The 72,089-nt window shown below is 43.0% G+C and overlaps 1 long non-coding RNA gene across 2 annotated transcripts; it reads right to left on the bottom strand.

Moving 5' to 3' along the window:
• Positions 1-27,988: 27,988 nt before the first annotated feature.
• Positions 27,989-47,799, bottom strand: LOC141964688 (uncharacterized). Of its 2 annotated transcripts, none has more exons than XR_012634370.1 (4): positions 47,431-47,799; positions 45,236-45,419; positions 30,080-33,202; positions 27,989-29,401 (listed from the first exon to the last, which is right to left on the bottom strand). It is a non-coding gene; the product is annotated as an uncharacterized LOC141964688 (long non-coding RNA). The 2 variants fall into 2 exon arrangements; XR_012634369.1 differs by lacking the exon at positions 47,431-47,799 and adding an exon at positions 46,788-47,276.
• Between the last annotated feature and the right edge of the window lie 24,290 nt (positions 47,800-72,089).

Genomic DNA, 72,089 nt, shown 5'->3' with positions numbered 1-72,089 from the left:
AGCAGCGCAGAGGGGAGAGGAGCCGCCAAGATGATCCCCTTGGCCGTGATCGTTTTTTTTTTATTCCTGAATGAGCTCACTGCATTTAGAGCTCCCAAAAGCAAAAGCCTGCCCAGAGACGAGCAGATTGTGGGGAAGCAGGTCCTTGCCAGCCGCCTGCCCGCACCCCGGCAGGCAGCAGCCCCAGCAGGACAGCGCTGCCTTGCTCCCGGGGAGACGCTGCCAGTCGAGCTGCTCACGGTGCCAAGTTTTGTCGTGTACTTTTGTGCAAGCAAGTTACCCACTGAGAACACAGAACTGCAGAACTAATCTCTGTTCTTAATTTGCCATTAAAGTTTATTTTCAGCAAATTATTCATAAAATCCATAGCGCAGCTGTTCCACATTAATCTCTTCCTTCGTGCAAATTTTTCTTCGGCAAGAGGCAGTTTCTCTCTCTCTTGTTTTTTTTTTTTTTTTTTGTGTTGCAGAGCCATCTACAAGAGACTGGAGTCTGACTTGAGCACTTGGGGCAGGGAGGGAGTCTATGGAGATGGTTTTTACCCAGCAGGAATTTGGAAAGGAGGTGAGGAAGGGAAACCCATCACCCAAGACGTCTCTTCCCCGGTAGAGGGGGGTAGGGTAGGTCAGGGGCATTTGCTGGAGCACAGATACACCACCCAGCTCTGAGGTTTGGGGAGAGAGGACTTGATCTGAATTATCCTGCCAGGCTCATCACTAAGAGCTGTAAAGGCTGTGCATGGGCCATCTCATTTCCTTCTCTAATGACAAGAGGAGACGAATGTTGAATGTTTCCTTGAAATCCGATTAGTGCCATGTTGGTCAGTGGGCAAGAAAGGGCTGTCTTCTTGGGTAACAGTTAGTTAGAAATTTACTTCTAACATTTTAAAATTGCTCTTTGGTCAGCTAAAAATTCACCCACTTCTAGGCATTGCTGAAACTTTCTTCAGGAGAGCTGTTCAGCTCTGGCTGCTTCCAACAGGGCATGCCCCTTGTCTGCGGGGGATAATTTCTAAGTAAGCCTTGTTTCTATCTGTTACAAAGCTCTGACAAAGACACAGCACAATGCTGTAATACACGTGTAAGGATTGCATTACCTGGCCAAGGTTCCTCTAAAATATAGAGCTGGATATTGCAAGCCTTAGACATCAACTTAAGTTAGGGACTGGCTAACAGGAGGCATTTGTCAGCCCCTCATCCCCAGTGCACACATTCTTGTGCAGGGACCACAAGGCTCAGTTTTATGTCATGCCACTGATCTGGAAGAACCAACAGAAGGTCCATTATTTCTAGCAGTAGCCATTCAGGAGCATTTTAAAGCAGAAATCCTCACTGATATTAATGGAAAGTGTTGTGTATCTATTGATAGCGTGATACAGCCTGTGGGCTAGGAGGGTTTCTGAAGCTTTATAATGAACTTCTGGTGAGCAGTTTTCTAGCTCTGGTGCAAATTCTTTCCTGGGAATACCACCAAAGCTCATAGATGTTGTAGTCTTGAAAGCAAATTCTCTTTACATAGGCCCCTTAAACATTAAATAGGAGACTTGAATTAACCATTAACTATTACTGAAAGTAATTATTTAAAATTTTTATTAAATAATAAATATAAATATTATTTACATAAATATTTCTTTTAAATGTTTATTGAATTAACTATTATATGTTATGGAATATTATTAACTTCTACCTGAGTTAACTATTAACTCTTAACTATTAACACAAGACAAATTGATGTCTTTGAATAACAGAAGCTCAATTTGTAATGCAAAGTCACTTTGTCCAGGTACTTCTAAGCATACGGTTTGCAATTGCCGTCCCTTTTCTCAATCCAGTTACTCAGAAACATGTCTGCACTACTGTGATCTTTTTCAAAATGTAATTTATTTTCATGGCCAGTTCTATTTCCCCCTGTTAACAGGCTCTGAAATAGTCCACATCAGAAGGAGAATGGGCATGCAGTCAAAGCGGGAAATGTCAAACGTGTAAGCTGGTAAATGTTGCATATCTCAAGATGGAGAGTTTAACACAGACAAGAACTGGAAAAAACATACAGCACCATTTTTCCTACAAATTTAAGACTGAGCTTTTCTGACCCATTCATCCTGTGTGCCATACTAATAGATGTAGCACTATATTGGCAGTACTGGAACTGGAGGGGGGATATATGTCTTATTAGAAAATGTATCTTGTTAGAAATCAGTTTATCCATTGCAATTTTTTTTTTTTTTTTTTTTTTAATAAACTGATCTTCGGCATTCAAGTTACATTTACCCCATTCAATAGTCTGAAAGCCATGAGATGTTTCAAAAGGGATATTTTCCTGTTCATTAAATCCTGTTGGAATCTAAGATGGAGTGCCTCTGTGACATTCAACCAGAAACGTATTGCGGTGCTATTTGGAGACTAGACAGGCAGGACTGGGACTAGGAGCCATGTACAGTCAGTAATACTGCATTAGGACTAGTGTGAAAAAATACACGTGAGCAAATTTCAGGTCTGTGAGTTCAGTCTCCTCGTAGAATTGAAACTCAAAAGGTCCTTGGATGGGAAAGGGGAGGTGGATTTTGATGCCTCTTGTCTCATTTGGGTTGGAAGACACTGCACAGTAAAGGTTAATTTTTTTTTCAGTTGCTCAAAAAAAGATGCAAAAAGAAAACAGAAAAGAAAAAAAGCAGATAAAGATGTACTGGGGCAAGGTGGTGCATTGAAAAGAGACATAAATGGAGGAAGGATTAAATTAGGAGGATGTCATGTAAAAGAAGAGGAAAAAAGCAGGAAAATGGCAGCGCAGGAAGGCAGAGGTGTGGCCAATGTTTTGGGAGGAAGCCCTGGCTTTGTCCAAGTTTATGGGAATTTTTCTGTTTAATTCTATGGAGTCAACATTTCTGCCTTTTAGCTTGTAGTTCCATGTTTTGAATCATAAGCAAGATGCTTTCCTCCATCTAAGCATAATTTGCAGTAGTTGGTAATACACCTCCCATAACTGGAGGTAATGAAATAGTCTTTAATACGTTTCTACCTACCCCTCAGTTCAAAGGTTTAATCTTTGCATCTGAACCACCCACTATTAGATTCACGTGCTCTAGGTAGACTTCATTTCTACCCATATAGGCCTGCGTGAATACCTACAGGAAGGGAAATGCTCACCTGCTTATTACCATCTGGCTCTACTTTTGATATAAAGCTGAGAAGCAGGTTGATAAGCATAATCTGTGATAACGGTGTTCCAAATATTTTCTTATTTTAGATCTGTTCCAAAGATCAGAAAAAAACAACAGATGTCAGTTTTGTTAATGAAAAAATGTGGTTCAGGTACAATTTTATGGACTATATCTCTGCATATGTTAGTCAAATAAAATTAATTCTTTAATTAAAGTCACTAAGAAAAACTTTAAAAAAAGACAGAAAGCCCAATTTGAGCCACTGCAAATGAAAAAAACTTCAAAAATTTAAAAAATATTGCATTTTTCCCTGCCGCTTTAGTTATGTTATATCTCAGTATTTTTGATTCATCTTGTTCTGAAGCAAAGGGCTCATGGGCCTAGAAGTCTGTAAGCAAGGAGACACCAGCTAGGGAAAAGGAGGCTCCCCAGAGTATTTGTAGGAAGGTGGATTTCTCTTACATCCAGGTTGTGGAGAACTGGTTTCACTGAAAAACAGTTAACCTATAGGTTGTGCTGGCATTGCAGAGCTTTTGTTAGCTTGGCGTGTGGGTTCCTGGTGAAAAGCTCACTCTGGACCAGTGATCCTTGATGAAAGCAGTGGACTTTGGGGTGGACTGGAACAGTTCGTGTTGGCTGCTCTCATCTGGATGACCAGAAAGACCAGAGTTCATACTACACCCATTGCTGAGGTTTCACTTATGGCTGCTCTTTGGTTTCCTACATGTCATTCACATTTCCAGAAATACTGAGCCTCTGGTCATACTGCCAGATCCATAAGCAGGGTTACTAAAATTAACAATACATGGCAAATTAAATTTTCCTGCTGAAACGGCAAGGTCCAGTGCAGCACAGGCAGTAGGAGCAGAAACCCTTCTATACTTTCAGAAATCCCCGTTAACCTCCAGCCCTGATGTTGTACCCAGCTGCCACACAGCCTGGCAGGCACGCTGGGATGAGGTGTAATCCCTGGTTCATCTAAAGATGCTTCCAGCACCTTATGCAATATGATGTCTGGAGGCATATTTTCTTTGGAAAATACCCATTCCCTGAAAAACAGTATTTTCCCCTAAATTGCAAATAACCTTGGGCAGGCAATTGCATAAGGTCTGGGACAACTGCTTTGTCACCCCACTACATCTGACTTAGAGCAGGGGTTTGTGTGGAAAGTCCAGCATCGAAATTGTTGCCCCAGTCATGAAGCTTTGGATTGCTCTGGGGAGACTTTGTGGGTTTTGTGAAAACATCTACCGAAAGCATTTTTGTTTCATCTTGATGAGGAATGGGAAATCTTTGACATCTCAGAAGATGCTCAGATTAAATCGTACCTCACTGAGGGTGTAGGAGCTGCCCTATAGGATCTTATCACAAAGCACAGCAAGAATATACCCTTCCTTTATGCAAGTGGAGTCTTTCCTAAGCTGTCGTTTTCGGTAAGTCAGAGCAGAGCTGCATTTCTTCATGTAAAATGGAGGTAATTTCCTCTTGACACAAGTTTGTCCTGATGTAGGGGCTAATTGATAGCTTGCAGGGCACTTGTGTTTTCCAGGCTGTTGGTTTTGCTCTAAGCACAAATTTACTCAGTGATGAGAATATTTTGACAATTCTGTCTATCTGTGCTCAGGAACTACAGTTTGGTGTGAATTTTCTGGGTGTGTTGACCCAGTTTTAAAGCCTAATATGGAAATACTGTAGTTGGCAAAATAAAACAAAGAAACGGGGTAAATAAGCAGAAGTGCGGTATGTTCTGCATAAGAACTTTCAGAAGAGGTTTTGCTTAGCTGTCAGTGGTGTGTTTTTGTCCTTACACTTTCTCCAGGAGGTAATTGCGAAAAAATGATGTGATTCAGCTCGCAGAAATGTGTCATTCTGACCCACTTGCACGTCCCCATGACCATATCTCTTCAGCAAATCCCTGCCTAGCTGTAAACACAATAATGAACATGTCAAATCAGACAGAAATAGTTTTGAAGAGAAGGCACATGTTGCTACATTATTCCTCTGCCTTCCTGGATCTAATAAATGTCTCATTTAGAATTCTCTCTCATTCATATTTGTGGTGTTTATTTTTACGTGCTTCTCAAAGCTTATTTTTAGGCAACTCATGGCTCATTCTTTAGGAATAAAGAAAACCTTTTTTTATGCGTTGTTGTGTGAGTGGAGCTGGGAAGACTGTGCTTGTTTTCTTTAGATGATAAGACAAATTAGCTTTTTCCAAAATATTATGCTCTGGGGATTATGATCGCAGGAAGCATGAGAGAACATTAGAATACATTACCGGAGCTCTGTGCAATACATACATGTGCATTTGTTGTGTACAGAGTAAGGTTTTAAGTAGAAATGTTCAAATCATTTTGCTACTGGCTCTCCTAACAGTGTCTTTGTGCTGTCCAGAGCCACAAAAAAAATCGCGTGCTGCAAAATAGTTGATTTTGGTGCATGTTTTGAATGTGGAAAAGCATTTATACTGATTATACACAAAAATAGAAAGGAAGCTCTGTGCTTCTCCCTTTTGTTTTTGTGATCCAAAATCTGGCTATAAATAAAAGTGTATTTGCTTAATAGAGAAATATTTTCACTTTACGTCACCATTTCTTAGGTAAAATTAGCTGGGTTGCTAGGCCATCAGAATGCAACTAAAAGAATAACAATGATGAGCTCAGCTGCATACCTTGTGCTCCCTTGGAGTGGTTCCTTGTCCTTTGTTTTTTGCTGCCTTTTGTCTCTTCTCATGGAGGAGCACACAAATTATGGTATTGCCCTTAAATGTGAATTTACCTTGGCCACTTTTTTTTTCAGTAGCTGATGGGAAGGTGACAGTTTCTTCTCAGAGGCTTTTTGACTGGAGCAGAATGAGCAATAACTAGATGGCCCTGCTGTAGGAAGGCAACTGATTTCTGGTCGAAGCAGGTAATTATGATGCTAAACACAGCTTAGAAAGTTAACATCTTGGCAACTAGTTTAATTTTAAAATGAAACCTAATCCACAGTATGTTCTGTATGCAGAAGAACTGTGCTATTTGCATTTGCTGAAACCAAAATATCAAATTTGGATCAGACTTCCCTTGCTCTGAGATAATAAGTATGGGATTTCACATCTGGCCTTTCAGGCTGGGCTTGTTTTGATAAGGCACCAGCAGCAATTTCACTTTTTGAATAAAGCCATCAGAAATTGCTTACCAGGGTTTTGCAGTGTGGTGAATAGCTTCTTATGACTTCTAACTTTGGCTTGATGGGTTTGCTGTTCATCCCGTTAGCTTTCATAATGGAGGGGAGAGTCTAAGACGACAAAAACAGCAAGGAAAAAAAAAATAGTGTTGGCAACTGCAAGCTGTGTGAGCATTCAGACCGCCCCAAATGTGGGTGTCTGCAGAGTTACTGCAGAGAACGGCAATGTTCATAAGCAGATTACTGAGTCATGAGCATGTTTTGAATGTGATTACAAGCAGAGAGACAGAATTAGTCTTTTATTTCCATAAAAAATTAATGAGGGAGACAGACAGGGACAGACAAATTGAAGAGTTCACTTGGTTAATTTTCTAGCCAGCAGCTATTGTAAATGTTCCTCTTATTTAGCAAAGAAAGGTACTAAATCTATATTGGTTATGTTGGCCAAGAGAAACTATTAGTGTGCTAGAGGTTTACCTGGGGGCAAACTGTCAGCAAATTAAAAAAGCAACAACATGCTCATTTTGGGACATTTTGATGCATCTTCCACAAGTGCAGTCGATTAAGAGCTCCTCTGGAAATTATGTTTAGCTGCTGTGCTCCTGTGCTGCAGCTCTGCCTTTTGTGTGAGCACCAGGGGACCGATTCCCTCTCTCAAAAGTAGAAAGTCCAGTTGTGTTTTAAAAGGATGTTATTTAAGATATGCCCTGTTACAGATGAGATGAGACCGTCATTAATGCTACAGATGCAGCAAGTGCAATGTCTCTAGGTTATCATTTTATTAATAGCTGCAGGGTAGCTTATAATTGAAATAATACAACCCTAGCAGTGGGTTTCTGAAGCAGGGTAGTGCTGTTTACACCATTTCCATGGATTCTGGTTTGAATCTGCCAAGGCCTAGTTACTGATTTTAACCAATATTTAACTACACCTTGCATCAGCCACACTCCCTCAGCTTTCACTCAAGGCAGACAACATGCCACCATTTAGCAGAATATCTACTACTCCAGGTCATTTGTGAGGAGCAAGTAGTTCTGATGCTGTCATGTACAAAATGGAGTTAGCTCTAATTTGCACAAAATGTCAATGAACATTTTTGCAGAAATTTCTTATCCAGATCTAATGTCCTGTATTTCAACTATTTACAGATGTTTAAATGATGAGATGATGAGTTCGGTTCCTATTTAAGTGCAACTTGCAACAGAGCAGTAGAAACTATGCTTTAAAAAGAGTAATTACCCTCACTATAGAAAACTATTCCCATGGAAAATGGCTATGAAAGTTGCATTTTTTAACTGTTTTCAACTTTTTAAAAAAAAAATCTTGCAAAATGCTGACTTTTCAGTGGGAGGCATTAAAACTGTTATAAAGCTAACGATGGAAATGGGCATATCTGGCTGGATATGTTCAAAAGATAGTTTCTCTGTACAACATTAATAAAGAGTCAGCTTTAGAATGAAAATATTTAGTATCAGGATATTAATGTAGTCTTGACTGCATGAATGTAATATAGAAAAACTCATGTCCACTGTGTGTTGGCAGGAATAGCCTGCTGTAGTAAACAAGGCACTATTTCTTTAGACATTTTAGAGAATTATTGAGGGTTAAGTCACATATTTAGTTTCTGCTTTTATATTCTCTGTTATGATATCTGCATCAGCATCTTTGTGCTACAGAAGTTTCATAAATAATTCATGTCTTTATTGAAATAACTGTGGATTTATTTCCAATTGGCATGGAAGAGGCCTTTATTTTCTGTGTCATTGTGCACAGTTTTGTACTAGCCTCTTATTTCAAAATGTTTGTGATTCACTCAGAAGACATCAGTAAATCAAATTACAGCAAACTTAGCCTGAAATTTAATTAGATAATCAACAATCATAGTTCTGTACTTTCCTAATACAAAGTATCTTACTGCAGACAGTTTACAAGGCATTATCTCTGCACCTGAATCCATTATTCTTGAAATAACATGGCAAAGCATCAAAAAATCCTGTTGATTGCCCTCTGTTGAATAACAGTGGTCCCGGAGAGTCATTCTAGATCAGTTAATGATGTGTAATTCAGCAAAGCAGCAAGGAATGTAACTGTCCTAATGGCTGTCCCGTCTCTGCAACCCTTGCTCCTGCAGGGTTGGCCAGCCTCTGGCCACAGGGTCACTCATGGTGAGCAGCAGTGGGGTATATATTTTATTCTGGTTCTCTATGAAAACTAAGCCCATATAGTCCTCAGATCGACACTGTTCCCCTGCTCCTAGGAGAATGTCCCAAACACCTTCCTTTAGCTTAGAATGGGGCTGCTGTTCCATCGCGGCTGTGCCAAGCTGGGCCACTCGTTTGTGTTTTCCAGGGGGTTCTCATATTCACCTGCGGAGCATTCAGGCATGAACTACAGCAGCCTATCTCACTTTGCTGAATACAGAGTAAAAGAATGTATTTTGGTAGACCTTGAGATAATTAGTAACTAATTCAGCAGAACTTGAAGCATCCTGTAAAGAACAACATAAAAAGTAATCTCCAAGGTCAGCAATCATGGCCTGGGTAGAGAAAGTATTCACTTAGTTATATGAAAATATATAAAATGGGTAAACTAAAGCAATCAAGTGTGGTAGGGCCTGCCTCCCACACACATTACTTTACAGCTGGAGCATGGACCACTCATATTCGCGTTATTTATTGCTGAGCTAGAAAGATGGATATATATATGGGTCAGAAGTTTTCAGATGATAAAAAAATCCGCCGATAAAGACATGCAGAATAGGTTAGAGCAGAACAGAAGCACAGGCAGGAAATGGCAGCACAGCCTGGAGAAATATGAAGCAATGCAGATAGTCAAAAAAGCAAGAAGAACATGTGCCCAAAAAGAGCCCAGGAAAAAGTGGAAACCCTGCTGCCCAACCTGTGAGGAAGCAAATGGTCTTTCAGTATATTCAGTTTTCCTGTTTCCAGGGCAGAAAACAACACAGTGCATAGGATTCCCCCCAGATTTCTTCAATTTTTATGGTCATGGGAAAGTGTTGTACAGTTTTCTCTATAGGTCGTTCCAGAATTTTTCTTCAAGGCTCTTTGTGAGTATTAGACTGTAAACTTTCCTGCACCAGGTAGAGGCACCAGCAGGCTCTGAAACCTTTTTTCCATATCTTTTACTTCAACAGTTCCCTTTGGTGTGGAGAAACACAGAGAGGGGCTCAGAAACCATGACTTCTATGAAAACTATATAAATGTGAGTAGCAGCTGCACATAACCATATTTCAATATAATTTTTTGTATAAATTTGTGTTTGCTAGGTGGAACTAAGTTTGCTGTTGTGATGTTTTTGCCTTTCTCTGAGGTGTGGAGGTTTCAGAGCCCACAGAAACACTGTCTCACTGACTGTGCAGCTCATGGAAATGATGTGACCTACTGTGAATCCCATTCTCGTGGTGCAAGCCAATCTGTGCCGCCCAGGAGCGATTATAGATGCTGCAACTGAGTAACAAAGCCATGGCTGGACATACCATTCCGGGTAAAAATCATATTGAGCTAATAAGGAAAACAGTCCTTGGAAATGTTATATCATTCTTGCCTTGTGTCTAAGTTGTTATCTGCGTTAGGCAGGCTCCTGCTAACACACACTGACTTTGGAAAGGTATGCCTAAAATAGATTCGGTACTTAGGTAGAGATTGTCTAAAACTACCAGACTTTAAAGATGGATTTTAATCAATGGACTAAGCCCAGAACTTGAGCTGGAGTCTTTGCAACATGGGCATAGGTCTGGCTTTTGAAATGCTTCTTATGGATAAGAATACTTCTGAGAAGGTTTATCTCTGGTGGAATTACTCACATCCAGGTCTCATCCTAACTCACTGGTATGTGAAAGAGTAAAACCTGGCTCTGCTCTGAGTGAATCTGGAAACCTGCCAGGAACAGGGTGTTGGAGGGGAGCCATTCCTCCAAGGGGACTTTGAGATCATCCCTCCAGCTGATATGGACCCTGAACTACAGAGAAAGTAGGTATGAAAACAGGGAGATGGTGTCTCTCAGTGGATGCCACTGACCTCTAGATTTATGGATTTATAGTGTACAATCTATCTGCTTCTCCTCTCCTAGAAATATTATAGCTTTTCTTCCTCTGCTAAAATCCTTAACCTAAAATATGTCAAATGGTCTAAGCCTTGATTATATATGCCATCAACCCTTCTTATTTAGAAAAGAATATCAGTGTCCCATTATTATGTCTGACAAAGGTTAAGTTTCACCTTCAGGGCACAGTGCAAAGAACATCTGTTTATTCAGATTTCTAGCCTGGGGGCTGAGAAGCACAGTTTGTATTTGGGACCTCTAGCTGACATTTGTTAACTTAGTTTGCACACATTTTAATGTGGTTTCTTGTACCCAGAGGCAGTTGTTTAGAGTATAATATGATAGGAAATAAATATGTGGCCAAATTATTATTCCTCCAAGTTATTCCTGCTGGAATATGATGGAGAAAATTAGTTTTGGGGATCTTAAAATCCTCAGAGGTCACCAAGAAAGGGATGTGGAGCTGGACACACTGGTATTCAGCAGCATATGAAGCAGACAGAGGAAAAACAGTAAATGTGGCTGGTTTGAGCCTTTTGTCACTACAGGGAGTGGCTGCTGTTGGGGAGTGATGGACGGTGTCCTGTGTACCAGAGCATGAAGGAGCTCAGACTGCTGTGAACGGGGGCTCTCAGCAGGTCCAAACCTTTCCTGCCTGTGTGGCTAGGTGGCCAGATTTGTACACTATGTCCATGCCAAATATAAATGCACCAGCACTGTGTCATGCACTGACACCAGTGCTTTGGGCAGAGGACATTGCTACCACGTGTACACAGGCTACACTCCTGCTTTTGGGGAGCACCTGCTCCCCCCCCGCCCCAAGGTGGCTGAGTCCTGGGTCACTCCATGAGATCTCTCAGTCCCCTCACCAACCTGATGCTGCATAATGTGTGTTTGCAAGAAAAGCCTATTACCAGTGGAAATTATTCTAAAAATTATTTGGAACATTTTTATTGTTGTTATGATTGTATAGAGCTTCTCTTAATGACATCTAAATACGGGGCCAAACTTAAGCTGATGGCATCTCATTAAAAGCAACAGAATAAAAATTCAAATATGCATCTTCCTCTAAGTGTTTATCTAGCAGCAGGAGCCTATTATCTTGTGTGACAATGTTATCTGCCAGTGACTGTGTATCTATGCCAAATTGAAGACAAATACATTTAAACATAGAGGATTCGGAATGCTTCTGATGATCGAGATAACCATCAACCTGCTTAAAGGATCAGTATAGTTTACTTAGTGAAGTCAAATATTCAAAAGCATTTATTGGTAGAATTACTGCACTACAGAAGCAAAATAGGGGCTTCTTAATGCAGTTTGTTGTATATAAACAGTCTAGATAGAAATGGCTGTGTGTGTATATATAGTGTATATATCTCTATGTGTGGAAGTGTACCCAGCCTATACTATCTCTCTCTTGAAGCACTTAACTTTTCTGTAGTAGCACTCCTCAAAGATGCTCTGTCCGTTTTTAGATGTTTTCTTTCAGAAAACATTTAAATGGCAGATTCTCAGTTCTGTTCCTTTGCAGGGCTGATCCCAATTGCTCAGGCAGCCCCTTGCTCCCTGTATGCTGCAAGGTGGGAGATGCACCTGCAGCCCCTCACCTGCTGCTCGCATTGCCGGGCACCTTCTCCCTAAGCAGCTTCCCCAGCAGCACTGGGGCTTCGATCACTCTTGGTCAGGCCCCAAGTGACCACCCTTGTGTTCTCTGCTTCTTTGTAGGCAAATAGCTGTTTCCATCTCTGAAACGGGAGCACACTCATGATCTTCTACAGCATTGCTCTAGAAAGAATCACAAAAATGGGAAAGTCTCTTGTATCTTCTCATGATAAAGCCATCTCATTAAAGCCCAAACCATTTACAAAGATGCTTCTAATTTCCACACTAACACTCTGTGGGAAAAGTAACCTGGATCTTGTTTCTGGTTTTTAAGGGACATTTGATCCTTGTGGATATTTCTCTTGAAGCAGTGAATGAAGATATATTGCAAGACATGCTCTGAGCCTTTTATGGCAACTGCCAAAAGCTCCTGTGCCTCTTGCCTGCAGCTCCAGAGAGACGGCAGCACTGCCAGCCCAGGCAGCAGGGGAGCAGGGCTGGGCCGGGGCTCTGAGCACACACACGCTGCTCCCCAGCTTGTGCAGTCCCCGTCATCTTGGCTGGTCTGTGCAGTTGGCACTGAACTGTCCTGGGCTGTGCTTGATCGGAGCTGCTGCAGCTGTGCATAAGAAAAGTATACCGGGAATCTTGCAAGCTTCTCAACCCTGTGGGTTTCTCCTCTGCCCCTTTTCCCCCAAAAGTATTATGATCCGTTGCTAGGAACTGCAGAGCCAGTCTGCAAGCAGACAGTGCACCTTTATTGGGCTGCATTTTGCATATGATGTTAAGACAGGCAGTCCCCTTGGCTGGTCAGGCCATCTAGTGATCCACAGCTGATCTTTCCGGGCCCATAGTGCCAGGCTCAGTCTGCAAGAGCCTCACCTTGCCTCACTTCTGGTGAATATGCCCTCTTTGGCAAGAAAGCAGTTTACCCAACCTAATTTGTGGGGTTACTGAAAATGTTTCCATCTAAGAAGGCCTTGTGCCTTCCTGGTCACAAGCTAGCAAGAGCAAAAGCATTCTTTCATGGGCTGGTATGTAAGTATATAAAATTATCACCTCCAGGCATGGAGTGTTTGTGTGCCTGTATAGGATCTTAGGAAAAGCCTCGTTATTGCTTGGAAACCACACACCCACTTGAGGATGATCATCTGCAGTGGAGCTGTCTATCCTCCAGCACTCAGGAAAAAAAAAAAAAGCTCTTCAGAGGGGAACAGAGGGGAAATACTCATCCCAGTGTGAAAGGCACAGGAAGGATCCCCACAGAAGCTATTTGACTGCCTTTTTGTGTTTGACCCTGCAGGAGGTATCTACAGCTAAACGCCTCCTCTGAGGTGGGCACTCTGCTGCAGGAAGGGAGTTGGCTCCAGCTCTGGGGGCTGCTCCACACTGCATGACCCTTCAGAGCTGCAGCTATACCAGGGCGATCCCGGGTGTGGGACCTGGCACTGCCCGCTAGCACAGTCCCTGGAAGGGTTGTGGCCCCTCTCCGCTGCCATTTCCCACTCCTCTGTGATGCTCAGGGAGTGTGTCAGTGGCACTGCCTTTGCTCTCTATTACAGCTCAGAGGGATCTCTGCTTTCCAGGGCAGAAAATCTGCCCTCTTGGTCTTCCATTTCATGGCACGCTTCTTTGTGCAAGAGTTTAAAAAATGCACAGCTGAGCCAATGTACTCGCTCAGGCAGTTTGTAAGTGTTACATACAGTAAGTCGATGTACTGCTGCCTTCAGAATCCCATGGCCCTTGAGATACATTTCATCGACTGTATACATTTCAGTATTACTCAATAGGGTGAAAGCTTATCATCATTAATTATGAAGGTTTATGTTGGCAACCACTTAGTTCCTATGGTTACATCTCTAAGAAATTGTGAAATAGGCACTTCAAGGCTCTGGGCAGAGAAACAAATTGACTGTTACAGAATTCATGAATGATAATAACTCATTTACTTATAATGCTAATAAATAATTGGTGTAAAATCATCTAGTGCAGCCTCAGAATGCGTAGGGTATTTAAAGGTCAGCACTGCTCTTAACTCTCCATTAAAACCCTCATACCAATAATCCATCCCAGACAGCAATTACAGTGTTTCAGAGTATTCACTTAGTGAATCTGTAATCTGGTCCATTCCATAGGGCTGCCCTGGGTGTGTTCCCCTTGGCATCACAGCACGCTTCCTACCCTGTGCTAGAACAGTGTTAGACAACCCTGTGTTTCTGGACACACTAAAGCTGTGCCATGGGAACAATATACACTGTCTTATTGTCTCATGCAGCCCTTTGTCCAGGCCATAGCAGGATCCTGAAAGAAATGGTGCTCTGTGGCAGATAACTACTCCATGATTTGTCCATAAGGTCACCCCTGTTACCCCACCTCATCAGGGGACCTGAATCCTTCTGGTTTTTGAGTTATTTTCCTGGCTGTTGATCTTATGATCCCAGTCTTTCAGTATTAAAGGGTCCTGGAGTATCTGCTTTGTGTTGCTGCTTTTCTAAGTTCCTTTTCCCCATATTTGCTGCTGGCTTGCATGCTTTCTCTTTTGTTACCTGTCCTCTCCTTGTCTTATGTGCAAGCTGGCACGCACAAGGCTTAGCACTATTTTAGGATGATCTACCATGTCCTTTCCTATTTGTCTCATTGGTACATGTAACAGTTCAATTTTTGTCACTTTTTCCCTGCACAGATCTTGCTTTAGGTACAATAAAATTTTTATTCCTTTTCTCTAACTTGCTTCTTTTTCTGACTTCTCCCTTGAGAGCTGGCTTTCCACAGTGAACCCTGGGTGAGGGAACATCATCCATTTCTATAACTATGCTTTCATCTTAGCAGTACTGCTACTCTGCAACTAAGCTAACCTCACATTTTCTTCTGTCCATCAGCAACGTGTACAAAGCGCAGGCTTTACCCAGCTGCTCATGGCAATGCCCAGCGACTGCAATTAGCTTAGAGATTACCGATATATTGAGTTGACTTTAAATTATTCCTTCATGATTCCAGGCGTGGGATGAATCAAGATGAATCACACAGTGATGAAGGTAATTCCTCCCATCAGCTGAACAATGAATCAGTTGCTATTTTTCTCATAATAAAGATGCTAAATCTACTAAATAATGTTCCCTGCTAAAATCATGAGGCTGAATAAAGTGGTCAGGTTGTTACCAGCTTACAGACTAATATACAAAATGAATTTCAGCAATACAGCCTTCAGTATAAGCAAATGGTGTTTATTAATTTGGACGAAGTCTGGCTCCAGATCAGGAGACATCTGAAAACACCATCCTCTAGAAATGTATGAACAAGCTGTTGCTTCAGATGGGAAAACAGGCCCATCCTACCCCAATTTCCTAAAGTCTCTGTAGATCCTGAAAGCAAACCTGGGACTCAGTTCTGCAGTATGTGTTTGACAGTAAGTGTTGCTATCTGTTGGCGATGTAGTATATTAAAAAAAAAAAGAAGCAGAGATTGACATTCCTTCAAAAATATTCATAGAAATATGATGCTACCTGTAGTCATCTTAATTGCATTTGAAGTCCATGTATTGTATATTTAATGCATTAGCTGTGATTCAGCATTAGTGTGGGGAAAAAAGTTACTTCTTTTTGTCCCTGGGCCAAAACCAAGATGTGGACTCTCTCAAGATAAGGATATAAAACCTGGAGATCCTCTGGGCAGCTGGTTGCTTGTTTTCTGTCACTTCAAATTAGCAGGCTGTGATATGGAGGCAGGGAGGATACCAAAGTGATGCAGAGAAGTTGTGCTGTTGGGAGTCTTGGGATAGCAAGAGGATAACCTGGGAGTTAAGGCAGGGAACAGAGCATCAGAGTGGGCTCAGGAGCACTCAGCCCAGCAGAGTAACCCCTGGATCACCTTATAGCCACCCATAAATTTTCTGTGTTGCTGCTTTGCTACACATGAAATAGCAGCAGGCTGGATGCATGTGCTTCACGAGAGCTCTCCTGGCTTGGAGGCACTTGCATGGCAATGCCAGAGGGCTTCAGAGGCTCCTTGCTTAGATGAAGGAGGAAAATTGAGGAGGAAGAGGTGGCATAAATCCCAAGACTCTTTGGCTAAAGGGTCTGACCGGTTCCATCTCTGTTATACACCCCTTCTCCTCGGGGTACAAAACAGCCACGTTTGCTTATGACTTGGCCCGTTTGGGAAATACCTTTACCTACTTCCAGGTTTAAGGCTGAGGGATCTGCAGGATCTTGTGCCCTTTATTCATTATGTCATTTTCAGCATTAGCTAAATAAAGAAAATCTTTCCTTCACTTAAATTTAAAATGACACCAAATAATGATTCAAACTTAGTGACATTTATCCTGTTAGCTGATGTTTGCTATAGGTTGAAGGGACTCATAAATACAGTTGTCTTCATGTCTCAGGCACATTTCTCAGTGTTCCTTGACAGTTATTAAGTGCATTAATTCTTCTGATGCTAATTTCTGTGTAGTACTGATGAAAAATGCATTTTTCCCAGGGAGTTGGCACTTGGCAAATATCTTGATGGAAATAAATTAAAGTACGAACTAGAGTTTCTGTTGCCATGGTTTTCTTCTCCACTGATACAAGCAGTTACTGTATCATCATTCCAGCAAGGGTAGAGAAGAAAACCACAGCCCAGATCACCTCTATGCACCATATACTCTCCTCTCCTGACTCTCTCTTGCAGTTTACGCTGCCGATGCTCTTGCTCTGTGCAAGTTCCTGTACAAAGAAATTATTCTTATGCAGTCTCGCTGCACACCCAGACCCGGGAGGGCTCTGGGCCCCTGAGAAGTGAGAAGAAGAAGAAAATGTATGTTGCTGAGGAGCGTGCCCACGCATTGGAGCACTTCCCTGTGCCTTTCACATGCCTCTCCATGCTGTCACCCTGCTGCAAGGCAAACCTTGCCAACACTGCTTCCCTCTTCTTCACCCCGCTGGGTGATGAGGCTACAAGCAAAGTGGTTGAACTCAGAAAATAAAGGGATTAGGCTCGGTGCTTGGTGCCCTCACATCATTTAAGTTTCCTGAGGCTTCCCAGAGGCTTTTGAGGGAGTGCACAGAAAATTCAATGGATCAACTGAGCTGTGCCCTGCAGCAGAGGTTTAGCTAATGGGCCCCATTCTGCTGAAACACCTTTCTCTTTCTTAAGGGGAGGTGACACAGGGTTGTAAACCAGTGCTGCTGTTTCCAAAAGAGTAAGGAGAAGCCATGGAGATGGCAGTGGTCAGAATATGTCCTTACACTCTGGATGAAAGTTAAACATTGATTTGACAGGAACTTCTGCTGTGCCTGCAGTACTTGAGCTGTAGCATTATGCCGGTCCCATGTACCAGGAGAGATCTTTAGCTGGTATGTGATGAGTGACTCTTGTTGGAGGAAAGGTAAGTCCTCAGGACTGTTGCTGAGGTCTTCCATCAAGCACTGATGCTGCTATCAGCTAAATTCAGACAGGATCATGGACAGCATCCTAACCAACAACAGCCATTTAAAGCAAAGATGGCAACTATCTTGATCCAAACTGAGCTATGGCTCAATTGCTCAGAATCTTCTGCTGACTCATACAGCTGTGCAGAGTCCTCTAATATACATTTTCTCTCTTGTCTCAGCTCTATCATCTACTGACCAGAGCAGGTGACCATCACGTATGCACCACTGTTTTCACTGTTGACCTCTTGCATTTGAAGGGAAAGAAACCCCACAGTTACACAGAGGACACTCTGAGAAATCAGTATGTGCATAACCTTTACTGATAATCTTGTTATTAATGCAAAATCATTCATTCAGAAAAGAATGGAACAAATGCAGCTTCACAGAAGCTTGTTGCTTTCAGAAAAAAAAAATAATGGGAATTGATTGCATGGCTGACCAGGTCTGTGCTGAGTTTCTCTCTTTGCTAGACTGGAAAAAACTCTTTCTCCCTTAAAAGAAAGCCTGCAAATAAGTTGAGTATTTTCCTTCTTCTCAATTGCGGATGTCTGTTTTTCCTTCAAAGCCATCTTATTTTGTTAGTTTTATCATGGAAGACTTTTTAGCTATTTTTTAAAAAATTATAAATCTAGACAAGAACTTCTAGCACCATTTTAGCCCATCTGAATCTGGTTGTATATTTCTCTTTGAAATGCACAAATACTGTTTTCTGAATCAAATAGAGGTTCCTTCTTTGTCCTGATTCAGAGATATGTCCTGTCTCTGAAGCAAACAGTAATGATAGAGTTTCAAAATTTCTAGTCTTAAGGTATATCAGTTTTACTAAAAGTATTTGTATACTTTCAGGAGAAAAAATATTTCTGAGAGACAAGGCAGAGAGCAAGTAAATCATAAATTATTCTGGCTGGTACTTTTGGGTGACAGTGCTGGGCTCCTTGGCAGTGTGTGAGCTTGGTGTAGCTGGAATACAGCCTGTGCCTCCTTCTGCCGTGTGCCAGCATGCATGGATGGGAACATCGCTGCAGAGGATGCTTCGTCCATGTTCATGAGATGTTCATATTGACAAGATTTATTTTATTTCTTTACATCTTTCGAAAGAGGTAAATGGCTCTGCCAGGATGTATTTGAGGTGCTGCTGCCAGTCCTCTCCCAGGGGTCTGATTCCACCTGTAAATCCTCATCACTTCAGTGTCCTTCCAACTTGGGCTCTGTATTTGTTACTGCGTTTAAAGCAAATGCTGTGCTGGGAGAGCCGTGATTTCTGCTCTTTGTCAGCCTGGGCTTGTGCTGCTGCAGTCTTCTGTTCTGCTCAGAGAGATTTAGGGACATGGCAGCAAACAGCTCTTCCCTGAGATGTTCCTTTTATCCCTGGTTTAGTGCAGACAGATCTTGCTCTGCACTGGGTACCCCAGGGTCTCGCTGAGTGAGGAGTTTGCAAGATCAAGCCCTTGTAGAAAGGCTGATCATGTATTCTCCCTGTATCATGACCTCCCCTGAAAAATAGCATGTAAAAATATCACCAGGAGAGATTAAAGAAGCCTAATCTACATTAGTTGAAGCAAACGGGAGTCTTGCTCTAGCCAGTGTTGAGCAGAAATACAAATCCTGGGTGCCAGAATGCAATTGTTACCAGGCTACAATGCTTCTGATGACAGCCTCCTCAGAGTCCTATCAGGATTACAGCACTGAGTTGCTATGTGATTTTATATTTATTAATACACATAACGTTTGATTTAAGCACAGCAGCTCAGCAGCAAAACTACCACTGATTTATGGTGTGGGCAAGAGGTCACAGTGAGATACACTCCATGACATGTGGGTTTGCAGCCTAGACAGAAAGGAGAGGCAAGGGGAAATGACCTGCATGATTGCAGGTAACTGGCAGTTAATAGATGATATCCAATTATCTCATTCTATATAATGTATTTTTAAAAGTTTGATCACAGTGATCTGATCGTATTTTTTTCAAAGAATGTTTGTTAATAGACAGCACAAACTCCTTTAGTTTTTTTCTTGCATCCATTTGTCAGTGTAAAAAAAATAGCATTCCAGGTCTTTTACTTTAAACAATGGCACATCTATGCTTCATACATTATTGAATGCTTCTATTTTTTCCGAGTTGGAGTTTTTTTATTCTAATATCACCTGATCTTTGTGCAGTTAATTCCCTTGTCACCAAGCCATATAAGTACTGACCTCATAATTTTAGAATAGCCTTGGCAAAAAAAACAACCCAGTAGCTTAATTTGCATCACCATCACTGAGGGCTCTGCATATTTCCATTATAAAAACTGAGTTTCAGCAGGCTGGACAATATGGATTGGTGCGGCTGCATTCAGCTTTCAGGAGGGAATTTATTCTTAGAAATTGGGTTAAAGAATTTGGTTTGGCAGGACTGACTGAGAGTGGCTCTGGTTCAAAATAGAAAATTTGCAGGGCAGCTCATTAATTCAAACAATTAGGTTAAAACATTTTTTTTATTTTAAAAGTGAGAATAAATATTAATCAACCTAGTTATCTAAAGGTGAACTGAAATGTATGAGTGGAATAAACAAACAGGAGCCATCCAAAAGCCAAAAACCAAAGCAAACTGATGTACAGATTTTCTAATATCCTTTTCCTGTCTTTCTTCCTTAATCCTTCATAGTGTCAGTAAAATTGGGTCTTTCTCAATATTGTATGTCCTTTGTGCAGTTAGCTTTGACATTGAAGAAAAGGAGTTATAAATTACACATCTCTCTGGTGGAGATGGGCTCTGAGCCTCCACGGACACAGACCTTCTCGGAAGAGCTGGCCAGAAGATCAGGGTCTAAAAATAAACACACATTGAAACCCTGCTCTTCTCTGATTCCCTCTTGTCCTGATCACAGAACTCTCCAGGGGATCTGTAAGGAATGGGAGTGTAGGGGCAGTGCCAGGGTGGCTTGTTTCCCCCATCACGATGAGGGCAATACAATCGCAGGAGCCCTTATTCACTTGTGTGCCTTCCCTGTGCCTTCTTTAACGTGTCAGAGGCTCTTAATGATCCCAAATCCGCTTGGTTGAGAGTATATGAATTGGGCAATCCCCCCGAGATGCTCAAGTACACAACATTTGTGAACACTTGTCAATTAACTTTTTCCTGTCAAGGACTAATGACTTTAAATAACACCTTGAGCACCGCACCGCATCATTGCCACGCTGGGTTGGGGGGGGACCTTCCACTCAGCACAGCTCTAGATCTGGAAATGTACCTGCTAAGAAGATTAAGTCTGCAATGCTAAGCATTAAAGCCATCAATATTTATACAGTGGGTAAAATTCATATCAAACCTGTCAGGCAGAATCTGTCACCATGGTGTTTCTAAAAGGTTACCAGCCGTGAGATACCTGTTTTGCACTTATAAACAGGTTCTAAGATGAATCGTTTTGCAATTTGAGCCTTAGTCTACTGGTAAACTGCTGGTTTCATTATTGAATTAATAACTTTGCTTGGGTCCATCCACAGGCGCTACCGCACACACGATGAGTAACAATCTGAAGGATCAAGAGGATAAGCCGGAAATGTTTTCACTTCAGAGAAAATGTCTGATTTGTTTGACTGCCCTTTATTGGAGTTTCCATACAAAAGGCAAACTCTCACCGGGCAGTACTGGCCTCAGCGATGTGGTGTCTCTTTTGTGCAGCCTGCCCTTGACAGCAGCTACTGTGGGGAGCCAGGAGAAGAGCACAGGTACCTTTTTTAATATACTGAAAACCTTAGTTAAACATTACTTCAACAACTATCAAATTGTATCTCTGCCCCCAGCATCTCCCTGTGTATGCTCTCTTCCCCCAGAACTGGGCTGAGGAGTGGAGCTATTAGAAACTTTAGGAAAAAAAAGAAAGCAAGAGATGGGCTTTTGCTCTCACCAAGTACAAAGGGAAGATTCATAGCAAAATGAGTGGCATGGCAGAGCAAGATCTGCTGTGCAGAGCGGTGTTAGACACAACTTCTCAGGCATTATTATGTGATGGACACAAAGCCAAGGAGGAGGTTACTGAAAGTTCACAGAGAACCACATGACCTGGAGAGTGTCCTTTTAATTCCTGCCACCTCCGACAAGCACTTTCAGCTCACTGCTCAGCATGCCTGCCCCTGCAGGGATACCTGTCTTTTGTCTTTCACCCTAAGACATGCAAGCCAGGGGAGGGAAATTTTTCTGATGTATATATGATATTGTGAGAGGAGGAAAATCAGCATGTAAGAAAACTATCCAGGTGGTGAATTTTGGGGACCAAAATCCCTCGGCCATCTCATAGCCTCCCGTGCAGCTGCAGCTCACTGCTGCAGTGTGCAGGCAGTGTGCTGGTGAGCAGGTGATACGTGAGGAACGCAGGCAATGCTGATGCTGGGCATTTTCTCTTTTCTTTCCTTTGTCAGGATGCAATTCTGTTGTTTTTGACTTTCTGTTTGTAGCAGAAGTTATTAACCAACTGTGTTACCAGAACATTTCCTTATTAGTGTGACACAAGAGTTTCCAGACTCATGACAATAATCTGCTGTAAAGGCAGAATCTTACCAAGCCACTTCATGATAAATACCCTCAGGTTGCTGAAAGTTATTGGTATAAACTGCAGCTGTGGCTAAGGGGAAATCCTGCAGAGGACTGTCAGGCTTCTCTGTATCTCCTACATGATGTGGCTCTGAAATGAGTAGTTTAGAAACCATGGGTAAGGGAGCTCCAAAGGTCCCAGAGCTGTTTTCTGCTCCAGAAGTTGGGTTAGGAGGGGGCCAGAGCCCAGTGGGCTCTGTGATGCCCCAGTACCATGTTTTCTCTGCCAGCTGGAGCTAAGAGGGGCATGTACATAAGTCATGGTCCTGCTGCTGGTGCAAGCATCAGGCTTGCTCCCTACTTGGTGTAAAAGTTCTGTGTGAGTGGCAAATGAAGAAAACATTGAAAAACCAAACATGGTTTTAGCACTTGATACATCACCCAAGCACTGCTTCTCCTTTGTAATCTGTCTGCTCTGTTACATAAACTTTGCTCTGCTTTTCCCCCCCGGCCTACAAAAAAATACGCTTTTCTTTCTAATGGGAAATTAGTTGTACAGTAATAATATTTACTGAGGCATGGAGAGCTTGATCCATTTCCTGTTTGAATCAATAGAAAGGTTGCTATTGATTTTGGTGGGTTTTTTGGAGACAAGCTCTATGTTTTATCCATTTTTCAGTAGATGAATTCCCTGCTGATGTGTGCTTTGTCAAGGTTAGCCCTCATCGTGTTCGTATGTCTTTTGGGAAGGAATAAGAGCATAACAGAGAGTAAAAATGGTCATTTCATAAGCTAGAAATGCAATACTGGAATATAAAAATATGAATTGTAGTTGGTGGCTAGCATTGCTTTATCCTGAAGACTTAGAGGTGTGATGCTTGAACTTGATATTTTCCATGGTGTAAAAGCTGCCAACTCCTTTAAAATCTGATACAACATGACATTTGTGTCACATTTTATCTGCTTACATTGATTTACGTTATGTCGACCGATGTGATGTAACCAGACATAGCCTAATAGGCAGTGATGTGCAAAACAGACATTATTTTTCTTCTTATGCTTAGGACCAATGTAAGATATCACAAAAGGCAAAATAATCTGTGACTTCATGAATGTGACAGTTGGAGGCAACTATTGTAGGATTATACACTATGTGTGACCCCATAATGTTACCCATCTAAATAGACAACTCAGCTTCATCTTCAGAAATCACGATGAAGCATGTGAAATCTATTTAATGGCACTGGTGATTCCCTGCTTCCAGACATCAACTGCAGTTTTTACCAAGGTATTGGTGCCTGGTGGTTTAGTTCAATGAATACATATTAGAGGGCTCTTTCAGGCTAGCAAGTGTGGAAAGAGGGGAAGCATGCAAAGGGGCTACATCACGGCCCTCTATCTGGGAAATCCTGTGTGACAAAGCTGTAGCCAAATCTGCAGGGAAATGGAGCCAGAATGTCCCACTGGTGTTTTGGTCCCAGCAAGTGTCATGCACCCTGGAGGTCTTCTGAGCACATTGCAATTTGGAGGTGCTGTGTTTAAGTTTCTCTGTGAGCAAATCTATTTCCAGGTGTTTGGGGGAGCAAAATATGAAGCACGGTTAGCTACTGCCTGGCTGCTGAGGAGTGATGCTGAGTGTGGCCCTGTCAGGGAGAGTGCACGCGGCAGCTCTTGAGGTTAGAAACTCTCACTAGGTAAGAATCCAAAGGTGTGATGTGGCCTGTTGAGTTGCTTTTTCAAAGCTGACTCTCAATAAGTCTAAACGCCATAACTCACAACCACAGTATTTATCATGTCATTTTTAATTTCACCACTGCCATAAAACTATATATCAAACAGCCTCGGTGTCCACCATATTACTGGCTTCAGACATAATAACACTATGAGCAGCCAGGTATTCTTAAAAACTGAGACAAGGTAACATGATTTTTCTGGAACACTTGAATTTCTATGGGGCTATTCCTCCTTTAAGTGATGGATTCAGACCAGCTGGCCACCACACCTTGCCTCAAAGACCACATATTTTGTCAATATTCCACTTTTTGCAAGATGAAATACCTCTATTAGAAAGATCTCTAAGCAGACTCTACATGTACAATAACAAGTGATATATTTACAGCTGTGCTATAAAAAAGCTAGAGAAGGTATTTGTTAGGGAAGAAGTGGGCTAAGTAATTTATAGTTTGTATGAAAGGCCACTTAGGAACACTTAAAGAAAATCAGCAGGATATCTGCTGTTCTGCAATAAACCAGTCCTTGTAGTCATACAAACTGACATCCAGCCCAACACGGAGGCAAGAGTAAACTGTCTCAGGGCTGCCAACAAGAAAAAATGAATCCATTCACTGAGCGAAGCACAGCAGGAGCCTGCCTGCACACGCACCGAAGCATCGCCGGCTCTTCACCGCTGGTGCATGGTGAGGAAGGTGTGGCTGCTGTCTATGCTGGATAACCCTCAGCCTGGCGACAGGCTAAATTCATAGCTAAATGTGGCAGAGAGAAGGAGGATTAAAGGTGTCAGGAGATGCAGTAGTCAAACCCGAACTGTGAGACTGGCACATCTGCTCCTTTGCTCAGCATTGTTATCATAAATTGATTTCATCTAAGTGCATCTGCAGTGCTGTCACCAATGCTCTCCTGGACAGCTTCATCTGCTGTGCATCTGGCTTTCCTTCATAAATGATAATGATATTTTATTAGACTAGCAAAAGGTACTTGATAAAACCAGTCTTAGCAGTGGTTTAGGGAAATAAAATAAAAATATCAGCTCTGCTGGGAATTTCATTTTAAGCTAATGCGCATGCCTGGAGGGTGCTCAGGTGGGACTGGTCCAGCCTAGGGACAGTGAGGAAGGTGGGATCAGCCACACAGACACCCCACTCCAAGGCCATGCCAAGGTTAGTGCTCCTCTGCACAAGCACAGCTGGGCAGGGCCCTACAGCAGCTACTCTCTGGATAGGCAGAGCTTAGCAAAGGTGGGTGAAACAGGGCTCAGCAGTGGGTTCACCCCATTCACCTGTGCCTCTGTAGAACCTGGTCAGGATTTGAACCTAGATTCCCTAAAAGTTGGTGTCATCCCTCTCCTGAAACCTGTGAAGAGCCGAGTGGGGCAACTGTTTTCTTCTTTCTGGCCCAACTTGAGCTTCACACCCAGCTAGATGGAAATATGCTTTATTAGCAGTGCTGATCTGATTAGGCTAGCAGCAGAACCGAGACAAACATAAACCCTTCTCACCAGTCATTACTATGTCAAAAATATCTCTGTGACACTGTAAAGGTCCTTTATATTTTGGCTAGCTGCTTTCCCAGTACAAGCCAATGATTAATTTCTATGTACTGCTCATTATTTTTTCAATTTAGAAACTTACAGGAATTGTTGTCATAACATTTAAACGGTGAGAGGTGGCTGAACTGAACAAGCATTGGTCTGAGAGTCCCTGCTCAATGCACTGACATTTCAGGAGGACTGTCATTATCTGTGCTGTTGGGCTGTTTCCAACAAGATCACTTCTGTAACTTTTTCCTAGGGACATATTTTCTTCTCTGACACTATCTTGTGCTGTCTGTAAATCAAGCAGCTCTCATGGGTAGGTGCAATTTGATGGTGGCAAAGCTTGTAGGACACTGTTAAATGAACTGGCATGTTCTGATTTCTCCTTACTGAGAAAATCATGGCTTCTTCGAGATGGCTGCTAAGGAGAACGTGTAGGGTATAACCAGAATAGTGTTTTGAAATTGTAACTAGGGATCAGATGGGTATGCTTGGTAACCAGTTTTTAACACCATTTTGCTAATTACAGCAAAAAGTTCTGACAAATGTGGCCTTCTGCTTTTTTGGCCATTTATAGACATACATACATGTCCCTTCATGATTTCTCCTTGTGATACTTGTAACTGCTAAAGCAGATAATGAAGCTACAAATCTGCACGCCTACTCTGTCTGATATCTATGGCTAGTTTCCTATGGGGACAAAGTTCACTCCTCCAGAGAATGGTACAAAACACCTCACTGATATGCCATCTCCCAGAAAGATAAAATGTTGACAGGCACAGAAAGGCTTTGGGAACTCCTGCAAAGGAGCAGGGGATTCGGTCAGGGCTCCCTCACATTGATATTCACTGCTCCCCTATATTACATCTTTAATATGTGAACATTTGTAAGTGCTGGATCTCCAGTTCCGTGTGTTACATGCGGTAGGGAGAAGATCTAAACAACATCTGCAATGCCAAGAGAGCTTGCCACTCTGAGACTAAGACCAAAATACCCTGTTTACCATGAAGAATAAATAGTGGATAGCAGTTGCCCCTTCCAATCATTGTTGGGAACGGGGCCTTTTCTATACTCAGAACTCTGCCAAAATGTTGCAAGAAAAAGATGCTCTGCAGTCATTAATTTTCTCAACTCTCAAAGCCTTGGCACAATAATTAAGTTATTCCCAATAATTTTGGTCTGTAGGTCCTTTGCACACCGTGCAACAGCAGTGGGGCAATTACACACTGTACTTAATGCGGGGAAGAGGACTGCAGTAAAATTCCTGCAGCAAAAAATCTGTGGAGAGAGCCCACAGACCGTAAGGATTTCTGGGCTTAGTGACCTGGTTATTCCAAGCCTCTTCAATCTGAAACTTGGATCCATCCATTGAGCCATGGGATTAATCCAGTGGCTGAATCCTTGAATGCATTCCTGCTGCAGATGGGGCTGGGGCCTCCCAAGACTCTGAGCAATTAAAACTCTTCTGATTTCACTTCAAATTCTATAATGTATTTTCATATGCAGTAAGGTGTTGGGCGTAACATATGAAAACTGAGCATTTGGAGGGAGGGGAAAAAGAAGGAGCAGCTGAAGAAAAGTCTTTAATAATATTTTAGTCAGAATTTGTTTTTTAAAAAGGCATATTCTACATGAAATAAGCAGGGTCAAAGCCCAGTATCTGGGACACAGTTTAAAGAAAAAAGACCAGGGTCCTTAATACCTCTTGTGCTATTGTGCTGAGTGAGCTCAAACTAACCTCACTGTCCCCTCTTCTGCACAGGCTGTATCTTGCACATGTGTTATTGGAGGGAGTTTCAACAGGGCAGATGCTATCAATGCACAGAGGCAATGTTAGGCACAATTATGAGGCTGTAGTTTCCAATTACCTTCTTATTCTGAATACCTGGGAATCTATGGAAACCAGACTCAGATTTCAGACTCCCAAATCTGTAAATCCTTCCGTTGTCAATGTTTGTTTTTAGATCCAAGACAAGTTTAACAGTTTGGGTAATGAAAGAGATGTATCTCTTTATCTATAAGTCCCTTATGTTGTTTTGAAATCCCACTTGTGTGCTATATGCTTCTCCAAAACACTTTCACAGTATTTGTACATTGTAACAAGTTTTGTAAAAGAATCCTGCATCATTTTCTTTTGTGCTGAATCTGGCGATATCAGCTATTTCACTCTAAAACCCTAGTTAGAAAACTGAGCATCTCTTCTGTGATTTTCTCCACTGTGCTTTTCATCTCATCACTGAAGTGGAAATATTTTACTAGTTAAATGGAGAAAAAAAACAGTTAAGGCAGATGTTGTTTCATCATCTGGCTAACACAGAGCTCCTCAGCATTCAGAATGGTGATTTACTGCAACAAATTAAGTGCACAAATTTTTCATGTGGAAGAAATGATTTCTGAATTCCCTCCGCAACCCCATTTCTTCTGTAGCAAGATGAGTTAATGAAGAAATTTACAATTTAGTGTCTGTTAGTGCTATAGGGAAGCTTATTCTTGCTCTCAAAAGTAGTTTTGTATTATTTTCCATTATTTTAAACTCCTTTGGCCATGATTTGGAAACAGCAGCTGCGATCATTCCTGAAGCTGAACATTTCAGTCCCCTACCTCTCTGTGCTCAAGCCAAATGATGCCCTAAATTGACCACTGGGTCTTTAACTAGACTGTCTTGATTTAAACCCAGTTGGCAGCCAAATACCATGCAGCCACTCGCTCACCCTCCCCCTGACAAGGGGATGGGGAAAAAAATTGCAGGGCTAAAGGGAGACTCGTAGGTTAAGATAAAAACAGTTTAATAATTGTAATAAAATAAAACAATAACGATAATAGAAAGTACAAACACGTAATGCACAATGTGATTGCTCACCACCTGCCAACTGATACCCAGTCCATTCCTGGCTAGCAATCCTGAAAAACCAAGATCCTGCAGTCACAATCCCAGAAGCGAGAGAGAACGCCCTCCTTCCCGGCCAGCTCTCCTTTATATACTGAGCATGATGTTACATGATACGGAGTATTTCAGTGCCTAATGTGGGTCCGGTGCTCTGGCCGTGCTCCCTCCCAGCTTCTTGTACATGGGCAGGACATGGGGAGTTGGAGAGTCCTTACAACAACTGAAAACATCAGTGTACTATCAGCATTCTTCTCATATCAAATCCCATACTGAATCCAAAAGACAGCACTGTTCTAGATGCTAAGAGGAAAAATTAATTCTATCCCAGCCAAAACCAGGACACAGATGCATGTGCTTTTAGTACTGGTCAAAAACACTTGCAAAAGGGAGTAGAAAAAAGGTGAGTAAAAGCAGCACTTCTTCAGCTGTCCATCTGGTGGTTCATCCCAGTTGCTTTGATCCTGTCCCTCCTTGTACTGATGCAGCAGTACGTCCCCAGCCGTGAAGAGACCCTCTCCGTGTGCAGGCTGGTCCCAGCATGGGAGCAAGGTGAGAAACATGACCCCTGCTCAATCCACGCTGCAATGTGCCAGGGTTTGGGAGTCTGTGTGACATGAATTTGGGGTCTTCCAGTGTGGGGCAAGTCATGCACATCCATCTGTTTATGTGCAGCACAGAGCCCAGCCTTTTGCCATAGATCCTTGGCAAGTCACTGCTGCTGGGTTTTGATCTGGGAGAAGGAGCTGGTGCCATTCCCCACACAGATGTGGATGTGTTTTTCCAGGTCTGTAATGCCTGCAGGAAATGATGCCACTGAGTCTGGTTTCTCCTGAAAGGCATTAAGTACATTCTAGTGCTGAGCTTCTGCGCTCTCAGGGATTTATTGAAAGGAAGATGGATGACATGGGGGAAAAAAATTTTGATTCATCTTAAAAATAGAAATTTAATTTTATTACTAGATTAATGCTTTGGAAGTTTTCTTTCTGTCTTCATGATAGCATTCTGTACTGCATTTCTGCCATGCCCTTTCTAATTGAGAAATAATTAGATTGCTAAACTGAATAGTTCAAAGATTATTCTTGACTGCAGTTTGATTTGCTCTGACACAGAGAATACATTTCAGGCCTGTCTCAGGCATTACCAGCGTCAGTAATCTTGTTACATTGGTCCAGTGTTGCACCGACAGGTACCAGGGTTGGCCTCTCCTCCAGTGCTTGCATGGCCCAGAAAAAATGCTCCAGCTCTGGTGCGGATCTGGGTGGAAGAGTGGTTGTTCCTTGAAGCATAGATACAGAGGGTTTCCAAAGGCTAAAGAGAATTGCTAAGTAAATTAGCAAGGATTAAAAAGGAGTAGAAAACAGAAGCAGAAGAATAAAGTTAGAAGCTATTAACCAGTTAGATGTACTAAACAACAGAGTGTTAGAGATTACTGTTTGCAGGGCAAAGGTTGTATGCTCCTTGAAGAGGGATTCAAGAAACTTCAGAAATTAATTGAAATTACTCTTTCAACTTCAGAAGCAGATGCATTTGAGAGTGTATTTTCCAAAATATGAAGCAATGAATTCCACTTTGTGATAAAACTAAGTCTTTAAAGTACACAGCTAAATCTGAAAAGAATAGTGACATTCAAGATAAACTTTAAAAGATTTTAGAAATGCAGAACATGACGAGATTATGAAATTAACTGAATAAAAAACCACCATTCCGTAAAATATTAGACTCGGGGAGGCACCTCTGTGTGCAACTTGCATTCCAGCAGTAAGAAATAATAGATGTAATCTAAAGCACTAAAATGTACAGTCTTGAGGTAGTTCAGCACCCAACGGCCCTGTGGTGCAGCAGGATGCTCTCCTGCCGTGCTGCAGTCCCTGCTTGCTCCCTGCATCTGGCTGGCTGCACGCAAGCAAGGAAACAGCGAGCCGAGACACTAATTTTCTACTGTGTTTTTCTGATAACATCAGATTATTATTTTTTTTTAACTTACTATTTATTTACAAACCTGGTCTTGGGGCCTGAATTAATCTGTCAGTGTTCATCTTCAACAGCAAGAACATTTAGACAATTAGTCCACTGCCGAGGGAAATCGAGGGATCGTTGTCATCGGCTCTAATGACAATCCTATATTAAGGATGCTTTAGGAATAGGAAATCAATGAGACAGTGGTTTGAAATGACCCAAGGACTTTCCAACCCAGTGATTTAATAACACGGTGAATAAAAAAATAAATCTTAGTAAATACTAGTGGCCTAGAACAGAATCTGCCCAAAGGAATTTTCTGATATTACTTTTATTTGCTTGTCATAATACATTTCAGCTACATTTCCCCCTTTCTGTTCCATATATTACATTAAAGATGAAAAAAAGTTTCATATTCAGTTTGAGTTTTTCATGAGCCTTTTTCCCTGCTTGTTAACTAGAAGGGCATTAAAATATTTAATTAACTGACAGAACAATATAAGCCAAGTTTAAAAGTGGTTCTTCTAACTAGATGTGTGCCTGGAGAAGCAACAAGGAGAAGATCTCTTACTTTGAGATGCGTTTAAATTTTTCTTTCTTCTTTTGTTCAGAGATGAACCTTTTTGATCTCACTCTTTTGTAAGGTAATTATTCGTCAGATTAAATATGAAGATCCCTATCAGAAAGCACTTGGCTTTGACAAGCCTGACAGAGTCCTGTGTAGCCTGCAACATGGTAATGGCTGGCACTGAAATGAAAAGGACTTGGATAATGAATAAAGAATATTTTAGTAGCATGACTCATAAGTAATACAAAGGCAGCTTTGGCAATGTCTGTACTAATTACAGACTAGTTGCTATGTTGCAACATTCATGGGTATTAAGTGTGTGGGATGCTGAAATGTGTGGGCATCCTGCTGAGCTTGATCTCAGTTCCTTGCAACTAAAATGCTGTCTGTCCCAGCTGGGAAGTGGGCAATGTATGTAGGTGCCTAAATATGGACTGAGGGTGACTAAATATGAGTAACATTTTTTTTTTTTTTCCTTTCTGTTGGCCCTCCTGGTCACAAACCTTTTGAGCTGTCAGAAATTATGGAGACAATTACGTGCCGCACAATTTTACAGCCAACTGTCCTGTTGCAGCACTGGTGCTCTGGGTCTGTTCCTCACTGCCCAGCACTGCCACAGTGCAGCATTTCCAGGCCATCTCGCTGGGATCGAAGAGCAGGAGCAGCACTGTTTCCAAGCTATGTTAGCTCTGTGCACGCTGATGTTGTTTGTTCTACCTCCAGGATTTCAAGGCATGAAGTAGTGTGTCCTGCTGTGGCTTTGAAAAGCAGAGCTGGGTTCAAAAGGCTGGTAGTAAATCTTGGATGGACAACTTGGAGCTGCTTGATGGGAATGTCTGCGGTGGGACAGCACTGCTAGGCGAGTGTGTCTCTAAGGGACCAGCTTCCTACTCTGGTTAGAGAGGGATGGGATTCGGCAGTAAGAGGTCAATGTGACTCAAACCTGCAATTTAATGAAGTCAGGTCCAGATGTGGAATTTGCTCCATTTCAGCAGTTAATGAATTGGAAAATTATCCAAGCTCAATTTTCTGTTTCATTCAAGGTTCTTTTGCTTCCTAAGTTTGGGTGATTATTTCCCTGAGCGGCATTTGCCTTTGCCCACTCCTTGTCTTTCTGTCCTTCAGACTTAGAGGATTTCTTTCTCCTTTTTCTGAAAGGGGGAGACCCTCTGGCAATTTTCTATTTGCTTTAGGGATGTGAAGCATGGTGCATGACTACACAAAACAGTGCTCAAAAGCTGCTCTGTCTTGACAACACCATGGGACCATCCTACAGGTGAAGATTTCTGTAATTAGGGGGTGTGTAGTGAGGAAGGCGGTCCCTGTGCGGGGAAACCTATGGACAGAAAATACATCCATGGGTATTAACTATTCATGGCTACCATCTGCTGATGTTTTAAAAATCATCTGAAGCATGCCAGCAAGCTGAAGGCTCACAGACTGCAGCAGGAAAGGAGAATGAAAGATGAGAATAAGATTTTGGGAAAGATGGGTTGGTTTGGTTTTGGATTAATGTCTCCAGTAATGGAGAACTGAAGGAGGACAGAAAACTCCTCTTGCACTGTGACCACCTTCTCTAATCATGTTAATGTGGCTGTAATGAAAATAACATTTAGCCTGTCATTATTCCCCATGTGATGCTCCCCTAGATTCCTTGCTTTGTTGCCAGCACTCCGGTGAACAAAACCAGGGATATTTTTCAAACATCTTAGTCGGAATAGAGAGAACAAGCTGCCAGCAGACTGCGCTAATGCATTTGCCTTGGCACCAGCTCTCATTTGCTGTGTGGTGCAGGGTGCCAACAAAGGCTGAGCTGGAGCAGATCCAGGGGTCTGCAGCGTCCAGCTTTGCTGCTGCTCGGGGACTGGTCAGCAACGGGGAGAGGCCCCAAAAGGCTCAGCACACCTCGCTTAGTCTATCCCAAAGCTCTTCATCACTTGGTGGCTCTTTATGCCAGCAGAGCAGCACAAAGGATTTGCAGATTGTGCTGCGAATAGATCATGCTGAAGCAGAGGAGGTTGCCTATTCTAATGTCTGATCACCATTTGGGTAAAGGAGTCTCCTTGTTTGGCAGGTTCACCATATCACTGCTTGCACTGAGCATACTGTTTTGTAAACTCCACTGCTGAGCACCAACATCTTGTTAGATCCTCTGCAGGTTCAAACTGGTCCACACTTCCTTTACTATTTCCTCTTAAAAGGGAGATAAACTGAGACCAATCACCAGAACATTTTCCAGCTATTTCTGCAAGCATATTTCAACTATATAACCACAAAAGCCCCCTAACTTTTGTTTTTATATTTTGAAGAACGTAATTTCTCATATACATTGAAATGAATATTTGCAGCTACAGCAATGATGCCAGTATTATTTAGCCCCAGAACACACATACAAAGTATACTGGAAAATATCTGCTTTGTCCAACATCTTAATCAGGAGCTGAATGTAACTAAAGCCCAACTTCATGTGAGTGAATATTCATGAGTTTGCACAACTGAAATGTTTATATCGTTAATAATCTTAGGAATACTTACAGTGTTTCTTTTCTTCCAAAGGCGTAATGAGAGGTTTCTCAGGAGAGTCTCCAGATGTAAAAACTGTGAACAAGAGACAGGATTTTATTTAGATGTTCTGAACAGACAGTAATCTTACAGCCAGAGCCCATGGTAACAGCACACAAGGATGTCCCCAGTCTCAACATGGCTGTTACCTGTATGGCTCCCGTCTGCATCCCAGCATAGCCCAAGGGCAGTAGCTGGGTGACTTTGCCTACTGCTGAGGCTGCTGTTGTGTTGCTCTGACACTGCCAGAGGTGATGAAAACTCTCTAAATTTTGCAAAGGGCTGGTGTAATTTGTGTAATGGGCAAAGCTACTCACAGTGGTGTTTCCAAGGGGTTATAAGCAGGGAGAGATTTTCAAATGGAAGGAGCACTCTCCAAGCAAGAATCATTGCAACAAATGAACCAAGGAAGCATGGGGAGATGGAGAGGAGCTCTTCCCTCCATCACAAATGGGCCTGTTTCCATTCACCCCAGTTTCCATTCACAGGGAGTGAAAAGCAAGCCAGGAGGAAGGAGTAAGGCTCCCACCTGACTTTGCTCTATGGTAAGAAAATGGAGGGACACACACACACATGCTTACAGTATTTTGCCTAAATGTTGGTATTTTCTTGTAGTGTCCAAATCATGCAAGGACTTTGGAAAGCTGTCAGAACCCTCTCCCTTTCATGGACATGCATCCTGGTGAAGGTGAGCCGTACACTCAGCCCAGTGCCAGGGTGACGCTGGAGGACAGAGGACAAGGACAAAGCAGATGTGACATGCGGAGGGGAGTTGGAAGGCATTCAGCATCCTTCTTGCTGCTCTTAGCAACACCCTGGGGCAATCCCATTTCCACGCAGCTCTGGCAGAGTCCCCATGGCAAAGGGGGGAGCAGAGTCACGGCTCAGCCCAGGGGACATTGCAGTGCACGGGAGGGTTCAGGTAAGGCAGGCGGAGGGAGGGAGGATGTGGCAGGACACAGTCTCCTCTGAGTCTGAGAGCTCCATTGCCTCAAGCCTGTTTTTATTTTGCAGGCTGAATTATTTCCAATACCTCAGAGTGTGCAGAAGCAGAGTAGAGATTACTTTTGCATGGGCAATGCTCTGTTAAAAAGCCGCATGGCAAAGGCAGGTGCTATTAATAACCCAGTGCCCCTGTCCCTTCTATATCATGTGTATCTTCCAGTAGCTTGGCAGCACAAACCCCACAGGCACTGGTGAAGATTAGTGTGTTTTTGACAGCCTGATCATAGGCCAGGAATATGTCTAAGAGGTCACAATGAGAAGAACACACAAACATAGCTGTGCAGAATTTGCTTTATATATATATATATATATAGTTTGAGAAGGTTTAACACTGGTATAATGCATGACCCTGCAGGCAGTGAGGTGTCATTTCCATAAACGAGCAAATAACCTGGTGTCCCCATTCAAGAGTGTCTTGAAATGTCTTTCACTACTAACTCTGTCACACAAGGTCAGTGCATTCGTGGAGGAATGAGCTCTGCTGTCATTTATTTGGCTAATGTAGATAGCTGTGCCAGCATACCAGCAGCAAATCTGCCCTCCCGGGAAAGACAAACTCCTGAGCAGATGCTGCAACCAAGGGAAGCTCTCTGAGAGGCTCGGCCACTGCTCACACTCATGCTCTGGGATGGTGAATCTCTCACCAGAGGCTGAGCCAAACAGGTGCCCTTCACATTTGATGACACCACCACCACTTAACTCCTGCCCCATCAAACATTCCTGTCCTTAAAAAGGAAAGGCTGTAACAGGGCTCCAATATCTGTATTCACTTTTCAGGTAAAGTTTTAAATGCTTATTGGTGAGAATTATACAACTCACACCACAAAGCAGCCTTGCAAGTATGAAGTTTTTACAAATAAACCAGTGCTGTATCCCTTCATTGCCAGCACTCATTGCATGTCAGTGTGCTGTGCGTTGAATGACAGCTGCCCATCATGCACTATAGTGTGCTTGTGCTTGATTTTGAACAAGAGATGAGAGCAGACATTACTTTAAATATTCACAAGGAAATGTCAGCACAGATGAGACAGTACAGGGGGAAGGATGGAGGTGGGCTCGGCATAAACCATTTATGGCCATGAGGCATGAATAGCTATTCCGGTCACATCATTCTCAGCAATATTAGTTTAATAATGTGATGCAAATCTTCTTTGTAATGGTAACCTGTAAATAAAACAAGCACTTCTTATTGAAAATATATTGGCTTAGGAAACCTGGCTGGCAGTTTGCAATTTCAAGAATTGTTGTGGGACTTGCATTAAATAACCCTGTGGGGAGAGTCCTCCCCATTGCAAGCCCTGATAAAGCTTGTTTTCAGAAAGTGACTACCTTCACTGATGGTGAGGGGAAGAGCCCAGATATCTCATAATTTCAGAACTACCTGAAATACTGTAGCACCCAGAAGCACCAAGCAGCCTGGAATAGGTGATACTTATCCCGCCAAAGGTGAATTTTGTATTCCTTTCATGTACAGCGCAGCTCTACTGGAGATGGTATTCAAGGACTTTAAAGTGACAGGTGTATTAGGTTAAAACAACAAATCTCTCAAAAGATGGTTTCTGAGGCCTTTGGTTTCTCTGTAAATTCATGTCTGCCTTTGCTTTCTGCAGCCACCTTTAATTCTGAACTGCTGGCTCAGCTTTGCTTTACAATCAGCTTTGGCATGGATGTGATACAGCTGCATTACAGACTATCGAATTTACTTATTTAGGGTTAGTTACTCAAACTCCCTGCAGGTAACCTCCCACGGCTCCACCTCAGTGTGCTGCTTCCCGGGGGCTGCGTGGGGCTAGTTCTTACACATGAAGATAGTTTAATGTACATAATTTATTTTTGCTGTTTTGCTGGGGTAATGTCTAATACTTGCACAGTCTCCTTGTCTGAATCACTGCTCGCTTATGTGGTATATATTTTGTCTTGTCTGCAGGCTTTGATATAATAGTTTCTCTTACCACAATCATTGCATATGACTTCACATATGAGACTTTTTCCATTACCATATTTTTTTCCAATGTACTAACAAAGCTTCCTTTCCAGTTTATCTCCTCTTCTATACTCTTTCAGGTCCTGTATTGAATTTGTGAGGTGCTAACAGGTTTGTATTTTCAAGCTTTCCTTACACTTCTTGGAAAAAAAACAAATTTTTGCCTTCTTCTCTTTTAGATGCTGCATTTGGACACAAACTTTCCATGTAGCATATACTGCTGTAGACCTGGCCGGGCTTCTCATGCTGCCCTTCTCCCACCATTTATAGAAAACTTCTTAGTAACTCAAGGATAGAGAAGTAAAAAGCTGTCTGGTCTTAGATGAGAGTCCAGCTGAGTTGTGTGTGCTACAATTAGTTGAATAATGCTGTTTGCTGTTTCCTCTGCGGGAGGTCATGGCTGGATAACCAACCAGGCAACCATCAGAAGCAGAGTACTGCTGATGTAGGCTGGTGGTTGTACATCCTGGGTAACAGAGAATACCAAAATTATCTGGGGAAATCAATGATGAAGGAGCAAAGGAGTCACATCAGTGTTTTACATGGTGTTAGAGAAAGCAGGTTGGCTTGTGGGATGAGTGAGAAACACTGGAACTGAGGCCAAAATCTGAGTCTGGGGATGCAGGAGTAGGAGCTTGATTGTTCTCTATTAAGAGCTGCCATTAAAAAAGCCAGTTCTGCCTGTGACATTTGCTGTCATGGAAAATCTAAACTGCCAGGTGTCATCTTAAACTTCCTATTTCAACTATCATTAAGGAAAGAAAATCTTGAACACACTAAGCTTATGTCTCAACTAGTGAGACATCTGAAAAAGGCACGCGTAGTTAAGAACAATGTTTTGAATTTCTGTAATACCCAGGATAATTTTATCAGAGAGGGATTTATGTGGTGATGCATTACATTAGCCAAGTGCCGTGCAAGACATATGGAAATTAGTGATGGATTAGATTTCAGAAAGCTTATAAAAAGAGTCTTGCAAGACCTTTAACCTTAAAATCGTTCATAGCTGAGCAATCCATTAAAATAAGTACTGAAGTAAACCTTGGCCGGTACAGTAGTAAGAAATATGTTAGTGATTAATGGGTTTGGTTACTTTCTTAAAAGTTTAATATGTAGCTGTACAGAAAATATCTCTGATAATGGCAGCCACAAGGCCTCACTGTGTTTTAAGAAAAGTTGGATGTAGAGCTGTGAAAGTTGCATTTTTTTTTTTTTTGCTAAGAGCACATAAATTTTGCTAAGAGCTGGATGCACTGCCAAGGCCCTTCGCAGCCTCCCCGGTGTCTGTGCTACAGCCCAACACAGACATGGTTGCTACCAGCAGCCTAAAATACCTTCTGCGAGGGAGACCACACCACCAGCGTTTTGGGGGGTTTGCTTCATATAGTTGCAGCTCATGCATAAAACTTGTGTGAAGGCACTTTGGCTTTGCTTGGAGATGCATGGTGCTGGCCAAGTCCCCAGGCAGTGGTGTCTCGTGTGGCACACCCAGGGGTCCCCAGGTCTTGCAGTGGCAGTGGTGGTGTTTCGCACTCATGCGTGTCCCTGGCTGGGTCAGGGCTTGGTTTTACCCATACAGTGGTTTCCTCAGTGTCAGAGCAGATTATTCTGCCAAGGCAGTGATCTGACAGTCTCGTCTACACTGTTTTACAGAGCCTGGCTGCCTAATGTCACCCAGCATAATTTTCAGGGCTGGAAATAGAAGCTTAATGGTGGAAGTGCAAATCAGATTTTCCTATCGGACACTCATAGCACCGGCAGCGTGTGGGGCTTGCTGACTCCGCAGGGAACAGGATCACTGTGAAAAGATTCATCACCAGTGACGAGTGCTGGAATATATATGTCTGCACAGAAAAACATTGCCAACGGTCTGCTGGTGAGAAGCTTAATGCTGCAGAAAAGGAATTTCTCTTGTAATGCAAAGAAAATTCACTTCCACTGTGAACTTGCCTTATTCTTGGTGACTCCTTTTGCTACCGTTGGTAAATGGTAGGTATGAAGCAAGGCAGGCTGGCAGCATGCACACTGGGGAACTGCAGGTCGTGGGCAGGACTGTGGCCAGGCCAGCGTGGGCATCCCCAGCGTGGGCATCCCCAGCCTCACTGGGCAGCCCTTGCCTCCATCACACTCTGAGGGGCTCCTGCAGGCAGCTACAGTGTGACAACAGATCTGAGTGTCAGTGGCCTCCCCAAAAGGGAGAACAAGGATGAGGTGGTGGCAGTTCCCATTCAGGTCACAGCATCCAGCTGAGCTGTACCTGTACCAGGTACATCTGTGTCCCCCTTTGCAGCTGGGCACAAAGCAGGGGTGTGCTGCACCAGGCCCCGTGTCTGCACAGCTCCTGCAGATCCCAAGTCACCTGTGCACTACCAGCCTGCCAGGCATCGCAAATATGCGAGAGCTAGAGTTCATCCTTGGTTAGATGAGCTAGAAAACCATCCCTTTACAGTTTTGCTGGTAGAACAATCCTCCATTTAACAAGCTATAACAATGATTTCTGTTCTGATATGGGCCTTCAATTTGACGTACACTTGTACACTTAATGTGTGCTTTCTGCTCTTTTTAAAATAATTCTCCAACTCATTCACCCACTTCTGACACATTACCTTAATTTAAATAGGGATGCACTGCTTATTCCAGTCACTGCTTGTTCAGCACAATACATTGTTTGATGGTATTATCTTCCATCACTAATCACAAGAGCTATTTGTTTTGTCATTGCAAGAATTGCATTAGCTCTGCTGACCAACAAAGGCCATTACCCTTGACTGCAGCAGCTGCTGGAACAAACGAGGAGACCATCAGTGTGCATCACACAGCAACTTTGAGAGCTTGCTTTGCCTCCCACCTTTCTCTTCCAGATGTCAGGTGTTAGTGAAATGTGCCAGGGTTTCAGAGTAGTAATCACATCAATTTGAGCAGAGAACAAGCTGTCATAATTCACTGTACTAATGAAAATTATGATGACACCACAACAGAAATCCTTGCCAACCCAATCATCTCACACCACCATAGCACAAAGTTATTGAAAGACTAATGCTCTCAGTAGCATATACAAGCTTGGGAACAATTTCTGAAGGTGATTAAACACCAGAGCAAAGTGGAGTTGTATGGAGAATTTAGTTGTTGGTTGGTGAGCATGCATTTCTCTAAGCACCAGCATTATTCCTACTGTATTAGCAGAAACAAGTTCAATAAAGTATAATGGACAAAAAGGTGGGGAAAAAAAATTTTGGGCTATAGAAGTGCTGGGGATTCAGCGTTGCTGCCATGCCACATTTCACTAGGAAAGTTGTAAATGGGGATGCATGATCAGTTTGCTACCACTGAAGTTCCTCACTATGGGTCATCAAGTTAAATTATTAAGGGAAAGAATAGGTTAGAGAAACCTTATGAGGAAGGAAACATGATTCAGATTTTCTGTGGTGTGTTAGCTCAATACCTGTGCAGAGGGAGGAGGAAAGAAGTTGTGGGTCCCCTCCATCCCCAACATACAGTCATCATCATGTGCAGTAAATGCATGTATTTACTTCATCATCTTTTGGGGGCATTGTGTGGAGGAAAGAGTCCACAAAGGTTTATCGGGGGGAAAAAGAGCATGAATTCAAATTAGTTTTAAGGAGCTCTAAGAACTAGTTTGTGTGATTTGATCTACTTCGAACTCTGTCCCCATTGGTGACTCATGAAACAGAATGTCAAACTATAGTAAATTCAAGGAACAGATACAGCATTAAAAGACTGAAGGAAAGCCAAAATGGATGTGAAAGTGGGCAGTCAAAAGGAAAAAGAACAAACAGAGAGGCTGGTGGGAGGATGGAGGGGGAACAAAGGGAATCTGAGGCAAGGAGGTGAACTGGGAACGTGACAATATGATGAATTCCACAGAAATCTTCTCATATTTCATTATTTATTCTCTACTACCTTGTTTGGAAGTATTGTTTCTCAAAAGAAATGTGAAAAAGTGTTTTGAAGGATGAATGGGAGACTCAGGTGAGTAAAGGGAGTAATCACATCGGTTCCTCCTTGGCTTGTAGACAAGGTCAGGGGAATAGTACTTGGAATGTGTGGTAATTCGCAACTTGAGCTTGCCCATCAATTAAATGTCTGATTCCTGTGTTTCTATGACATACAAAAATACAATATTTCACATCAAATTCAAGGCACTGGTGATACTTGTTCCAGATGAGAGGTGGTCTGTGGACTTGCAGAGGACCTGCAACAGCCCAGTACCAGCAGCCCTGCAAGTGCCTGGTTGGGTTTGTGCAAGTTCTTGGCTTGGTGCTTCCTTGGGATGAACTTGCATGGACTGGGGAAGGGGAGCCCAGCAGCCACAGCCATAATAACCTCAAAGGAGCACATGATGACTGAAGACTGAAAAGAAAAACCATGGAAATCCACAAAATTCAGGTTGGGCTGCTGATAAGGAAAGTCTCTATATCTTAGCAGCTTTCAACATCCCGCACTTGTTTGACTTGGCAGACCAACATTCTCATCTCATGTATACTCAGAGCTGCTCACAGCCAGCCTATGTGTGCTGGGAAGATTTCTAGTCTGTTTTCTGAAAGAAATAAGGTGTTTGCAAATCAGCCTAGATTTTTCTCCCCATGCCTGTCCCTGGCCATCCTCTAATGAAGTGTGACAGCATGGATTTCCATCAGCCAAATTTCACTGGACTACAGGACTACTTGGCTATTCTGCAAGGAAAACCTGCAAGCCCTGAAGGCACAGCTAGCTTGGTTAGGAGAATAACTCTGCAGATAGCTCAACTCTCTCAGCTCTGCAGATATTTCTGCAGATCCCACACACAAAGATGCTCCAACTGTCACTCTCCAGCCACCTATCTTTGTTGTTGATCCCTATATCTGGGCAACTGGTGTGTCATCAGCAGTGAAAGAGGGATTTCTGTGTTACCTAAAGTAATGAGAATGGTTGCTACTGGTTTTAAACATAAGCCAGATCCATGCAGAGCCAGCACAGGTGTCTCCACCCTGCATCACCCAGTACACCCATGTCCAGGGTGATGACAATGGCTCTTCTCAGAGTCATTCTCAGTCCAAGATATCTCACCAAGTGGGAGAAATAGCATACAAAGGCAGCTTCAGTGGCTTCAGACTTGCTTAGCTGTGTGCCCTTCGAGCAGTTGGTAGATACTGCAGGACTGACTGCATGCACATGATAAGCTAAGCGCTTGTATTTATAAGGCATGAGGGCTCTTTTTATTGCACAATATACTGAAGTGTTTACTGTACATTTCTCCCTATTGATCTAGAATCACTGTGGTTTTTTTCTTGGGATTTTAAGTCTCTTATTCAGTCAAGGCAAAAAGAATATATCTTTTATGTGCAAAAAGACATTAAATTGTCAGTAAGGTTGCTCATGCTAGAGTCTCCAAGAAATGCCGGTGTGTGCTTGGAGTCAGCACTCACAAGGCTGGTAAAGAAGCAACGACAGCATGTAGTTGTGCTGCACTTTCTGTGGGTGATGGTGAATTCCAGCTTCTCACCTGAACTGTCACCTGTCTGATCTGAGACCCAAGAGCTACAGGGAAAACTTAGCAACATGTACAGAAATTTTTGGAAGAAGCGTTAGTTAAGTATCAGTCCATGCATGGTCTGAATTGCTGAACTCTTATGGGCTGGGAATCTCCCCTCCGGGAAAATTGAAGGATTTAACCAAGAAAGGTGAAAGATGTGTTTTGATTTTAAAGAGGACAAGAGGGAAATGCAAATAGGAGAACTCTTTCAGAAAAGCATTGGATATATGATGGTGCTCTTCAAGCCCTGTCTTGCATCTTAAATGTAGCTTGCAAAGTTGACAAAATCCACAGACAGCCACACTGGGATTGCTGAATCATTACGTTTTACACAGTCCTTCACACTATGAAATCTGGATGGTTCCCAAGAGTGAGCAATCTGAAAATAAAAATGTGTCTGATCAATAAAATGAAATGGCTTGAAGAAATCTGAGTTTAGTGCTCTTCAAGTCCTAACTGCCTTTGCAAATATCAGAGGTGACCTTGCCCTTCACAGCTTAGTTATTATAGCAGTGTACAGGGTTATTGCAAGATAACAACAGTGCAGTGATGATCCTGGTGCTCCTGACAGTCCAAAAGACACCTACCACAGGACAAGTCAGCAGTGAGAAGGGCTGGCAAGGGTGGCAAAATGTCCCAGTAGCACCTGATATGCTGAGGTTTTCATGCCCTGCTTGGGTTAGGAGGCCATAACATTGAGTGTTTCCTCATCAGACACTGGCTAATAACTATTTGTAACCCTACATGCCAGCTGCTTATTTTTTTCAGCAACATGAGATATAGACATACAAATTGCTAACATGGGTGAGCTAATAAAAAGGCAAGTATAAGTATTCAAACAGCATGGGCTATTTAAATAGAGAAGTTAAACAAAATCCATCCCAACTGGCTTTTAACTCTCAGCCCATGATCTAAAAATCAATTGATTTTATGTACAGAATGCTAAAAGCACCAGAGGAAATGCTCCTGTCTTCTCGGCAGCATCTGTGGACAGAATAAACTTCAAGGGTTTACAGTGGTTAGGCAACAGAGAGATCCCAGCAGAGGACAGGCATCTCCTTCTACAAGTGCTCATCCCCTCTAGTATAGAGACTTTCAGTGGAAATTTGGAGTGAAAGGTATTGCGAGCCCTCACAGAGGGAACTGGAAACACATCAGGCTTTAACACACTACTTGTGCTCAAAAAGAATCAGGTCTGAGTGGAATTTCCAGCAATGCCCAAAAGTATCTCCAAAGATGTTTTGAACCAATCTGCCATAAGATGAGCAGAAGCTCCCAGAAGCGTTTCCCTTCCCTTGCCACGTGGATTTGAGCTGACAAGAGAGGTTTGCCTCCCTGAGAACATGCAGCCCTGCCAGGCTTTCACTGTCACTGTTAAAAGTCAGCATATTTCATTACCTGCATTTTGTAACCTAGCACTGAAAACTCACTCTGAGCTAAAACGTAACATTTCTCCCTTGTAATGAGAAAATCATGCCCTTGTCCACTTAAAAATTCTAATAATACAAATCTAAAATGAGCTTTGCATATCTAAACACTTTTAAGTAAAACACTTCATGTTGGTGGAGCAAACGATGACAATTCAGGAGAGAGCAGTTTTGCTGTTTGCACTCTCCACTGCTGCAGGAAAAGCAGTTGGGATGTTGAGTGCCGATGATCCATCCCAGGGCTGCAGGCAGCCTCATAACCTGTGGGACCTGAATAATCATTGGTTTTCTATCCGTATGAACTCTGTGTTTGAGGTAACTGCTCTGACTAGCCACAGCGGGTGTTGCTTTGCAGCGAGGGTGGGTGTGATGGGTTATCTGCCAACATCCATCCCAACACAGCCACTGGACCCTAATATGGACCAATCCTGGGGTTTCTAGAGCTGGAAGCAGAAACCAAGAGCTAGATGGACCCCTAAAATTGTTGCATGTAAGGGCACCTAGTACAATTTCCTAAAAGACATGCAAAGATTGGAGATTTCATTGCCACAGGCAGGTCTCCCCAGAGTCACTGCAAAGCTTCACTGACCTTGGGTCACATCTTACTCCCACGGCTGTGAAACCAGAGCCTTCAATCAAGCAGGGCTCCACAACTTCTGCAGGGAGGTGATTGGTGACAGCCTCATGGCTTTTATTCAATTTGACAACACAGTGGCCACAGCTATGAGATTTGCTAAGCCATGGGAGCACGGAGTTGTCAGCAAAGTGTTGGAGATCTCTATTTGAAGTCTTCCCTCCCCCCCAAATATAATTCACATTTCTATATCTCTAACAATAAATCCATACACCTCCAAGGGTGAAAATGGTAACTAGTGACAAACAGTGGTGGCTGGGGTGATATGCTCCTGCATAATCTTATGATGGCATGAGTGTCATTTTCTTGTAACGTACTTATTACTTTATCAGGATAAACATTAGAGAATACATCACATTTCTTTATGTTTTTCACTTCCTATTAAACTCCTGGCTGCTTCAGTGAGCCCTCTGTACACAGCTTGACTGCGGACTGGTGATCTGTAACTTTCTGCAGTATGATATTATCATTTCTCAAGTCCTGTTCAACTCCAGCTGTAACTTTTCATGGGCAAAGACGGATGACATGAGCAAAACCCAGGCATAGGCAAAATTTATCTCAATTTATCCTGGACAGAAAAAGTAACTGAGGGTACCTAGCTGAAAGCAAAATATACTGCTTGAATTAATTTACAATAAGTAATAAAATACATCAGGGAGAGACCATTTACTGTAGGGGAAGAAGGTAATATATGATGTTGGCAATTCACTTTAAAACAATGCTATTAAGCAAGTATAAAGGTGATTATCACCTTTTTTAGGCATTAAAGTTCTATTTATAAGCCAGCTGGTATGTGACATCTACCAATATAAAAGACCGACTTTTAATTTCTTCCAGAAAAAGCTATACATGTTTTATGCCACTTCCAGGACTGGCAGCTCTTGCAGCAATAGAGGACAAAGGCAGGCCTGTGGCTGTCGTGAAGGCAAAGTCCACTATCCTCAGGACCAGGTTATAAACACTGAAAAGCCAAATGTCTTAACCTAATCTATGGAGGAACTGCTGAGGCCAGACCAGGAATTAAACAGTTCTTCTGGCATTGGTCCCCAGCCCGACGCACAGACCCATCTTCATCCCAGCACTGCAGAAACTGAACAAGAAACACCAGCACAGACATTGCAAGCCAGTGCTGGCTAGCCAGCAGCATCATATTACAGCACCAGATTATTCTAGCGTAGATTCAGAAGGGAATAATTTACATAATGAGGCATCTGTAGATGTTTCATAGACATGGGCTCTTTGCAACTTTGGGCTGGTTTTGGAGGAGCCACTTGGGTTGACTTTTGGCTCCTCAACCCAAAATCACAGTCCAGATCCCTCTCCGCTCTGTTTGCCCTGACTACCCCTAGTCCTGGAGGCCCCCTGTGCTCCACATTTCTGCCACAGATTTCTGGCTTCTCTTTTTGAACATGTGCACTGGGAATTATACAGAATATTCTTGCACAACACCAGTAACACTTCATTGTCACTACAGCTAACATGTTACCCGCCGCAGCCAGATAAGACAGCTCTGAACCCCTGTGGTTTCGCCAGCTCTTCTGATACCTGGTACTGTCTGTGGAGTTGCAGCTCCCGGAGGCAGGTGATTACAGGAGGATCTCAGTGTCTTCTTTGCTTCCCTGAAAGGCTCAGAATAAAGCCTGAATATGTGCACTCTGAAGACTTAAATCCTAGAATGAAAAAAAAAAAAAAAAAGGAACACCAGCTATATTACTTTCTAAACCTCATGATTTGTAAGTCAATGTCATGATTTCAGGGCATTTGGGCTTGGCAAGCAGTCTCAGAGCAGAATCCCCCCCTTCCCCCCCAAACCCCAGACAGGGAGATTTTCCAACAGAGGCTTGACCCTTCTGTCCCTGCACAAGCAAATGCTGATGCGTTTCAGTGACCTGGTGACAGTGGGATTACATTTTGCACTAACTGCCCTCTAAAGCAACGATCCCTTAGTGCAGGAAAGTTCAAGGCTGGCTGTGCTGGCACTGCAGGAAGAGCCTGTGGTCTCTGTCAGAAGGGATGCACAGTGCAGTGCCAGAAAAGTAATTGGAAAGAAACCAGCAACTTCAATCCCTGTGGATCCTTCAGGTTGTTCTGGCTCCATGGTTTAACCTCCGGAAATATGCCTTGAGGAATGAAATCCCCTAAAGCATAGATGAGCTGGAGAGAGCACTCATCCCACTTACTGTTTATCATCCTATTGCTCCAGTCCATATGCTCGCTCAAACAATAGCCAGGCTAACTAGAGTTCATTTTGAATGGGGTTTTCCAAGCCACAGCTGAATCACAGCAGTGCAGCCAGCACATGAAAGGGACACACAGCACAAGTCTCCTGCTCCACGTTACCTTTAGCTCTTGTGATACTTTACATTAGAGAGGGCTGAGCAGCATGGCCTCTCTGACACAGTTCTATGCTCTGCTACAGTGTAGATCCACCCTAGCAACGTCAAAATCAGCAATGTCACAAGCAAACGAACAAACAAACCCAGACTGTATCTCCATGACATCGGTGGCCAGTGGGGATGCACCGTCCCTGCTCCGCAGGGCATCCTGGCCTGTGGGCTGCACCTTGCCCAGTGCAGCTGCAGTGGGATAAGATCGGCTGAGGAAGGCCTCAGGAGTGGAAAGGAAGAGCTTTATTCAAAGATCCCCTGAATCCCTTGATGAAATGACAACTGGCTCAACGATTCTTGCATTTAAACTAGTAGCTCTTTTTCTCAACAAGTTGGACTCTGGCTGTACATGGCAGAGAGGACCCTTAGTCCCCTGGCAAGGCGGTCCTGTTGATCACAGTTTCTTTAAATACATCATAAATCCTGCTTTTACAGTTAAACTCCCCCCATCAAAGCAGAAGCATCCTTATTAGATTATTTAGAAAAACCCATAATTACCAGGGTTTAATTTATTAATAAGATATGCAATTTAAACACTATCTTGGGTGATAATGAAATTGTGCTCACTCTGAGACTGAGAAAGAGAACATGAACACTGTGGAAACTGTCACTGACAAAAGCCATAATACTGCAGAGAGATAGTTTGCTCACCTGTTGAAACCACCCAGCACATTCTCTCTCTCTTAATGTGGAAACAGGACAAATATTACTCAGGCTGCATGTGGTGCTGGCAGAGAACAGAAGTCCAGTTTGTGTGTGTTGCAACGGCAGTTTCCTTCGGTTGCCGCACCAGCTGCACACACATCTGCAGCACTGACATCCCAAAGTGCCCCAAGAGACGCAGGATGCATTTGCTGAAAACTCCGTACCATGTTGAAGATAACTGCTCTCTCCAGGCACTTACCAGAAGTACGTTCACTTCTCCAGAGGCTTATTAGAAAAATGGTGAAAAAAGAAAGAAAGAAAACAGTTGCTTCTGCCTTTCCTTCCTGTATAAGGCTGTTCACTAGCAAAGATGCACACTGAGGTGCTGGGCCTTTTCTGTATAGCCCCAGGATCAGCAAGCACCCCATCTCTGCTCCCCATAAAGAGTGTTTATTTTCCAACAAGTGAGAAACCTCAGGGGCTGCCTGAGGGATGGGGCCAGACTGCAGGAAATCCCTCTGTTCAGTGCCTGGGAACCCAGCTGAGCTTAGGACAGAGTCTAATGCCAGCTGCCATCAGCAGTGACCCTTTCCTGTCAGAAAAGTTGCTGCTAGTGGAGTAAACAGAGGGATGAAGAAGGTATATTTACCTTTAAGGGCCCAACAGCAAGATGTCAAAGGATGCTGTGAGACAGACAGAGGTTTCGGAGGATGCTGGAGCGCCTCAACACTGATGCCAGGGCAGCCTCTCCTTGAAGGGCACAGTGAGATGTGCTGCCCCATAACACACCCCAACATTTGGAAAAGGCAGCATGAGACATGAGGAAAGTCTTATTTTCTGGTGACATAAATACTTCTGCCTCCTAGCTCAGGAACAGAAATGCTGCCCTGTAATTATTCCTGATCCAGAGCACTAGACAGTGGATACGTGCAAACCAGGCTTCATGCCATTAGATACTTTAATGAGGAGGTCAGTGTATTTTGCATTGAGGGATTTGGGATTTGTACATTAACCGGAGTGGCATGTGTTAGAAGGACATGTGAATTAATGAAACTATTTATAACTCATCTCATTATCAGACACAGCTTGATGCCTCAGACATCCACTAATTCTCTTAACCAGTTTCTAATCCTGGAAATACAACTGCTTTGCTTCAGCTGTGATCTGTTAGAAGAATGCTGCTGTTGTTATTGTTTGTTTTTTAATGGAAAAAGCTTTTTTCAAAGAAAGGCTCCATGATTGCATGATGTAACTCCCCTGAGTCCAAGTCTCAGATACAAAAATATTCATGTTGAGTGTGATAAATGAACAATGAACAAATTACATGCTTGATTTCCCTGTTTTGCCTTACTTTTGATCTCTAATATTAGATTGCTATAATTGTTTTTCAGCTCCTTGTGTGCATATTACCAATGTGCGTGTTGCTATAGAAATGTAAAATCCAACATATTGTCCCTTAGGTTTTAAAAGAAATGTGCCCCTCCTTTTATTTCTGCTTTATTCTTTGACACATAAAAAATCCCCCTGACAAATATTAGAGCCTCAGATGTGATTCCAGCCATTTTGCTTAAGAGACTGTAGCATGGCACTGGCTTTTCTGACTCTTTCAGCTGAAAGAGGAAACTGAGGCCTTGTCCTGCTTATATAGAAAATACATAAAAAGGCACTTTCTTGTTCTATATATCTATATGTATACATTTATAAGGTTTAGAAGCATAAGGAAGAGTTATAAGAAAACCAGACCCTTTTCCTAAACACAGACATCCAACAGCAAAACTAATTCTTTCTCCTGCCAAGAGACATCACTATTTGCAAGGCTGACTGCCTGGGGGCAACATCCCTGATCTGTCTTCAGTTTCCTCCCCTCACATTTGGACATGATGACTTTCTAGGCAAAGAATAGCAAGTGTCTGTGCACCTGCTATGGGCTGATTAATGCTCACCTACAAACCAGGGGGGATTTTTGCTCCTCATGTATGCTTCAAACTGGGACTGGCAGCATGTAGAGGACCATGGTGTTGGTACAGAAATACACCACGTCCTCATGTCTCCTCCAACCAGCTCCTCACAGCTGTGAAGAGAAGGAACTCACACTTGAGATGAAGGCACAATGTCTTCATCTGCCCCTAACTGATTGGGAAAAGAGAGAAGAGACCATGCCGTGGTGGAAAAAGAGCAGGGCTGAGTCTGGAGAAAGCTTCTGCTTGGCAACAAGCGATGCTTTTTCCTGCTCATGAGAAAATAAACACTGGGAATCAATTAGCTCTCAATATAAGTGAAAATAACGTGACTTATCAGGCACCAAAATTGTTTTAGTGATGCCAATAGCAATGAATTCATTATGACTGAAAATAATACTAATAAAGATTCATTTCCAGAGGTCTGGAGGAGTGGAAAGGGCCATAATCACAGCAGTGCTCTCCACTCTTTTGTTTTCCGATGGGTGGAAAGCAGAGCTGCTTGCTCCTTATGACTGCTAAGGTGAGGCAGAAAAGGAGGCCAGGAGGATGGACCCCAACACCACTCCGTGCCAGCGTGGTGCCGAGTTACCAGGGGTGGGACCTGGGCTCCCCAGTCCCTCTGTACTCCCCATTCTGCTCAGACCTGGACCCAATCCAAAGGGCAGCACAGGAAAGAGCTCCTGCCTGGTGCGTGAGGAAACCTTTTTCGGAAGGTATTTTCAGAAGCCTCTTCCAGCAGCCTCTACATGCAGGTGCTGTGCTTAATTATAGCCTCCATCAGCTGGCAAATCTACTACTTTGCAGCTAATTCTCCCTCCCTGCTGCACCACTGGTAATCATCTCAACCAGTACTGCTCTGTTACATCTCAGAAGCATCATTCCCTTTATGCACACCTCTTTCCAGACTATTCAAACAAGCAAAGGGATAAGCATATTATATGTTGGGAGGGGGTAGGAGTTGGTTTACATCTCTTCTCTTGCCATGAGACTACCAATATGGAGCACGGAGGAGGATTTAACTATGCTAATAATTTAATATCTTTAGGCTAAAATGTCACAAACAAAGAGGACACCAATCAAAATTGGTGAAAGCATGGTGTTTTACTGGTCACAGGACAGTCATCTGCAGGACTTTCAGAGAACTTGCTCCCAGCCAGCTGTTCCAGACATCTTACACCACAACGATCCATTGCTGTGAGCTAACCTGCTATGTTAAATTAATGCAGCAGAACGTGAATAGATCACACTTCACAATCGAGGAAAAACAAGTGTTTACTGGTCACTGTTTGCAGGGTGGGTAGCCTTTTAGGCACAGTTATACCCCTTCTCCCTATCTAGACCAGCTGGGCAGTTTTCTTGCAGATGACTCAGTGTGCAGTCGTGTGACTGTCTCTAGGAGTGTGGTTGTAACCAAGTATGTGATGACACCATGGGTTTCGCTGCCTCTGCCTGCAGAAGAGCTATCTGTGCTGTTCTCAGACCCCTGTGAGGCACAGCCCGACACCTCTCACAGGGTGGCTTATCTAACCTGACTGGAGCAAGTCAGAGTCCTGCTCTTACTCCTTGGTGGAGGAGCTACCTCTCCCTCCCACTGCACTGAATCCAGCCTCACTGGCTAACCTGCCTACCGCGTTGCAGAGTAAAATAATGTTGCCTTCATATCTACCTACCAGAAGGAGCATAATACGTGCACCATCACTCTTCTGCTAGTTCCTCTGAGGATACAAAGCAGGCAATGGCCAGCACTGAAGCCATTAGAAACTGCCCTCTGCACAGAGCTACATTGATATTTTGGAAGTATTACCCCTCTTGACTGAGCTGAGTCACAGCTTCTTTCATCCAGATGCGTGTACAAGCCTGATATCGTTTGAAATTCCTTTTTTCCATGTTTTTTTCCACCTCCACCAAAGCCCATTTCCCAGATTCATGGCTTTCTCTTCTTGGGTTTTCTCTGTGGTGCAGTTCCCTGCCTAAACACACACTGAAGAGATCAGGTGTGCTTTGAAGCTCTCCGAAAGACAGACTTCTCACGCTTTTTGAAGCAGCAATTACCAGTAGAGACACTAATTGTTGTGCTGCTACCTCCAAGAGAGCAGAGATAAACTGAAGGAAAGCAGTAATGTTACATGATGTAAAGGGCAGGGTTGTTAACCATAATTAAAGCAAAAGCAAATACGTAACAATATACCTAACAGTCTGACTTTGGTGTATTAGCCAAGTAAAACAACGTGAATCCTGAAGACAAAGCTCTCTCATTTTCCTCCAAATCAGGGGTCAAAATTCTGCTGTTTCAACTAAATGCAATGCCACTGAAGCTGGAACATTTGTCACTTGGATCTAATTTAACCTTGACTAGCTGCTCTGACCCCCAGCCTCCCCAGACACATAAAGATGAAATCTCACCTCAAAGATTGTCCCCAAGCAAGTACTGGGGTCTGGAAAGCTACACTTCTTCCCCGAGCTCTGTATGATGATAACTCTGAGCAGTTACTTTGAAAATGAAGCCTGAAAGCCAGACTTGTCCATCCCAGGTGCCGTACCTGTTCCAGGCACATGCTGCAACTCCAGTTGCCAAACATGGTGTCTGAAGGGATTTCCCTTGGCTCTGGGTGAACCAAAAATAGGGAGGATGCCAACTTGCCCTCCAGGCACTGCCAGATTACACCTTCCCAGCACAATATGGGGCTGTGAGGCCCCTACCACCCATAAAGAAGATGCCATAATAAAAACTTGTCACCCCAAATAAGCCCAGCACTGAGAGCTGAACGGATCTTCTCAGAGACCACATGGGTGCAAAGGAGCATCAGGAAAACATTCTCCACTTCTGTTACAGCTCTTGTTTCTCCTTAGTGTAGCTTCTGCCTAAAAAGACTTTTGCCATGCCACATCACTGCACCTAAATATGTTGTTTTAAATGCGAACAGGGAAAAGCAGAAGAGAGTGAAATACCCACTTGGATGGTGTCATGGTTTAACTCCAGCCAGCAACTAAGCCCCACACAGCTGCTCACTCACTCCCCTCACAACTGGATGGAGAAGAGAATCAGAATGGTAACAGTGAGAAAACTCGTGGGTTGAAATAAAAACAGTTTAATACATAAAGCAAAAGCTGCATGCAAGCAAAGCAAAACAAACAATTCATTCACTACTTCCCATCAGCAGGCAGGTGCTCAGCCATCTCCAGGAAAGCCGGGCTCCATCACACACGATGGTTACTTGGGAAGACAAACACCATCACTCCGAACATCCCCCCTTCCTTCTCCTTCCCCCAGCTTCGTATGCTGAGCATGACACCACACAGTCTGGGAGATCTCTGGGGTCAGCTGGGATCAGCTGTCCTGGCCGTGTCCCCTCCCAGCTTCTTGTGCACCCCCAGCTGCTTGCTGGTGGGGTGGGCTGAGAAGCAGAAAAGGCCTTGACACTGTGCAAGCACTGCTCAGCAATAACGAAACCATCCCTGTGTTATCAACACCTCTTCCAGCACAAATTCAAAACATAGTCCTATACTAGCTACTAGGAAGAAAATTAACTCTATCCCATCTGAAACCAGCACAGATGGATATTTTCAGAGATTCAGAAATTGCCAAGCCGGAGGGGACTGCTGTGACTAACCCTCCTGACAGAGCACCTTGGCTGGCTACAGCATTGTCCCACATTAATTCCTGTCATGAGTCCAATTGCTGTGGGAATGAGAGCATAGATTTCAGTGAGAAAAATCTGGTTATGTTTGGGAAAATTTCCTGTCATAATGACTTGTCCACAACTCTTCTGCAAATTGTTCCCAGAGTTCATTTTTCTCACTCCAGAAAAAGCACTGCTTTTCTTTCCCAGTTTGAACTAGCTTCAGTTTCCACTGCATCTTACTATACTTGGTCTGCTACACTGCAGCACCCACCGTTACCAAATTGCCCTTCATCATGAAGGTAGGTGAAGATGGTCTTGCCACTGTAGTCCAGCCAGAATTAATCGTACCCAGGCAAATCACTCATTTTCAGTTCTTAGAAACATATCTTTCCTCTTTCCCCACCAGGAAAAGGTCAAACACAGATTTCTCCTGTGCCAAATGCAACACTTTTTGAGTTAGGAGATTGTAATCTATAATTACGAAGTATTTCAAGGACGTTTTAGCACTGACAGCCTGAGACCTCTATATGTCAGGCAGATTGGAGTGCCTTGTGATAATTTAGCTTTCCTCCCCACAGATTACCAGATGGTGCATGAGGAGCCCATCACCCTGCTCCTTTGTGGGACGAGGTGCCCTGCAGCAGTGGTCAGTGCCCACTTTCTGGGATGTCTCCCAGCACACTTGTCCCCAAGCAGCCATGGCCCTTTGCTTCTGCACTCTCAGATGATATCTTGCCATCCCTGGCAAGACCTGCCTGCTCATCCTTGCTGTTTTTGAGATAAACAGATTATAGTCTGAGGTTAATCACAGGCAACAGTGACATCTTTACCTTGATATATGCTATCTTTAGCTTTATGCAGTTACAACAGCAAAGGCATCATCTAGAGTTTGGAAAAAATATTCTGTATTAATTGTGATAGAAGAATTAGCTGTGGAAAATATTTCTGTGGATTTAATGACCATTGTATTGAGATGCTTATGAAAACCCTTTCAAACCATCCCCAAAATACTTGGCACCTATTTTTCATTAATAGTATCTAGTTTCTTGTAAATAAAAAATATACTAGAACTTGAATAACAAAAATATTTCTAGAACAGTTAGTAAAAGGTATCATAAATATTGCTGAGTGTTTCATCATTGAAAGCTTAACTCTTCCTGGGAAGCTACCAAGTGTGTAGAAACAAAGGTAGAAATAGGAAGCAACTGAATTTGCTGGCGAGGTGTCCCAGGGTTACCTGAGATAGATGCAAATCCTGCACAGATAAAGACTTAATCTAAAAATAATGGCTCATGATGCAGCTCAGCGACCACGGTGCCTCTCCTCCACTGCGTGGGCACAACATGCAAGAGGGTTTTTGCTCTCCTGCCACCACCCCAGGCAAGCGTGGGTGAAACCATTAGTAAAGTATCAGGTGAATAACTGTACCTGACTAATGATACATATTAAGGAAAGCCAATAAGCAGTGCTTGGGCTCTTCTTTCCTCTGACTTAAACTGAAATTTTCTAGTTCATGCATGAGGTTGCAGTGGAGTGTTGAACAGATAATTAATTACCTGTTCTTCCTCAGCATTATAAGCATATTTAAAGGGTACTTAGAAAATGCAGTCACAACTTAAATTGAAATGTGGTATGAAAAGAAAATGTTTGGTAGGCTGTAGGGGAAAGTGATTCAGCAGGTGTGCACCAGAGAATTGCACTGGAGAAAACGTGGCCTTTTCCTCTCCTGAGATTTACCCGTGAGCTTCTGTGCATGCTTGCTTTTATAGATTCATGGCTTTTCTCTGTTGCTGTGGCAGGAGTGGTGCTGTAGGCATGGTGGGGTTATCGCATGTGATACAGGGGAGCTGCCACCCTCCCAGCCATGTGCAGGGGGAGGCAGCTCACTGCTGGTGACCCAGCACCTCCCCATTGCCCTGGGAACTGGGGCTCAGCCCCTCAAGCCCCACCAAGCAACCTGTGCCTTCCCCCCAGCATTCACTTCAGAGCGTTTCCCTGGCAGGAAGAAAATATCTGATCTCATTCCTCAGCTCCGAATTTCTCAATCTCAGTGGATGATAAAATACCACAAGAGTCTGTAGTACAGCTGAGGAAAAGAAAATAAAAACCATGCACCAATACATCCCACACAGACACTGGAAAAAGGGCAATGTGGAACAACTGCAAGCCCTCAAGACCAGCACAACTTTAGTTTGGTTATAAATGAAACCTATTTATCATTGCAACATTAGAAACAACAAGCTAAATGCAAACCATGGAAGATTGGAAAAGCTAAATTGGGAGGTGGGAGCTGGCAGGTCACTGGAAAACTGCCATGTAAATAAATACGTGTTATCTCCTCAAGAGAGGCCAAAGCATGAAACACCCCAACTGGTGTGAAACTGACTTTAATAATGAAAACCTTCAAAAAGTGAAGAGGAAAAACTTATTCTGAACTAAATGAAGCTATTAGCAGAAGGGTTTTCTCAGATTATACATTTATGATATATAATATACCTATATAGATGCCTTATTTTAAGAACACTAAAACCCGTTGCTCAGCCTCTGTGACAACCTTGGAACCACCCTGTCTCTCACACCTTTGCTACTCACTGTCTGGACTCTAACACTGGAGGAGTAATGAAAACACTTCATTTTGTTAATTCTTTTAAGTATAACACCCACACGTTTAAAAATTAAAACTAATTTTGACTCCCTAATGGGAACATTGTGAGAAAATCATAGAATCATAGAATGGTTTTGGTTTGAAGGGACCTTAAAGATCTAGTTCCACCCCCCTGCCATGGGCAGGGACACCTTCCACTAGCCCAGGTTGCTCCAAGCCCCGTCCAACCTGGCCTTGAACCCTGCCAGGGAGGGGGCAGCCACAGCTTCTCTGGGCAACCTGTGCCAGGGCCTCACCACTCCTACAGTAAAGAGTTTCTTCATTGTATCTAATCTAAATCTAACCTCTTTCAGTTATACCTTGTCCTGTCACACATGACCTTGTAAAGAGTCCCTCCTGAGCTTTCCTGTACCCCCCTTTAGGTACTGGAAGGCCACTATAAGGTCTCCCTGAAGCCTTTTCTTCTCCAGACTGAACAACCCCAACTCTCTCAGGCTGTCTTCATAGGAGAGGTGCTTCAGCCCCCTCACCATCTTCATGGCCTGCTCTGGACTCATTCCAACAGGTCCATGTCTTTCTTATGCTGAGGAACCCAGAGCTGGACACATCACTGCAGGTGAGGTCTCACAAGAGCAGAGTGGAGGGGGAGAATCCCCTCCCTTGACCTGCTGGCCATACTGTTCTTCATGTAGCCCAGGATACAGTTGGCTTTCTGGGCTGCTCTCAATCCACTCATCACCCAGCCTGGATTTGTGCTTGGGATTGCCCCGACCCATGTGCAGGGCCTTGCCCTTGCCCTTGTTGAACTCCATGAGGTTTGCACAGGCCCACCTCTCCAGCCTGTCCAGGTCCCTCCGGATGGCACATCCCTTCCCTCCAGCATGTCAACTGCACCACACAGCTTGGTGTTGTTGCCAAACTGGCTGAGGGTGCCTCGATCCCACTGTCCATGTCACCAACAAAGATGTTAAACAGCGCCAGTCCCAACACCGACCCCTGAGGAACATCACTCGTCACCGCTCTCCACTTGGACATCGAGCTGTTGACTGCAACTCTGAGTGTGACCATCCAGCCAATTCCTTACCCACTGAGTGGTCCATCTGTCAAATCCATGTCTCTTCAATTTAGAGACAAGGATGTTGCATGGGACAGTGTCAGATGCTTTGCACAAGTACAGGTAGATGACATCAGTTGCTCTTCTCTTATCCACCAACACTGTAACACTGTTGTAGGTGGGCACCAAATTTGTCAGGCACAGTTTGCCCTTAGTGAAGCCATGTTGGCTGTCACCAATCACCTCCTTATTTTCCACGTGCCCTAGCCTAGTTTCCAGGAGATTCTACTCCATGACCTTGTCAGGCACAAAAGTGAGACTGACTGTACTGTAGCCCCCCTGGTCTTCCTTCTTTCCCTTTTTAAAAATGGGGTTTATGATTCCCCTTTTCCAGTCAGTAGGAACTTCATTGGACAGCCAAGGTGTTGGAAGAGGACATTTCAGGGATTTCAATTTTTTTTTTTCGGCCACTTTTAATAGAATTTCCAAAGCATAAAATTCCTTGAAAACATCTATTACATATTTTTTCATTATAAATTACGGAACATTTAGCATAGCCTGGGGTTATGCTAAAAAAAATCATGCACTGAAATCATGCCTGCCAATCACTCCTCTTAATGGAATCCAAAAAGAACTGGGCATCTGTACAGCTGAGGAGACAATACTGGGTTATAGCAACAAGCAACAATAAAAGAGGAAAACAGAATTATTCACGTCCTAATAAATCCAGATGCCCTATGATGTGCTTAATTAGTGCAGGACTCTGCTGGTCAGCAAGGGCTGCATCAGATCTGGGGAGCTCAGATCCTCCTGTGGACACCCAGGGCTTGGCTTCTTCACCTCCAGGAGAACCCAGTGCCCCCTCCTAGAAGCATGCTTGTCCCTCTTTGCACACTAGGTCACAGCTCACTGGGTGACTCCTGGTCCCAGTATACCTCAATTTATAAGTCACAATGATCATAGTGAGATAAGTCCCACATTTAAGGTCCTTAGTAGAATCACTGAGTAAAAACCAGCACCAAAAGCAGCCCCCAGGTTTTAAATACAGTAAGAGAATGAATTTCTGGCTATGGCTATTCGCAGCACGTGGGCTGTGAATGGCTTGTTGCATCCCCCAACACCTCCAGTCCCTCTGCAGCCCTCAGTAATTTGAGTGTGATGCTATGACCATCTGGACCAGGTTGATTTTTTGATTTCTCCTTTTTCTAACAACTTCTGATAACTGCACTGCTGGCTTTATTTAACACTGTGCATAGTTCTATTGAAGACAAAACTAGCTTTAAGTTTAAAAATGTTAAAAAAAGAAAACATATTTTTTATGCTTTCCTCTGGTTAAGGTGCTTGCCAGTACATATAAATTCAGAACAGGGTCTGTTTCCCTATAAAATTTTGATGGTGTTTTTGGCTGGAAGAATGACAAGACATCGAATTCCAAATTCAGGAAATGTTCAATGCTATGATGTGTTTATAATTAAATTTATTTCCCATGAATGCAACTGAGCATCTCCATAACTTATTGTGTGAGGCAGATACATTAAGGATTATGCCTGTGGAATCAAACAGATTGATGACATGATTTAGGACCTATCTGGAAAGATTAATTGAATTAAATATATCTTATACTATTTGCCTTAATCCTCTGAGGACAGCCTGACCAACTTCACACCTTTGTTTTGCTCTAGAAAACTTATTAAGAGAGGAAGGAGAAGTGATTGTTTTATATACTTAATTATGAGCTTTAAATGTTCAATAAATTACTACTCTTTGAAGGGAAAATCTGAAATATTTATTTTCTCATCCTTTGTTTTGCCTAGTTCTTTTTTTTTTTCTTCTTTATAAACCAGCAGGATGGCTGCAGACCTTGTGATGGAGCTTCCAGATCCCCACAATTTAAATGACAAGATCCTTGCCACAATGCCTGCACCATGAGCAGGCAAAAAGCCAAAATAAATTAACTTCATGTTTCTGGGAACTTTGCACTGCTCTACATAGCAAATCCTGTAGATTTGCCTTGACAATGGAAACAAGATATGAGCCCTGCCCTGAACTCAAGGAGCACAAAGACATCACCCCTGGGAAGTTTGCCCAGGTGGGTGCAGTACCTGGTCCATGGATGGAGCTGGAGGAGTTGTGACCCACTGAGTACCACTCACACGTATAACACTGCCATTTCCAACATTACCATTTTGTCTTCAAGCTCAGAATTGCACTGAGAATTAATAAATTAAATTTAAAGTGGGACAAAGGTTTTCTCTCAATAACACTTAAGGGTCTTCCCCTAAAATGTTCATTATCCATCAGCTTGTACAGAGCTTTTCCAAAGGATCTTGTCTTTTTGTAAGATGATAGAGAGGCTCACAGCTGGCCCCTAGCTGCATCCCACCTATACACGCCTGAAATGCTGAGGTTTCAACCCCAAGCCCCAAATTAAGGTTGACATATGGGTGATTCCCAAAGCCCTTCCCAAAGGGGGGGTGAGTTTGCCTTTAGGCTTCCCTCCAGGGTGGTGCTGGCCTGACAGTGAGAGCCATTGGGTAAATGACCCCAGGGTTCCCACGTTAAGTAACCCAAGGTCAGGTGTCCCACTGAGGGAGAAAAGCTGGGACCGTTGCAGGCAGGGGCAGTGTCTGTCTGTGAGGGGGATGCCCTGTGCAGAGTTCCCTGTTGGGGAAGGACCTCCCGACTCCCCGGGACTGGGCTCCAGTCAGGTCTGGCTTTTGTAAACGTGGGCTCTGTAGAGATTCAGTGTGTGGCTTCCTTGGTCTTATGTGTTTGGCTTGTTGACTCAGTTGTCTCCCGTGCCTTCTATGGGAAACTGCATTTCACCATTTATCCCATCCATTGTTGGTCGTGTGGTGTTGTTGCTGGGGTCAGTGGGATTGATGTCGATTATGTATAATCTGACTTGTTTGTACCCCCAGTGCTCACCCATGTACTGACCCTTTTGTATCAAATACAATTTGGTTATTGGTTCATCTTTATGCTGCCTGTGTCCTTTATGCTAGGCCTGATAACTGGCAAAACAACGCCAGGGTCACTTTGGCTCCCGCTGACCATAAAAGTGGGGTAATGGCCTGGTGGAGTCTGGAGACCCTCAGGCCACCACTCTGCACCAGGATTCCCTGGCAGAGGCTCTGAAGGACAGGTAAAATCTCACTCACTATATTGCTTGTCACATCACTCTGTCACATCACCTGCCTGTGGAGCAGAGAGCAAAAGCAATACTATATGACATTTTCAGGACAAACCATCAAGAAGTATATTCAGCTGTAGCAGCAGGGGTACGTTGGTATGCAGAAACTCGCTCTTTGGCTTGGATTTGGGCCAGGAAACCGTATCTAACCTCCCTACTGGGGTGGGAAATGGGATTTTAAATCTCGGAATCTTCAGCCAAGTAATTAGATGGAAAATAAAATTCACACCCCCTCTCCCAATAGGTAGCTAAGTATTTTTCAGTGGTAGATACCTGATTTTTTCCTTGTAATATCCTTAATATAACTAGCATTGAAATGTAATATCTCATCACTTGCAGTTTGAGCACATCTTTAAATTGCATAATGCTTTATAAATTACATATTTAATTACCATGTCCTTGTGGATACATTATGGTTACATTTATAACTATCTAAAAAAATGGCAAATTTGCCATACAAAAACAATGAGGTGCAAAGACTTACAAGGGCAGCATCTTTTAAAATAACAGCATGTTACACAGTTGTTCCAGTACGAATGCCTGAAAGTTTAGTGCCACAGTATCTCTGCTAGACAGTCTGTTCATCATGTAAATATTTGTGTGTGTAGAAAGAGGTGTTCTGCAAGGACATAATTGCACAGCATTTATATATAATTTGGCATCAGAATAAACAGCCACCTTTTGCTTTCAGTTCAGATCTATCATAAAACCACTAAATTTGCTCCAGATTTTTACTACAAGCAGAATTTTGCCTATTGCTTCTGTAAGGCAGCTAAGTTTCCAGTATTGTATTTTCGTTCTGTGCCAACTAATTTGGTACAACAGATTGAATTTAAAGGTCAAAAAGTCAAGAAAATTGACTGCCTGAAGAAGGTAAAATATTTTTTCAAAACTGATTTAAGAAAATTGAAACAGCTCAGAGAAGTCATGGAACATTATATGAAATCTGTATTTCATAGGAGGTAAATTGAATCTAGGTGCCAGCAACAGCCTATCATTGGTTTTAGCACGCTTGCCCCAAATCATTTGATTTCATCAAAAGCTGTTTTACTTCTAGCAATGCTGATGACTGAGAAAAAAAATTACATCTGCACCTTAAAGTCCACAAAAACAGACACCAGAAAAAGAGCAAAGAACCAAACAACATTACTGACCCAGGCCATAGATCTGCCTGTTTGAAAAATATCTGGAGCCAGATTTCAATTTCCACACAGGTCTTTTCTCCAGAATGACAATGATGGATCAAAGTTCTGGATGCAAGCAGCCTGTAAAGAGCAGTTTTCTTTTATTACAGCCCAACCACACATACAGCATTTCTCAATAACCCAATACAACTTCTCTTTCCACCGTGGCAAGGAGAGCAAACATTCGTATTTCTATTGCAACAGAAGTTACAAAGAGAAACAAAAAGGCTTTCCAACCTGGGGTAATGCAAGGAGAATTACTAACTCCACATTGCAGGCTACAACAGTAGAATTTGGGAGTAAATCTCCATTTCAATGGGGCTGCTGCAGTGACTTGACTGAGAGTCCCACTGATGTGAACAGGATTTCTAAGGGACAAAAGAAATGGGCTTTGGGGTCAGACTAAAGCCACTGCACATGAAGTGGGCTAATTAATGTTTATTGACTCTTTATGGCATATAAAGTCATATGCTTATGTGGCAGAAAATCAGCTATTCCATTCACACGGTGACAAGCCACCCTGAGGATAAAAGCTGACTCCAAAGTAGAGTTTCCCATAATGATAACCCAGCATAAAGAGTGGCAGCCAGTCTGTGGCTCCTGCAGGTTTTCTGAAATAATCTGCTGCATCTCATTGTGCACATTGTGTTCTTCTTGTCCCACACAAGTGCTCTCTAAGTGTAGGGTGAGAAAGATGCTGCTCTTCAGGTGAGATGGAGATGGCCAGCCCTCATGCAGCTCTATGCAAGCATAATCCTCTGCATAAGCACTGCAAGGCCACATATTTATTTACCCTTGTGCTGAGGGACACAGTGCCACCAGTCTTGGACATGTTATTTGCATGGGAAATTCCTCCTGGGTTTACTCTTACAAGGCATCTCTGACCTGAGCAGACCCCTCGGGCTGAGCGTGCCATGTAGCATTTGGTTCTCAGATGCTCCGGTGTTGAGCACAGTGCGGGGGGCCACGAGGGCTGAGAGCCATCAGGCCATCAGAGCGCACTGGGCAATGCCGTGTGAGCCTAAATGACAGATTTTGCAGAATCACAGAAAACAGGGCTGGAAGGCACCTCGCAGGTCCAGCTTGTACATTTTCTTGCCTCAGGCAGGATCAGCTGAACCTCTGCCTATGAGATGTGTCTCATCTGTCCTTAACCACCTCCTCAGACTGTTCAAGTACGTCACTACACTGCCCACTAGGACATTTTTCCAAATATCTGATGATGATCTTCCCTGCTGCAGTGCCAACCCATAGCTGTCCTGCGGGGTCTGGCCTTCCCTTTCCTTCCTTGCTGGTGACAAAAGCCTTCTGTGTCACATTTTACATATATACTCCTAGGAGGGGTCCCGGGGGTTGTATATTCCCAGGGAACAGGAAGAGAGCCCACGTCAGCAGCATCCCTCTGCCAAACCCATGACTGCAGAGCGGCAGCTCAGGCAGGGACAAGGGAGGAAGACTAGGAGCTCTGCCACTGGAGAAGCGATGCCCAAGAGCAAGACACACGAAAGGCCAACTCAGGGTTATTTCTGATCTCAGGACAGGGAAACGAAAAGGTAATTGCTAATCACTTTGTGCTTTATACTTTTTTAACACGGACCCCAGGAAGATCTGTTTGTGTGATCATTTGTGCTATTTTACCAGCATTGCTGGCAGGAGCCATGCCATGCCACAGCTGCACACTCATGCATCAAATGCTAGTGCATCATTCTTCCATTTCATCACCCACATGAGCATCCATGTCAGGCAGGATTGCCAGCCCAGGATAGCACCAGAGACCATGTTGGCCATCTGCTAACCTGTTACATGGTCCCACAGTTAATCTGTTTTGTGTGAATCTCACACACACCAAAGTGTTGCAGCCAAAGTTTTTTTAGCAATTCAGTAGTATATACACATCTCCTCCTGTTCAAACACCTATATGCATGGGGAGATTAAAGACATTTTACAGCTAACAGCAGAAAATGTCTTTGTCTCTAGGGCAGCTCAATAAATGTTATTCAGAAGAAGATGACCTAGGTTTTTGAGGATGGTAGAGAGCTGCACTAGACAGTTCTCTTTCTCCACAGTTCTTGAGAAAGCAAAGGTATATGGGGTTCTTTGATTTTGATATAAAAGCATAGAATTCTTTAGGTTGGAGAAGACCTTTAAGATCATCAAGTCCAGCCATGAACATGTTGGGGACAAATTCAAGCCTGTTACATATGGATGAAAGTAGTCCTGAACGTATTTGGACACATAAACACCTATATTGAGATTCTTTGCTTGAAGGGACCCTTTTGCAACCTCTGCCCATAAGAGGCAGGTAGATTTTGGAAAGTCAGAGAACTCAGACACAGCCGCTTACAGCTGCTGAACACCAGCGTGTGTTGCTGAGACACATCACTGAACAGGAAAAGCACATTTGTCAAAAAGCCTCAGAATAAGTGCTTTGTCCCCAAGTAGTTTTAGCGCACTTAAAGCTGTGTTCATTTGAAAGCCGTGTCTCAAATGATGGACCCTAGGGCATGTCACAAGCTTCAGATGCTGCTGCCAGCCCCATAGGGAGCCTATGTACATATCAGCCCTCCCAGTGCCACCAAAGAAAAAGGCCTTACTGCCACTTAAATTTTTTGTAATGACCCTTTCCCATAGTCTCCTTTGCTCCTGCACTGTTTTTCACCCTTTCTAATGCAGTATCCTCAGTCCAGCAGCCAACTCCTGTCACCTGAAGCTAGGATCTGGCCCCAAGATCTGTCAATCATGTACTTGGTGGTTTTGGTGCAAGAGTCTAGATGTGGAGCAATTGGCATCTCTCCCCTGCACAAGTGATTGTTGGCCTCAGACGCTGACAGCACCACCAGAATGCTGCAGCAGCACTGGGAAGGTCTCAGGTCCTGCGAGAGTTGAATCCAGACACGCAGCTAGCTGAAACACTGCATTATAGCTGTCCTGCCCCAAAACCCCATCCTGGCAGCGCTCAGCATAACATCCACGGGGAAACTCCAGCCTTCCAGGGCTCATGAGCTGCTAAATGGCACTGTGGATCTGAATTCAAGGTGGGAATTTCCATCTCATCTCCATCATTAGCATCCTACAAGAACTACTTTCAGCTTTGTCCTTGGGGAGAAACATGCATTATGCATAGCAAGAATTTCTCCATCCATCTTCCAGAACGCATTATCACTCTCGATGAGGGCTTTCCAAGTCACCAGTCTCATTTGAAAGGAAGGTGAGCTGACCCGTGAATACCACATGCTGCAGTTCCAAATGCTCCTTGCTGGAAAAACCATCAGAGGGGCACAAGGGGCAGGAAGGCCATGTACAGACCCTACAGACTCTGCAGCTAGGTGACATGTGCTGGATTATGCCTGACCCTGTCTCTCAGGCTGTGTGTCCATGCCCATTACTGCTGCGTGCAACAAGCATCTACATGGAGCTGCAGAAGCAGAGGGAGTGGAGGATACATCTTCATGGGAGTATCAGGGAAAGAGTCAAGATCCAAGGGATCTCCAAAGGTCTCTTGGGATTTCCCAAATCCAGTGTGGTGACAATAAGATTAAATTTAGCATATCACATAGTTACCTTGTAATGGGTAGCAGGATAGCTGGATGTTTAAGGGTTAGTAGTATACACACAGAGAGAAAACCAATTAAAACTTTGCAGGGCATGCTATCTAAGTGTATACAAATATATTCAAGCAAAGAGCGTGACCCTATTTTACCTTCTATACTGTAATAGCAAATTTCCCGTTTCACTTATGGAATGTGCCAATGTGGCATGAAGGCTGAACCCAGACTCATGGGGGCTATTTTTACAGCTTGTAGAATCAGAGAAAAATACCTCCCAGAGACAGAAAGCAATGCAATCAACCACGTCCGGCAGTTGGCTGCTCCCTTAATGAGCAGGCATCGCATTGATGTTTCCAAAAAGGCCACTCCAAGTACAGCTCTGCTCCAATTGTGTTCTAAGACCCCCCCCCCTTCCCCAGCAAATGCCAAAAATATTTGTGCCTGCTGCTGCTGTATTACATTATAAATTTATATTTCTGAAAAGTAATGAGTTATGACATTACACCAGGCGTGATAATTGAACCTCAGGGCCCAGCCCTGTTGAAGCTGCTCTAGAGCTGTCTTACCAACAGAAGCCTTACTTTTGGGGGTTAGAGTAACCTCCAGATGCCATTGGGGATGTTAAAAAGACATCCAAGCCTACAGACTGACTTTCCACCAAGGGAGGCGTCTAATTAAGCATCCACTTTACTTCCCCCTACAATGTATTGGAAACAATTATTTTAAATATATAAAGGGTGTCAGTGAGGTTCAATTTTCCTCCCTATCAGCTGTGCAATACAGGCATGCAGAGTAAAGTCTTACTCAGCCATGGATGTGGATGTGTCCTAAAGTTGCATTCTGACATTTTTGAGTCTCATTAAATGTGCTTCCTTTATTGATTTGTTTGTTTTTTGTAATTGCAGCATATGAACATTTTTAATTTTTCATTTCCACTCTTGGTATTTACTTTGAAGTGATCCTGAGTCTAGTGCCAAGACACATATCAGAAATGACCTTCAAGCTTGAGAGAAAATCATTTCATTTTTAGAATCTGTCAATAAACAATAGGCAGAAGCCTTGTACATTTAATAGCATCTATCAAACATTTTCCCTTAAGAACTTGCTGACCTTCTTGGCAGAGGCCGTGCAACAACACACCACTTCTACTCACTGCCTTTATCAAAGAGATGGGATTGTTACTAAGTCATTTCTGCACTCAGAAATTAGGTCAGCTATCAACAGCAACAGATTACAGAACTCAAATGATCTGTTCTCTCTGCCCGATGAAAGGCAAGTATAACAGCGGCCTTTCAGTGCCTTCCAGTCAGGGCATCCTCATCTCTGCTCTGCTCCTGCAATACATGACTTCCCTTTTTAGGGGCACAGTGATTTAAGGAAGAGGCTATTTAGCAGCCTGTAAATCCACCCAACAGTTATTACATTCTGGTTTTGATAACAGGAGACTGGATAACATCTGATCAGATAATTTGCAGTGAATATTCGGGGGATATTTACAGCTGTGAAAGTAGTATCAGATCTGGAACGGAATTGGCCCCAGTGAATTCCACAAGCACATTTGACAGAGAATTCATTTTCCAATATGCACATCACAAGAGGGAAGGAGGAAATTTTGAGTGACAACCCCCTCAATAATAGGTTTTTGATTGCACAGTAGAAAATTTACGAATTAAGATTTTCGGAAAGCAGGTGATTAATTAAGAAAAGTGTTTTCAGATGGTCTGAAGCTCTAAAAACATATCCCATGCATGAATTACAGTTTTAGCAGAATGAAATGATTGTTCCCAGAATTAATTCTGTAGCAACAAGCTTAGCAGAAGGTAAACAGTTGCAAGTATGTTCCTGTATTTTATTTCATAGTGCAAATTCATTTTGTGCTAGAATCCCTTTTGCATTCTCACCAGTAGTCTGTTTTGAAATGTTTCGGCTACTTATGGATGCTAAAGACGCACAGCTCTCAGATACCCTTGTCACAGAGAGGTAACTTGCAGATGTCCACAAGCCCTGAGCAGATGGTGCACCGGAGAATTTCTGCATACTGAAGGGCTGTGCAGAGTTAAAAGGAATTTTTATGAGCCCACCAAGAAGTAGCTTCAAGCCCTGTTAATTTCTAACTATCAGACATCTAGCACAAACAGGACAAGCCCTCTCTGCTGTGCTGCCGTCTTTGCTTGCTGTCCTCAGTCCTGTCACACTGGGACAGAGAAAAGGCTTCAAACCAAAGTATCAACAACACCAGAACAAACTGGTATGGTTTTTCCTGAACCCAAACCCTCGTTCATGTCCTCCCCAGGTCCTCGCTGGAAAGGAGGGGATCTGTCCCCCAGGGAATCCCTTGTGTGAGGTATAGTGGTACTTTCTGTTCTGGTTTGCAAACCTACGAGGTGAACCAATGAAGATGTGGTGTTTTACCCAAAATTACTCTCAGAAAAGACATTTATTAATAAAAGTATCATAATTTCCTTACTGGAATTTACTTCTGCATATTTATAAACGGTAAGATTGGTGAAAGGAGGAAATCTATAACATTAATTCCTTCTGCAAAGTAATACTTCATGTACAATAAGGATTTTATGGGCACTGAAAATGTATTGGAAAAAAATCAATCTACTTTTCATTTAAAAAAATAAGATCAAAACATTCATGGAATTAATTATAGCCGAGCCAGATTTCCTCCAGACTTTGAAATTAATAGTTTCACCTGCCCAACAAGATAAATTTGCTAGCTTTCTAGTCTATCATTCTTTATGATTCTCAACAGTGCTGCTAAGTGGAATTTGATAAGTTAAAACTGACAGGTGGAAAGCTTGTAAGGAATGAACTGGAAACATGCAGATGTACCAACAGAATTCAGGATTTTATACAGGATGAATTTTGGAGTGGGGATACTTAAATCTTGAGGCATATACCTCTAGAACAGCAAGAACATATATTTTATTTTGTGACCTCATACAGATTCATTGCTATCAGGTTCATGCCATCCCACAATTTCAAAGGGTATTTTCTTAAACTTACTCTGTTTAAAGCTGGAAGTAAAGCTATATAATTATGTAAAATGTAAATAAGATATCACTTGCAGTTCTCTCTCTTGTGCCTTATCTTTGGTGAATAAACAGAGCATTCACAAAAAACAGCAATTACAATGTGCTTTTTTTTAAAAATGTTAGAGGTGATTTTCACTCAGTGTGAAAAAGGTTTTTTCAAATGTTTATTGCCAATATTTTTTTCATTAAAGCAGGAAGACATTTTGGTAAAATCTTCATTAAAATCTTTATGATCTTTCCTACTGGCTATAGCCTGGGAGATTTTTTTTCCTAATTCTAACTGCTAAATATGACTGGAAAAATAAATATTTTTTTGTAAAAAAAGGCAAGGTATACATTTTAGCCCTTAGCAAAAAAGATAATGGCCTCCTTCACCTTCCTGCACATCGACACTTGCTGCCAGCCACTGCCACCCCAGGTTGGCACTCTCCAGGCTGCACCATCTCTCCTCCATCTGTGCCTATCAAAAGCATCCACCTAAGTTGAAGCATTTTAAAGAGAAGGTCCTGCTCCCAGGAAAAAAAGCCCTTTTCCCTCTGCATTTCTCTATGAAATATTGGACTGGATGTGCATGAGAAGAGTTAGAGCAAAGCTAGCTGCAAAACAGCTGCAGGCAGAGACCAGACTCTCACTTCTGGGGTTCACATGCCAGCAATTAAACCAACATACCTTCCTGGTTTGGCTCTTTGTTTATTATTTGCTTGTTTTACTATTAAAAACAGGTGGGTTTTGTTATTAAAACATTCAATCATATTTAAAATAAAAAAGCAAAACCCAAACATGGTCTTTTTCTACAGTCAGTCCAGAGCCCTCTATATCAAGTGCAGATATTCCCTGCAAAACCTTCAGATTTTAACTAATTATGTTGTTAATCAAGAGCATGACTGCATTTTGATTGCATTCAGTTATCTCACATCTCTTTCTTCTCAAAACAGTACAAAAAAAGATCCAGAACAAAAGGTTCACATCTCTCACAGCTGCTCTTTATGCACATCTAATTAATCTTGGGACTATTAAAATTCAATACAATGAGAAAGTGGTCAATACCGTAATTAGATGAACGAGCTCACACAGTAGTGAAACAATCAAATCAAACAAGCTTCATCAAATATTCCTCATAAGTGACAGAACAAATACGTTTCAATGCCTGTTTTAAAATTCCCTGATGATGTTAAGATAGCCCTGACTAATCTTTCAGAGAACAACAGTGGTGTCTCCCACTACATGCGATGTATTATCTATACCCTTTGAAACTCAGAGAATTTATCTCCAATACCTTTCTGGATCAAACGCTTTTTGAAATTCTAAAGCAACTAGAAATGGCTATTCCCACTCCAAGACAACTCAGCATCTGCAGATCAAAGAAGCTAAACAAACATTTCCTGTCTGCAAACCTAACAAGGAAATCTTTCCAGTAGCAAAGTGATTCACTATATAATCGCCACGTTTTCCTTATCTCTCTGCAGTTTTAGATTTTTATATTCAGCAGTGAAATGGACATTATTTGAAATAGGACATTATTCCTGTCTTGATAATCATGTTATGTTTAGAGCCTGTCAAGAGAGATTATTGAAATCCTCCTGAAATGCAGTCATGATAGAGTAACTGGGTAGGTTATTTTTGTTAGTTACTTAAGAGTATTTGTGGGCAGCTTCTCAGAGCATAAATATCACTCCTCAGCAGGAGAACTGTCTCCTACAGATCTGCCAATAGTTTAATTGCAGTTTTCAAGACAGAAAAAAACCCCTCCCTCTTGAATAGCCAGGCTCTGGGTTCCTGCAGAATGATGGCTGATGAACAGCGCTGTTATTCTTCCCGTGATACATATGGGTGACACGGAGAAAGGCTCAGTGATTAATGCCGTGTGAGCTCATGAGCTGAAATCATGTGAAGTCCTCACAGGACATCAGCTGTATTAATTTATTAGTAGTGGAGGAAAATGAGTACATCTTCACTCCTTCCTGCGCTTTACCTCATCCACTTACCACCTTTATCTGCCACTATCAGAGGCAGTTTTCTGGTGTCGCTTCACCAGCAAACCCTCCCAACAGAGATGCAGTTTGTACAGAGGGCAACCAATAAATTCATACCTCCAAAACACACCTCTAAAATCATCCAGAATGAAACAAGCAAGCTACTAGCAAAATCACTTCGGGGTGACCATATTTAGAATAGAATTCTTGCCAGCATCACATAAATTGATTGGTTTCATATGTCTAATCCACAAAGCCCTGGCAGCAAAATCGTTACATGCGAGTTATGGATTATAAGCATTGAGCAGTGTGCTTCTCAGAGTGACGCTCTGCCTACCTGCCCCATGCCGCTCCCATTTGGATCATTAACATTTTTACCAGTTTCTCCAGCAGATGAGATTTAGATCCCACATTGGTGCAGGTAGCTACTTTTATGAGCCCATTCATCAAAAACTTGGGAGAATTCATCAGCATGACTGACAAATATAAAAATGCTCAAAATGAGTCCTCTCTCCAATCTTTAGTGATCCCCATCAGGTATCAGAGACTTCGCAGTGGAAATCTAAAGAGCGTGTTTTAATTCAAATTAAACCCAAGTATAAATTGGACTTTTTAACTTAGAGCCCACAACACAGCGTGGCAGCCCAGGTGAAGGGCTGGAGCTGTTTAAGGTTACATCATGTAAACCCCTTTTCTTGCTGTGAGATTTTTTTCTGCTGCTTGAGCACAGTAGGAATGGGAGATGGCCCGGGCTGCTGCTTCCCTGGGCTTCACACCGGTTATACTGGGGGTGTAGTAAACCTTCATGCTGTGCAACTCAGCGCATAAGCATCTGAATAATTCCCATGTCAAATCAACTTGAAAAACTCTATGCCCTTTCTCCCCCACATTCCCTGCTGCATAGAGTTGCACTGGGATTGAGGAGATCCCAAGCTTTATTCCACTTTCTGCCACAATGCCCCTATATAAGCTTGCAGAGTCTCTGCTCACTTTATATGCTGTAATCCAGGGAATTTTGCCATCCTCTTCACACAAGACAAACCCTCAAACCCAGCCTGAAGCAAACCAGCAGCCACTAAGGAGACCAAGTACAGCAAAGCACCTACAGCCACCAGAGCACGTAGCCCAGCACATGCTGCATTTCTCTTGCTCTGCCTGCCCTGAGGACTCTCTGCTTCACTTCTTCCTTGGATGTCAACACAGCTTCAAAATGGGAATTTTTGCCTCTACTGAAGTGCTTTCAATACCCAGGTAGTCAGAGCTCTTTGCCTTGGTCCACTGCTCTTCTGAGGAGGGGAGGGTGACAGCATAACTGGCTTTTCTCCAGGGTGCTTCTGGCTTGTAGATCTTTTAAAAGCCCTCACAAATTTCAGAGTCTGGCAAGTTTTAGCACAGTTCTCTGTCAGTTCATATTAGTCACATGTTAATCATTTGAGGTTATAGTTTGCTGTCTACAAGACCCATGTTTAAAAATTTTACCATCTTACCTCCAAATATTAATAATATTTAGAGCAATTGAAAATTACAGTTAAGTATCACTTAACACAGCTTTGGGAAAGGCAGATACTCCCTACCCTCATATCATCAGTGAATGAAGTGGTTTCCAGAAAAGCCAAGAAGAACTGAAGGCTTTTCCACCTGGTTATGACCACTTTACATGCTTTCAGCTCTGCTTCTTCAGCAGGAATTCAGTGCCAGGAAACGACAGACTCGTTACCCACTTTCCCTTTTTCCTTAAGCTGTATTCCCCATTGCTTCGCACTCAGCAAGGGCTTTGCTTTCTCACCCCATGGTCCAATTTCCTGAATTCACACTGTGCTGTCTGAATAACAGTGTCCCAAATTGCTTCTTTCTGGCTCTGTGTGTACACACACACGCTCCCTGTAACAAGCCACCAAGACTATAGGTGTCCTGACAAGGGGAGAGGAGGAACAGGATGCAACCATGTAGGCCACAGAAATGTCAGTCCATTGCAAAGCTGAGGATTCACCAGTAAAGTTGTTTTTTCATTATTTTGAATCCTCCTGAGGACGGGAAGAGATTTTTCTGATAGACCCAAGGGTCTAGGAAATGCCTGTCACCCTGACTGGCAAATCTGCATCACTGCAGGTGTGGCTTGCCCCCCAGCAGCTGCAAATTTGCCTTTCGTGCCCTTTTCTGGGAAATGTGGGGACAGCTCTAGAGTGACTGAGTCTGCAGAAAGCGAAGGAGGCATGGATGCACAGGGTCAGCATTATCTCCTCTGCAGCAGGGCCATTCTCCACCAAAAAGGTGGGAATTTTGTCCCACAGGATTTCTGCCAAAGTCACTAATTTGCAAAGTTCAGCACAGAGGCAATGTGGGATCTTTGCTATACCTCTATCCCAGATCTTTACTGGTTTCTGACTCCTCATCGCCAGGGGTTTTAGCGCAAAACCACCTGCCAGCTCACCCAGCGCTGAAGGTTTCCAGTCCACAAACACTGGTGAAACCCAGAGCTTAACCCTGACCCAGCATGAAAGCAGTTGGAGAAACCTCACTGTGCCTCCAGACTGAGCCCCCCCATCACTCTAGCAAGCACATAAATCCAGCAAAATAACACATTAATGCCTCAGATTTTGTGCTTCCAGCATGTTCCCTGTAATTACAAAACTATATTAACATTTAAAAGAAAAGGAGATCAGATATGTTACCTTGGTTGCCAGGGAACCTTCAAACACAAAGACATTTCAAACATTTCAGCAGGCAGCAGCCTGGCTGCTACCCTGGGTGCAGGGCTGCTGTGTCATGGGGAGCCTGGTATTTCACTGCATGCTACAATATCATAAAATAAAAGAAATCATGGGAGGTCAGCATCACAAACACTTAATGCCTCCGGCACTTTAATGGTGCCTGTAAGTATTTCACTTCTCCGTGGAGGGAGTTACACAGCATTCAGAGTGACTTTGCTAATAGATTACAGCATTTACCCACTCCCCTGCAGTCCTGAAACCCATGAGGGCTGCTGCAAACCCAAATGCACCAACACAGGCTGCCAGAAATGAAGAAAAAGCCAAGCTAGCCCGTGTGCACCCTCCTCCTCCTCCACACAGCCCTCTTTTACCCTTCTGGCTGAGCAAGCAACAGGGTTTGGAGATAGCAGCC

The sequence above is a fragment of the Athene noctua genome, chromosome 11 (genome assembly GCF_965140245.1).
Source record: "Athene noctua chromosome 11, bAthNoc1.hap1.1, whole genome shotgun sequence".
NCBI classification, from domain to species: Eukaryota; Metazoa; Chordata; class Aves; order Strigiformes; family Strigidae; genus Athene; species Athene noctua.
Note: the sequence above shows the minus strand (reverse complement) of the source record. Positions and strands in the feature narration are given on the sequence as shown.